A 72,089-nucleotide genomic window follows, 5' to 3' on the forward strand; every position below is an offset into this window, starting at 1 on the left:
TTCTCTCATACGAACCTTCCAAAAAGCATAATTACTACCATCAAAATATGGAGGTACATTTAGGGATTGAGACTGGTCCATATTAAAAAGGGTTAAGGATCACACTATGATGGTAATGAAACCAACAAAAGTGTACCCGCTCTGATACCAATTGAAAGTTCAAATAGTGTAAAAACACCCTTGAACGTTTAGACCCCCAATTTACAAATTACCAATTCAAGCTTTATATCAAACAATTAATGTGCGGAACATGAACAAAAACTTAATACAGAATTGGTAAACAATCTATGCCAATTAAAATCACATCCACAGCAGAAAATAAAAGGCAAAGTTAAAGTGAAGAGGGATGCAAATACAAGGACAACACACGATGTGTTATCGAAGAGAAAACCGAAGCCCTTGACGTAAAACCTCTCCGTCGCCTTCCAAGCGGTAAACAATCCACTAGAAAATGTAGTTGGGATACATGAATAGCAATAGACCCTCCAAGCCTAATCTACCCAGTGTACCTAAGCCCTCCAAGCTTCTTGCTCCAACGAGGTTACGCCGAACCTTTTTCTTTTCTAGCTTCCCGGATTCCGCTACTTGACCATAGCATTAACCAATGTAAATTGGTTCCTTCCTAACTGCTTCCCAGAACACCAAATAGCCCTCTCACAGTAATGGATATGGCGAGAAAAGGTTTTGGTAAAATGCCTCTCAAGGATTTAACAATGGAGAGGAAGAGAGTTGAGGAATTTGAAGAGTCTCTTATGTAAAGATTGTGGATGAATCAATCTTGTTTTACTCTAGGGTTTCTTTCTCAAAATTCTCTCTGGAAGCTCTCTTTCTTTTGTGGGTATAAGAGGTATTTATACTAGGGTGAGAATGGAATGTGAAACGTCAGGTTTTTCAAAACAGGGCTGGCTTGTGGCTTGGCCTCGCGACTTGACTGAGTCGCGAGATCCAGCCGCGAGATAACAGAACGGCCAGTTGTCCTATTTTGTCCTGTAGTGCTTCAGATAGCGTGACGCTTCAACTTCTGGCATGCTTGGTATGTGTGCTGCTTCTGGCGGCTTGCAGCTGCGAGTCACCTGCGAGATCCAGCTGCGAGACTCTGTTTTCTTGCACACTCTTGAGCATTCAACACTCTATCTCACTCACTACCCTTACAACAAACCCACCTAAATACAGGGTTACTAATTGCTTAAATACAAGCAAATTTGGCATGGAATAAAGCCAACAAGATGGTTGATTAAATTCAACCTTACAGTTTAAATTAGGACTTGTGATCTTCCCCTTTTCCTTTCAAACAACAGTTGATTTCTGAATTACACTGCGCCAATATTAGGTCATCTCACATTCAAAGTCAAGAATATTTTGAGCAAAACCTCTGTTGCATGTATGTCATGAATTTCAGATGCAAAAATTGTGGAGACTAGAATGATTACCTGATTGTTTTTTCAGTAATGTGGGTGCTAGTAGCCAAGAATGTTTAAAGTAATTACTAGTGCAGCAATATATGAAGATGACAGTTGTACATTTATAATAAAGCATTGCCTCAACAAGGTATCTAATAACTGAGTTGTTCTGCTAATATCCATATCCACATGCATATGCATATAAAAGGAATATTGAATTTCTAATCTTTTACCATGTATATTATGTGACATACAGTATATGACCTTTAATATTTTTTCTGAATAATATACTGCTAATTATCATTTGTGTATGCTATTGACATGGAATATTCATGTATTGATTCGATTAGCTTACAGCAACTGAATTTATAAGTTGGTATGTAGTTTGGACCTAGCTTGAACTCAAAGTCTCAATCCAATATCATTGTTTCAAATCGATTTCCTTCTGCAATGGATGAGTTTATTTTTATTGGCTTATTTTGTTTAAGAGATAAGCTCTGTAAAAGTAGATTTGTACCTTGAAAGGATGGTAATTTAAAAAGTTGTACATAATCTTATACAAAAAATAAGTTGGGATTTTAAGCTAAAAGAGTTGTACATAGAAGGCAACCTAATCTAGCTTGTATGTGGTGGTTTTGGAGTTTTTTTGCATCAGTGAGAATACCCAGTTTAGCATAGAATTTGAATGATTTATATGCTAGTTAATTATGCAAAAATTTAACGCTGGCTACTACCGTCTTTCAATATATAAGCATTCATAAAATAAATGGTTCTTGCACTCCAAATTTTCCATGCAGAACAAACATAGGATACTGATATTGTTACCCCATTAGCAAGCCTATCACAGGTATATAACATTTTCTTTGCTATTAGCCAACATATGAAGGTATGCTTTTGAGATTGCCGCAGAAAACCAGATCATCTTCAACCATTGACATCAATGGTGTAAGGTTGAATTTAATCAACCATGTGTTGGCTTTATTCCGTGACAAATTTGCTTGTAATATAGCACTTAGAAACCCTGTATTTAGGTGGGAATCATGTAAGGGTAGTGTGTGAGAGTGTGTGAAGAAATGCTCAAGACTGTGCAGTGAAGTAGGGATTCGCGGCTGGATCTCACGGGAGGCTCACGGCTTGCAAGCCACCAAAAGTTGCACACGCGCAGAGCATGCAGGGGAGCTGAACAGTCATACTAGCTGGAGCATTACAGGACAAAATCTAGACTGGCCATTTAGTAGCTTGTGGCTTGAACTCGCGACTAAGTCAAGTCGCGAGGTGAAGTCGCCAGCCAACCCTAGTGTGGAAAAACTGACTCTTCGCATTCCATTCTCACACTAGTATAAATACCTCTCATTCCCACAAAATATGTGTGGCTATTCAGAAAGAAAAACCCTAAGAGAGGTTTCTTCAAAACACCCACCCAATTAGAGAGAGCTACTCATTCTTAGAGAGAAATCTTTGTAGTCTCTTCTCATTCCCTCTCTCATTGTCATACCTATTGAGAGGAGATTTTTATCCAAACACTACCCACACCCATTTAGATTGTTGAGTGTTTTTGGAGCTTTGGGAAGTATTGGAAGATGCCAAGGATGGCGGATGCTATGGATTATAGTGGAATCCGGTAAGCTAGAAAAGAAAAAGGTTTGGTGCAACCTCGTTAGAGCAAGAAGCTTGGAGGGCTTAGGTACATCGGGTAGATTAGGCTTGGAGGGTCTATTGCTGTTCATGTATCCCAACTACATTTTCTAGTGGATTACTGACCGCTTGGAGGGCGGCGGAGAGGTTTTACGCCGATGGCTTCGGTTTCCTCTTCGATAACACATCGATTGTTGTCCTTATGTTTGCATCTCTCTTCCCTTTATCTTTGCCCTTTATTTTCTGCTATGGATGTGTTTTTAATTGGCTTAGATTGTTTACCAATTCTGTTTATAGGTTTTGTTCATTTTTCGCACACTAGTTGTTTGACATAAAGCATGAATTGGTTATTTTGTAATTGAGGGTCTAAACGTTTAAGGTGTTTTATACACATATTGAACTTTCATTTGGTATCAGAGCAGGTACACTTGTTGTGGTTTAAATACCTAAGTGTGATCCTTGACCCCTTGTGTTTATTTGCCATGGATTGTGCTTTGTATGCCTCTTTGTATGATTTGGTTGGTGATGAATGTAACATGACACGTGTTTGTGAAAATGCCTCTATGAGTGTTAATCCTCATAAGTGTGATGACATGTTATTTGAATCTATGGGTGTTGTTGACAAACTCTTGAAGAAAAATGCTAAGAAGTTTCAAAAGAATTTGAGCAAGTTATTTTGTGAAAAGGATGATTTGATAGCTAAGCTCAATGAATCCAACAAATTGGTTGAGAAATATAAAAAACTTGATGAAATTTCTCTTGAAAAGCTGAAAGAGTTTGAATGTTTGAATATGGACTTGGATGCTAAACTTGTTTTGTCTAACAAACTTGTTGATGATCTTAAATGTGAAAATGAATCTCTTAAGATGCATGCCAAGTGTTTGATTGCTGAACCTATTGTTAAAAAGGATGAAAATATTTGTTGCAATCATGTTGCTGTACCCGATTTTGTGCCTAGTGTGTGTTCTTCCTTAAAGGACAAATCGGTGTACATTCCTCCACATAAAAGAAATCAAATGGTAGAGAGAAAGGCTGTTAAGTCAAAGCCTCTGTTTAGGTCTCAATCTAAGGTTTTGAATGGGTCTAAGTTTGTTCCAACTTGCCACCATTGTGGTGTGATCGGTCATATAAGACCTCAATGCTCCAAGTTGAAAAGGGAACAAAACAATGTTGCTAGATCTCTTCCTAAAAAACCTAGTAGACCTAAACGCATTGTTTGTCACCATTGTGGTGCCTTTGGTCATCTAAGACCTCAATACTCTAAGTTTCATGCTTTTAAAAGAATTAAAAGAAAAGAGAAACTTGAGCTTCATGGAAGTTGTGCTAAAAAGAGTAAACCGGTTTTGAGTGAAAATAGCATGTTGTTAAACAAAGTGTTTAATGCTCTTAACTCCTTGACTATGTGCATCTTCGGTTCTCATTCTTCTAACCCTCGTCTCACTTCTCTTGAGAAACTCATTCCAAACAATCATTCTGTTTGGATGAGGAAGGGTTCCTATAGTTGAGCTTTTGCTCTTTTGGTCCTTGATCTTATTCTTTCGATCTTTGTAGGACCCTTCATGCATTAAATGTCATATCTTCATGCATTTTGTGCATCTTGCATTTATTTGTATGCATTGTTTTGTTTTTTATCTTACTTTTATGTTTTTGTTTTGTGTGAGTAAAAAATATGAAACCACATAAAAAGTGAAAAATTCAAAAAGTTTGATCGTATTTGTTTGAGCACATATCACATGTGAGTTTGGCCTTGTACCTTTGTACAAATGGCTTTGTGATTTTCGAGCTTAGCTTGTTATTTTTGCACTTATATCTTTGTGGGAAAAATCTTGACATCTTTGTGTGATTGTTGTAAATCGATCTTCAAGCTTGTCATGAATGATTAGTCAATAGTCATGTTGGTTTTGATACTTGCGTAGACTTGTGCTTATATCTCTTCCCACTTTTTTATTTTTATTGCTTAAAGAGTTCAATAAATGTAAATCTCAAAATGAAAAGAGATAATGAGCTGCAAAAGCCGTCGCACATACTAGTATTCGACTAGGAAAAAGGGAAAGCGACTTGTATTGAAAATGTTTGATGCCCAAAAGCCAAAGGCTTGTTCATCAAATTAAAATATCGAAAATTTCAGGCATCAATCTCAAAAATGAGATGTATTGCTCAAAATGAGTTGTATTGATTCAAAATGATCAATTGATATGAATTGTAAGAAGCCAAATGAAAAGCTTCAATCTTATGTAATCATTTTCTTGTGGGAGGTCATATATGTTCATTTCTATAATTGAGATAGACCACTTGACTTAGTACTAGTTGTGTATGACTTGATTGAATTGATCATTGAAACTTCATTTTAGACTAAGGACTATTCCACATTTGATACACACACACAACACATATGCCTAATGTTCAATAAATGTCTTATTCATTTGTTAGATTGTACTTGTCTAAATGTGAGGTGTGTGTGCTCAATCATATATGGTTCAATCCAAAAAGATTTTTGATCATTTTATATGTTTTTGGAAGTGATTTTTATCACTCTTTGTGTTCATGTTTAGTGTTTACTTTGTTTTTCATTGTTTAAACATGTTCGGTATTAAAAAACAGGTGTCAGAGTTTTTCGCGGCTCAGCTGGCGACTCGCCAGTCGTGAAACCCCAGTCGCGAGTTCATCCAAAAGCTTTTGGCGACTCACTCGCGGCTTGCTCGCGACTCACGAAAATTTCGTGACTGAACCTCGCGACTCGCCCAGTCGCGAAATGCCCAGAAATAGCTTTTTAAAGGGTTTTTTTGTGGGAAACTTGTTTTAAACCTCTCCCATCCTTTCTAAAACCCCTCTTTCAATATTTTTACATCAAAACCCAACCAATTTGAATGGTTTTTCATTCCATTAACATTTCTAAGGTAATTATAAATTCTTTTCATTAATTTTGATCCTTGGATTATGTTTTGGAGAGTTTTGTGCTCTTGGTTGGGATTTTTATCATAGGGGTTGGGAAAACTTAATTTTTGTCAAATTTCTTCATGGGTTTGGTTTCTTTTGCTGATTTACATTGGATGTTGGCCTCTTGTGGCAAAAAGAACATGTATTAAGGGTGGATTTCATGATGTTCATGCATTGTTTCACATTATTGTTCATAGTGTGCATGCTAGGTGTTTGATAAAATGCCTCTTAGACATTTTCTCGCTTGTTTGGACTCCGATGAGTACCAAACTTTGGGGTTTCTCATATTTCCTCATTAGGAACATGTTTGGTTCATTGGTTGTGTATTTAACACACCTTGCCATACATGTGCATTTTTATGCATTGGTTATGCATTGCACATAGCCACCTCTTACACACACCTTTGCTACCCTTGTCATGCATTGGTCTAGACCTTGCTTCTTCATCCTAGCATGTCATGTCTACCTTATACTCTGTAGCATTTTACATTGTCTTAGGTTTGAGCTTCATTTTCTCATTCTTCTCGCACCCCTCATGCATCATTAGCATTGTTCGTACCTTCATCTCTTGCCCTCATTTCTTCTTGAGCCTTTGTCTATTCCTGATAAAAAGGGGGAGAGTATACTCTAGAGAGTATACTGGAGTGTTTTGTCATTTTTATATGACTTTTGTGCACATCCTTAAGGGGAGAAATTCTATTTCTCATGCACATTTGTAGGGGGAGAAATATTCCATAGGAGAGATGCATATACCAAGGGGGAGAAGACATTGAGATAATAAGAAAACTTTGTTTTGTTTGTTTCTCTTTATGTTTGTTTTCTTGTATTTCATCATGTTTGTGTTTTGGACATGCATATATCGCTATGCTATTGTGCTCCTTAGAATGCATGTTCGGATGATCATTTGCTTTGCTATGTGATCATTGTAGTCATTTCTATATGACTATTTTGGTGTTTGATCAAGTTGCTCACATGTTTCACATCATGTTTACTTGATCGCAATTTACTTGTTACATTATACTTGTCCTTTTATTACTTGCTTTACCTTGAGGGTCTAATGTGTTTTGTGCAAGTGTTTCAGGTTACAAGTATATATATTCCAAGTGCATCACAGCTTCTCATCATTTTGAAGGGGAGAAATTTTAAGCATTTTTAGTTTATACTGTTTAAGTTTATATTCAATATTTTGTGGTTTGTACCCACGTTGCTTATGTAAGCTTTTTGGGTTATGTTATGTTTTTATGCATATCTGTAGGCTTTATGATTTGCACCATGCTTTATGCAGCCTGTTATGCTTTGTTTAAATAAGTACTTCTATCCAAATGTTATGCATTTTCTGGTTAAGTACTGTCACTCTTGTGCCCTTGTAGAATTGTTCCTAGATGCATATATTTAGTGTATTGTGCATTGGTTGAGTGTTGGGCATGCAAGTGACTTGCATTGAGCTTGTTAGCTTGTTTGTTCAAGTGTTCATTCCAAGTGTGAATGAGCATTGTGGTCACTACCTTGTAGTGATTGCTTGGTTGATTAAGCCATGGTTTGTTTCTTAACTCTATCTTTGCTTAATCACATATTGCCTGTTTCATATGCATTTCATGCTTTTCTACATACAATGATCATGGTGTATTGTTGTGTTTCAGGAGTTTCATGTTCATATGATTCAAGTGCTTCACAACTTCTAGATTTAGGTGTGAGTGAGTTTTGCCATTGTTTCCAAACTCACGTTTAAGTCTAGAGTCTGTTTTAGGGTGTTTTGTCATGGAATAGCCAAAAGGGGAGATTGTAAGGTTGAATTTAATCAACCATGTGTTGGCTTTATTCTGTGACAAATTTGCTTGTAATACAACACTTAGAAACCCTGTATTTAGGTGTGAATCATGTATGGGTAGTGTGTAAGAGAGTGTGAAGAAATGCTCAAGACTGTGCAGTGAAGCAGGAGCTCGCGGCTGGATCTCGCGGGAGGCTCACGGCTTGCAAGCCGCCAAAAGTTGCACGCGCGCAGAGCATGCAGGGGAGCTGAACAGTCATGCCAGCTGGAGCACCACAGGACAAAAATCTAAACTGGCCATTCAGTAGCTCGCGGCTTGAACCCGCGACTAAGTCAAGTCGCGAGGTCAAGTCTCCAGCCAACCCTAGTGTGGAAAAACTGACTCTTCGCATTCCATTCTCACACCAATATAAGTACCCCTCATTCCCACAAAATATGTGTGGCTATTCAGAAAGAAAAACCCTAAGAGTGGTTTCTTCAAAACACCCACCCAATTAGAGAGAGCTACTCATTCTTAGAGAGAAATCTTTGTAGTTTCTTCTCATTCCCTCTCTCATTGTCATACCTATTGAGAGGAGATTTCTTTCCAAACACTACCCACACCCATTTAGAGTGTTGAGTGTTTTTGGAGCTTTGGGAAGCATTGGAAGATGCCTAGGATGGCGAATGCTATGGATTATAGTGGAATCCGGTAAGCTAGAAAAGAAAAAGGTTCGGCGCAACCTCGTTGGAGCAAGAAGCTTGGAGGGCTTAGGTACATTGGGTAGATTAGGCTTGGAGGGTCTATTGCTGTTCATGTATCGCAACTACATTTTCTAGTGGATTATTGACCGCTTGGAGGGCGGCGGAGAGGTTTTACGTTGAGGGCTTCGGTTTCCTCTTCAATAACACATCGTGTGTTGTCCTTGTGTTTGCATCTCTCTTCCCTTTATCTTTGCCCTTTATTTTCTACTGTGGATGTGTTTTTAATTGGCTTAGATTGTTTACCAATTCTGTTTAAAGCTTTTGTTCATTTTCCGCACACTAGTTATTTGACATAAAGCATGAATTGGTTATTTTGTAATTGGGGGTCTAAATGTTTAAGGGTGTTTTATACACATATTGAACTTTCAAATGGCTACCCAATCTTAGACCCTAGGAGTAGTTTTGGTATCAGATCAACTAAAATTTAGAAATCAAGTAAAAGGAATTGGTTGATGAATATCCTTTCATTATTGCTTTCAGTTGTAGGGCTAGCCCATCATATGACCTTTGAAAATAAATGCACTGGTTCCATGTTCATTCACTATCATTCCCAACGAATTATTAGGATTTGTTTTCTATAATCTTATGCATTTGCTATGTATCTGCAAGGTCCATTGTTGCCATCGCTTCTCAATTGGAGGTAAGGTTGAAATATTTTGATGAAGCCCCTATTGAAAATGAAGATTGTTCTAATTCTTCACAATCCTTATTGGTTTAGGCCCCTTATTGTTTGTTCTAGAACAGGATCATCTAATATTTGGAACTTGCAAACTTTTGTGATGATGGGGATGACTGTGTGTTATTTGTTCCCTGATTATATCAAATTCTTTACTCTCTTTTATCTTGAAGCTGTATGATTGGGTGGGAAGTGCTTACTAGATTCTTCTTTTTGCATTACGAATTGATTAGTTAGAGTAGTCATCATTTGTGGAATGACCATTTATATTTCCTTTGTTTTATATGGTATTTTGATATCAGTTCAATTTTGTTGTTTTATAAAATTTATAATAAATATGTTTAGGAAACTGTTGGTGTCCTGTTCTATCACAATCAAGTCTTTGGATCTCCTTTGCAGGCTAAAGTTACCATTTCAAAGCTAACAAGGGAGAGGAGTTCAAGCATTCAAGATATAAGAGTCTAACAAAGAGAAACTTGTAACTTCTTGAACTCCATTCTTTTCTTATAGTTTCTTTTAGTATGCTTAAAGTCAGTGAGTTCTGCCATAAGCATTGCAATGCTTCATCTTTTTTCCCCTTCTAGTGCAACGGGATTTATCAATTATAAAAATCTTATATGTTCACTATCTGCATATCAATGAGTATTAAATTTATTAAAAGGTTTTAGGTCCTGCCTCTTTCTGTAGAGACCTGTAGCTCGTATGTCCCCAATTTCTTTTAGCATCTATGAATTCCTCCTTTGCTTTACCCAAAAAAAAAAAGAAAAAAGGATGGTATAGCTTTGAGTACTTTTAAATTTTTAATAGCACCTCTAAGAAGAATGACTCAGATGAAAAGAAAATGGATTTTTGACCCAGATGGAGAACTTTTCTTCAAGAACTGCCTTCAATTTGTCTTTCTCATGGTGCTGAGTTTGTGATTCTGAGAATCTCATTACTTTGTCTGTGGGAGAAGATCCTATTATTATATGTTGGTGCAAACACAATAATAATGGAAACAACACAAAGAGAAACTGAATAACATGCTGAATATTATTAATTTGAAGAGATGAACACAGCACTATTTGGACTGAGGTGCGACACTCGTTCTCTTTAAGGAGATTCAAGCCCTTGGTTGGCTAATCTTTGTAACTAGTGCAGACCTTCTCTAACTTATCTCCCTCAAGATACAACAGCCCAACAAATGTTGTATGACTAGAACGACCTCTGTACAAAGTGTTCAAGCCCAAAGCTCCACTAGAAAGAACACCTTTCTTTGGCCCGAAATTTTTCAAGTATTTAGGAATATTATTGAATTCACCTTCTCACACAATACTCTTTGCTTTTAACTATTTCTCTTCATTCACTCTTGATATGAAATTAGTCCATAGCATAGCTATATATATAGTCTTCCAACCCTTCACATAACCTACATGTTATTTATTAATTTGGAAAACTTCTCTTAATTTATTTAATCTAACTTACATACAAGTAACTCTTTCTTTAACAAATTATAACTCATCTCTTTATTCATCTTCAATTATTTTGAGTTTCAACATATTTAATTTAAAATGTACTAACATTATGCATACAAGGTTTTTGTATTAGGGTGTATAGTGTATCTCTATTAAATATTAATAGATGTGGTGGCTTTGCTTATCCTTAATAAATCTCCCTAGTGTAATGAACCCAAACGTACTATGAGGTGTAATTTTTGTAATCACATTTGTTAGGACATATGTGATTCACTTGTTAGGAACATATGTCACTATTTTATGTAATTGGCTTATCCTTTGACAAAACGCACTTTACTTGTATTTGGGTAGATCTAGGATGTGTTTAATACTCCAAGAAACTATGTTTCAATATCAAGTGTTAAAGACATGCAAGTATGTCCAAGATTCAAACTGAAGAAGTGTTGTTCGTTAAATCTTGACAGCTAGCTATCCATTGAGCTTAAGAAGCTATTCCAGTCCCGTGGCTCGACAGCTGCTCGACAGCATCTCGACAAATAGGTATTTGTCGAGCTTTATGAAAAACAGAATTCCAGTTCTGTGTTTGACTCTAATTCGTGATTATGTGTTTGAGCTTTCTTTTCTTCTAATCCTAGACATATAAAAGGATTATTTTAAGGGCCGTCAAAGTGTACACAAGTTGCACAAGTATTGAGCAAAGTTTGTATAAGCAATTTGTAACCAGAGACAAAATTTTGCCCTAATTCATCATTCTTGTGAAGAAGTTGCTGTGTATGTGCACCGTAGGGTTTTGTGACCAAGCATCTTCTTGATCTTCATCGTTGGGATGAATTGAAGAACTTTGCAGCCAACAACCTTCTCTAGTTGGTGATTGAAGTCACGTACTAGGATCCGCGCATTGGTTAGTCACTTACTTGGGAGCCGTGCATCAAAAGGGGAAATTGTCACTACAGAACAAGTCCAATTAGGTATTGGGGTAAGGGTTCAACTGTAGGTTGGTATAAGGTACTAGGATTCCTTTACTTGTAACCGTTTGTTTTGATAATAGTGGAATTTTGGATGTGGTGACCTGAAAATCACCCGGTGGGGTTTTTGCCGTTAGGTTTTCCCCATTCGTAAACAAATCACCGTGCTATTTATTTTCCGCTGCATAATTAGTTTATTGGTGATTTGTTTGTGCTACCACGCGTTTGCATGATTAATTAACTTAATTAATTCACTTGGCTAAATTAATTGGTTAATTTATCACAAGGGGTCAATTCGTTTTTGGCCTATCAACATTGTTAGCCTCGTAATCAAGAATAGTTAAGTTAGTTGTAAGATTGCAAGAGGTGGAGCCAAGTTGGTTACAAGTTGTTGGTTGCTTATTTGGCTAATAAGATTTGCAAGCAACTTCTATAAACACTTGTAATCCATAGTCTTAGAGATTTTGTTATTCTAGAAACTTGGTGAAGAATCAGGAAGCATACGGGAGGATTTGTGGAACAGTTTGTGATTTGCCTATTGCTGTGGCACTTTAGGAATAGGCTGTACTGAAGGGCTCGAAAACAACTTGTTATCTATCATTTATGGAGCAATTAGCTCCTAGTGCAACTGCTGCAGAATAAAGAGTGCGAGTAGATGGCAGAGTTGTGACAAGTTGGGAACTTGGCACTACCATGTAGTTTATTGTTGCATTGGTTGAGCAATTGTATGGGAATGAGAAATCTAAAGAGGTTTATGAGCCATTGGTTATACTTTCCAACCATGGGGATGAATGTGCCATAAACCGAACTAAATCTAGTGGAGTGAACATTTGATTATTTTCCCAAGATTTTGAGGAAATGGAAACTGCAATAATCATTAATATTCTTCCACAAACAAAAGCAAATGTTGTGGTGGCCTCTGTTGAGGATAAACTAAAAATTCTTGCTTCTTGTAATGTTGTGGAGGACACTTACAATCTCAAGTTAGTTAGTTAGTGGTAAGATTTCAAGAGGTGTGGAGCCAAGTTGGTTATTTGGCTAATAAGAATGGGAAATGTTAATAGACGCCTTAGTTTAGGAAAAAATTTTATAAATATTTTATGGAATAAGAATGGGAAATGTTAATAGATGCCTTAGTTTAGGAAAAAATTTTATAAATATTTTATGGGAAAATGATAAAGAAATTAATTTTTTTAACGGCTTTTTATATTTCCCATGAGAGTGATGTCAAAACTTTACTTTACTAAAACGGTTTATTAACAATTATCCTAAGTGAACTCATTAACATGACCCAATAAGAATTCCAAGAAACTTGTATAAATGCAATCCATAGCCTTTTAGCATTGAAGTAAGATGCAACTTTCTCACTTTCTTTCTCGATTTTCCTGTTCTACTCTTCTTTGTGGAGCGCGACTACTTAGAATTACATCAATTCTCATTCATTTTTCATAGAAACTAGTGGGCTCATTACATCTAGTCTCTACCCAGCATTGCTTGATCAGTTAGATTTTTATATTATTGATAGAGAGAGCAAATCTTGAACATCAAGGAAAAACATTCTGATGATGATTTGGCATTGGATTTGTAAATATTATTTTTTAATTTATTCTTCTAAAACTTGCTTCATTTGCATCCACTACGGTGTGCCTTTTCAAGTATCTAAAGAGCAGGTGATACCTTTAATTCAAAAACAACAAAAGAGAGAGTCAATAATGTACTGGTCTGTTTCATAACATTATATATAGCGTAGTATTACATATTAGACTGTACAAAGTGAACTCCTAGGCTATGCGTTTGACTGATTGCAGCAATGTAGTCAACTTTTTCTATGATGTGCAAATGCTTCACTTACCCCCCTCAATGACTGTCTTATCGCTTTACTTTGTATTAAACATGTCATTTACTTCTTAGTTGTGGCATTTGCATTTTTCTTTCTCCTTATCTTGTAGGCAGAATTAAGTAGAAGAGGAGAGATCAGAGGAGACTCTCAAGAGTTGGATTTCCTCTTCATTTGTTTGTATGGTGGCCATCTCCAGTGTTGTGCTTGGATACCTTTTACACCCTTTAACACTTCATAAAGCATCAACACTATATGATTAATTCCTAGCTAGTTAATTAGAGATATAGGTATAAGAATCTCTTCCTAATTATAAATTTTCAGAGGTATTTTAGTCAGTATGTTCTTTCTAGCCAATTTACTCGGAATGGAATATAACTTACATGATAAGTGTGCTGTGTCTGTGAGTATACTAGTTTTTTTTTAATTTTCACTCTGGCTACCAAAATTTTATTGAGCGGTTAGGCATGGTTTTTCAATTCATTATCAGCTCTTTACTCAACACCACCTTTCACTACCACCACAAGCACAACCACCTTCTACTCTTCTTTTATCATATATATATATATATATATATATATATATATATACACTGGCTACACGAAGAAAAATATAAGTCAAATATGGTTATTTGACATCTTAAAATAAAAATCTGTTGTGTAAATACTAAATAAACTAATAGGAAAAAGATTAGTTGGGAGGAAGTAAACCTTTAATTTAAACAAATGGAACTAATTGTTTAATTTAAGTTCCATCTAAAAAAAAAATATTGTTTAATTTAAATTAAATAGTTTTCCATTCCCAACCAAAGCCAAGCATGTAGCCCACCTGTAATTGAAGTGGACTCAAAGACCTCCCATGGGTGGAGGTTTCTTAAGGTCTATTTGGATTGAGGGAGAGGGAGGAGGAGTAGAGTAGATTTAGACCAAAATTAGCTCATTTTTAGCCAACTTTATTCTACTCCCCTTTGATCCTCCTCCTTTCCCCTCCATCCAAATGGGCTGAAAGTTCAAATAGTGTAATAAACACCCTTGAACGTTTAGACCCCCAATTACAAAATAACCAATTCAAGCTTTATGACAAACAACTAGTGTGCGGAAAATGAACATAAGCTATAAACAGAATTGGAAATCAATCTAAGCCAATTATAAATCACATCTACAGCAGAAAATAAAAGGCAAAGATAAAGGGAAGAGAGATGCAAACACAAGGACAACACACGATGTGTTATCGAAGAGGAAACCAAAGTCCTCGGCGTAAAACCTCTCCGCCGCCCTCCAAGCGGTCAATAATCCACTAGAAAATGTAGTTAGGATACATGAACAGCAATAGACCCTCCAAGCCTAATCTACCCGATGTACCTAAGCCCTCCAAGCTTCTTGCTACAACGAGGTTGCGCCAAACCTTTTTCTTTTCTAGCTTACCGGATTCCGCTATAATCCATAGCATCCACCATCCTTGGCATCTTCCAATGCTTCCCAAAACTCCAAAAACACTCAACACTCTGAATGGGTGTGGATAGTGTTTGGATAGAAATCTTCTCTCAATAGGTATGACAATGAGAGAGGGAATGAGAAGAGACTACAAAGATTTCTCTCTAAGAATGAGTAGCTCTCTCTAATTGGGTGGGTGTTTTGAAGAAACCTCTCTTAGGGTTTTTCTTTCTGAATAGCCACGCATATTTTGTGGGAATGAAGGGTATTTATACTGGTGTGAGAATGGAATGCGAAGAGTCAGATTTTCTAAAACAGGGTTGGCTGGCGACTTGACCTCGCGACTTGACTGAGTCGCGAGTTCAAGCCACGAGCTAACTGAGTGGCCAGTCTGGATTTTTGTCTTGTAGTGCTCTAGCTGGCATGACTGTTCAGCTCCCCTGCATGCTCTGCGTGTGTGCTGCTTCTGGCGGCTTGAAGCCGCGAGTCACCTGCGAGATCCAGCCGCAAGTCCCTGCTTCACTGCACAGTCTTGAGCATTTCTTCACACTCTCTCACACACTACCCTTACATGATTCCCACCTAAATACAGGGTTTCTAAGTGCTGTATTACAAGCAAATATGTCACGGAATAAAGCCAACACATGGTTGATTAAATTCAACCTTACATGGGCCATTAGTTTAAGAGCCCAGCCAAGCCCACCCTTAATCATGCACCTAATGGAATCATGTGATGGTTTTGAAAAGGATTAGGAAGAGAAACAGTTGTTAAACAACCACTATGGTCCGACAAAGTCACTTGAACATCAAATAAAGATGGTTTTCAAATGTAAGCCACAAATCTATTATAATTACGGTTGTAAGTGAGCTCTATTATAAATAGGGTTATAAATGAACTAAGTCAATTATTAAAAATTCAGAATTGTCCATTTAGTTTTATTTTGAATGAAAGTCAACACTACCTATTTGAGTTATATAGATAAAATGATTTTCATTTATGAACTTATTAAAATTAGATTTGTTAATATTGTATCTTTAAAATTTGAGTATTTATATTATCAATAAATCATAAATACTAATTTGATATCTTAAGAATTTATTTATAAAATTACAAAATTTACTATTAATTTATATAAATATATTTTTATATAAGTATAGATGTAATATATAATATTATGTATGTTTAAATCTAATTTCTTTGTTTACAAATACATTATAATATTTGTGAATTGGTTAAAAGCTAAAAGCTGATTGCTTTAACGTTTAGATTTTTTGAAATAAACTAGATTTTAATTTTTTTTTTCACACATTTAACATAAAAAACTATATCTGTGATCAATACTATATAAATAAACTATCGAAAATAAGTCACTACCAAACATACACTTATCTTATAATTAAGTATAAATTTACAAGCAAACATTATTGGATAATTTACAGCCATGCCAGAAACTTGTCAAAGAAAGAAACTAGTGTGAATCTGATGGCTCATATTGGGTGGTGGATCGTACTAACCATATCTTTGGTTTTTGGGTTAAAATGTTAGGTATGTACGTGCGAGTGAAGTTCTGTATTGAATAATGATAAGAAGAATGAGTAGAGATGGTATATTGGACACAAAAAACACCTACAAAGCCCACACATAGAATCTTGATGATATTGGAAAAAGGCCCAACAAAGGATATTTGTCAATAGTGCTAAACAATAATGATAGTGAGGTGTGGAGTTGACACGTGGAGGCCCATGGATGATGCACTAGTAAATGAAAAAGCTCATTTAGGCAAAGGGAAGTAAGTGTGACTTGTTCATGGCCCACAGAGAGATAAAGACTCATAGATAAGGGAGAGATTGTTGGGTATACACATGTTAGTGAAGTCCCACTTGAGTAATGATGACAAAAATAAGTAGTTAATATAACAGTAGCTTGTAACTCATGTATACGCATGGATAAATTTAAAAATAAACACAATTTTTTATCATAATAATAAACACAATTAATCAAACTATTAGAAAAAATAAATGTAATTAGATGCATGTTAAAATTCTTGCTTAAGTTTCACACTATTACTTATGATCATTTTTATTCTAATTTTTAATAAGATAGAACATATGGTGATTTTTGTTAAGTAGATATATGATTGGTTTTTATACTTTATTTTTTATAGTTCATTAATATTGAACTCTTAGAATTTTTCACTCATTAACTCACTTGATACAAAAATTAAAAATTTTAAGAAGACACATGGCACAAAATTAGCCCATAATTGAAATTTAATTAAATTTTCTCTCAACTTTTGCCTTTTATATATATATATATATAATTTAGCACATATTCATTAGACTTAGACCTTTTGAGTTAAAGTGTGTCTCTATATATTAAGAAGATTCAGAAAGTTAATTATTATGTTTTTTACTTCCAAAAATACCCCTAATTTAATTAACTTATCTTTATTTCTAAAACATAAAAATGAGGTTAAAACTATAAATTGACAAAAATTAAAAACAGCCAAAACTACCCCAGGTTCTATAAAACTTCCCACTACCCCATGTTCTATAAAAAAAAAAAAAAAAAAAAAAAAAAAAAAAAAAAAAAAAAAAAAAAAAAAAAAACCTACCCCAAGTTCCTATTAAAAATAAAAATAAAAACTATCTTAAAAAAAAGTCATTTTTTTACTTCAAAAAATGTCAAAAATACCCCTAATCTAATTAAATAATTCTTATTCTTAAAAAATAAAAATTAGATTTAAAATTCTATTTCAAAAAAATTAAAAAAAAAAAAAAAAAAAAAACTATCAAGGTAACTTTTTTCCTAAAAATTAACAGACTCTTTGTTTAAATATATCTCATGCATGTTTAATTCATTTTTTCCTAAAAACTAGCATATACTAAACCTAGCGGTTTACTTCATTTGAAATTCTAAATTTTAGTTTCTTAAAAATCCTTTCCTATATAACCTCACTAACAATAGATAAATTCAAATTGAAAAATTACATTAAACTCAAAATAAAAAATAAAAAAAGAGTTTCATCGCATATGCGGAGGTCGTGTGATGCGGCTAGTATTAATTATTCATGAAAGCTCTCAAATGTATTTATCTCCCCAGCACAAAAATCATACTATTACCTTTATATTATTATTATTATTATTATTATTTGGATTTTTATTGTGGTGGGATCCGGTTAGTCACATCATTTCTCTTTGAGTAATGCTAGAAACACATAAAATGACACAACTTGTGTCACTATTCGCCAACATGGTGAGTTGTAAGTGATAGAAATGTGATGGTGAGTCCTTGTAGTGCAAGTTGTGTCATTTTATATGTTCCTAGCATTAATTTTTCTCTTTTATTTGTGCCTTTTTATTTTGATCAGTTGTTTGTGTTTTTTTTTTTTTTTTTTTTTTTTTTTTTTTTTTTTTTTTCTTTTGGGTAATTTATTAATGAGTAATTTTAGTACCATGTAAAATGTCATCAATTATTCTGCATAGTAGAGTATAACTGGTTGTTTGTCATTTTCATATAAACTCACCATTTTTTCTTTACCATTCACATTTTGTCATGTGAATATAGTTGTAACAAAAATTTTGGTTTACAATGTAGTCCTAGAATTTTTGTTTATGGATGCGTAGTTTCCACCCTTTCTTCCATGAATTTTCAGTTTGACTTGTTTTTCATCTTCTATGATTCATTCTTCACGCTCTACGTTCTGCCTACTTCCCTACCCTTCCCGCTTCATTGCAAAACTTTGATCTGGGTCTTCGTGTTCAAGGCTACTAACTGTTCATTCGCTTTGGACTCTTAAATCAGAGGAGTAAAGAGAGGTAAGTGTTTCTACTGTCCATCTTTACTTTCTTTTACAAATTTGTTGCAGTGACCACTTTTACTTGTAAATTATTACCATCCAAATTCCTTATATGATATTTTATTCCTGCTTCGCATTTGTTCTTGTGACCCTAAACCTATTGTACCTAACAGCGTATGATTTCTATATGTTTGATAATTTCACCCTTGGATAATTGGATTCCAATTTATATATCTTGCTAGTAGCATAGCCTTGTTATTTATTGTAGCTAACTTTCAATACCTTTGCATTGGTTTTCTTTTTATTTATAAAACTACGTACCTTTGTGTTGGTAAATTCACACTTGGTTAATAATATTAGTTAAGACTTTGCTCCTATCAAGAAGTGGGTAATTTCTCCCAACATGTACCGTAGAATAAAAGGCTTATTGCAGACAATATTGTTTTGTTTTGGTAATTTTGAAAGAGTTGCAAATACAAATTAAATGGGTACGATAGAAAAAACTATCCCTAAGTTTGGGTTGACGCCGGATGATATAATTTTTATTTTAAAAAAAATATCCAGTTTTACCAGTAATTCTTAAGTACTTTTGGAGCACAGAGAATGATGCTCCCTCTTCTCACATTCATAATAGGGTCCATTTATGGTAGAGTTCGCCACAAATATGAGAGAAGATGGCACAATTTATTCAAATTTTAGAAGTACCTAAGAATTTTCCCAATTTTACAAGTGATTTTTTTGAACTATGAGGTCCAGAGTGTTGGGGTTAAAATTTTAAATGGAGAGTCATTGAACTATGAGTTCCAGAGTGTTGGGGTTAAAATTTTGAATAGAAAGTCAATGTGTACCAAAAAATTATAAAAATAAAATTAAAATAAAATATAGGCGAAAATGCTATTTTAGTCTTTGTATATTGGGGTCACAGACAATTTGATCCTAAATTTTGGTAACAATCAATTTAATTCCTATTATTTACAATTTGCAATTAATTTAATTTCTACTATTAACTCACTAATAGAAAATGCCTAGGTGGCAAATTGTGTATATAGTTGGCAAACTTAAATCTGACGTAACTAATAAAATAAGAGAAATGTCCACAACATTTTCATAACAAATTCTAAGTGGTGGGTTGTTATTGGTTGTTATGGGTAATTTAAGTTGTAGATTCAAATTAGAACCAATAACAACTTACCACTTATGATTTGTTGTGAAAATATTGTGAACGTAGCACTCCTCATAAATATAATAAATTTTTTAAACAAAATAAAAAATTCCATGTCAACATTTAAAGGGAAAAAGAAAAAAAATATATTTCTTACGCTTTGCTTGTTTCAGCATAAATGTTTTCTGGAAAATGGTTCATTTTCCAAAGAGCATTTTCTAGAAAACTGTATCATTTTCCAGTGTTTGGTAACGACCTTGAAAATGAGCTTAAGAATGTTTTCTGGTGTTTGATATGCAAATTTTTATTTTTATTTTTTATATTTCTTATGTAATTTAAAACATGTGTATTATGTAAACCAACTAATGTAATCAATATATATATATATATATAAAAGAATTTGGTTTTCATACTAAAATTTTGACAATAGATACAATCAAAATTAGTTGTCAAATTTTTATGATCTTTACCGCTCATCTTGCTCATATATATGGACAATAACGTCCATACATACATACATACATACATATATATATATATATATATATATATATATATATATATATATATATATCAACCATTTGTCTATATACATAAAATTGTCATAGGAACATCTTTAATAAGTACAAGTAACAATAACTTTGAAAACCTTCTGGAAAATAATAAACTTTCATCAATTTTCCCATATTTTCACACGAAACCAAACGAGGAAAAACATAACTTTGAAGCCTAGCGTACTATATTCAGAGTGACATTCTGCTTTGGCATATCATCAAGCACTTACAACGCCTCCACTAAACAACCAAATATGTCGCACATTACGGCAAAAATATTCCCAATACAAAAATTAAAATTTTCTAACCTAGGTATAATCCAATCTTGACCTTGACTGGGATATAATTCAAAAATATATAACTTCGACCTTTTGCATTATCATCGATGAGACCAAGAAATGGGTCCGATGTTGATTTTTTCTACTAGATCAGTAGAACGAAAAATCTTCAATCTTCTTGAATCTCCATGACAGTGGTGGCATCCTCAGATCTTAGGCTCAGATATTTCTCTAATTTTTTGTCTTTTTGTTTGTAAATCTGAGTAGATTAGAGCCAAGTTTGTGAAACAATTCTTTGTAAATCCGAGCTAATGGGTGTTTTAAGATCTGTATAATTAGTTGTAAAAAACATGAGTTATTGATTTCCAGAACATGAAAGAACTTTTGTGGGAAATTATTTTGTTTTGTTTTTTCACGCATTTTTTTAATGTTTATTATTATTTTTTTTAAAATTTTGTTAACTACATCAACACTAAGTGTGCTAGCTATGCACACCATTTACCGCGTACATATTTTTTGTTGGGCAAAACTTAGATATAGTACTTTAGGTATGGTACCTTAGGTACCCCTTTTTAAATTAAAACACCTATCCACTTACTTAATAGTGAAACTACCGTTTTCTTCTCTGTTTATTTCTTTTCCTTCTTTTATTTTTTCCTTGTTTCAGACTTTCTGACTATTGAACTCCCGCCAAAAACTCAACACTCCTACCGTTCTCTCTCTCCCTTTCTGTTCTTCTCTTTCTCTCTTTCTTTTCTTCTCTCTTGCTCAGATTAGATGAAATAGACGAATCCAGCTCTTTGAATTCTCTATCTCACTCTGTTTTTGCAGATTGGTTGGCTGGCACTAAGAAAATTCGTTGGTATGTATTGGATGAATCTCATTATAGGTTTTCAATTCTAGTTGCTGGGTTTGTGTTATTTTGAGGTTTGGTAGAGCTTTTCTTTGTTGATTATGATCTAGGTATCAATTTTTATTATAGGGTCTGTGTTATTATTGCTTTGGTTTGTTTTGATTTGGGTTTTCAATTCTAGCTGCTGGGTTTGTGTAATTTTGAGGTTTGGTAGAGTTTTCCTTTTCCTATTTCTAATAAATGTTTCAATTTTGGTTAATAGGCCTGTCTTAGTATTGCTTTGGTTAATTTTGATTTGGGTTTTCAATTATAGTATCTGAGTTTGTGTTATTTTGAGGTTCGAAAGAGTTTTCCTTTGGCTATTTCTGATGAAGGCTTCAATTTTGGTTAATGGGTCTGTCTTAGTATTGCTTTGGTTAATTTTAATATGGGGTTTCAATTCTAGTTTCTGGGTTTGTGTTATTTTGAGGTTTGGAAGAGTTTTCCAATGGCCGAGTTCACCTTGATGAAGCTGAGTTCTAGGTTTTTTTTTTTTTTTTTTTTTTTTTTTTTTTTTTTTTTATGTTTGTCTTTGGCGTCTGATTAATAGTTCAATCAGAAATTTGAAATTGGAAAGGCAAAAGATTCTTAGAACAACAATCATATACTAGTCTTAGAGAATTAAATTTAAATATCTTTTTTTTTTTTTTTTTTGAGAAACCAGATCAAGGACCTGGGCATTTTATTGAAAAGAACTGACAAAATCAATGAACATCCAAACTAACTAAGGGGGCAATGTCTGCTGGCACATCATGAAGCCAAACCTGTGCCCCAACAATAAGCTTAGCTTTTTTGGCCAAAGCATCAGCTACTGAATTACAATGTCGATTAACAAAACTAAATTCTACAAACTGAAAAACCGTAGAAAGCATGCATATATCATCCAAAATATTGTTGAAAGTAGCAAATGCACCCACACCGTGTAGAAGGGCATTAATGATAACCGCTGAATCACCTTCAAACACTACTCTAGTAATACCCAGTTCCAGAGCAAATTGGACAGCCTTCAAACATGCTAAGGCTTCAAGATCAGCCACTGAATGGGCCATGGGAATGGAAGAGGACAGAGCACCTTCAACTTCACCTGCATTGTTACGGATAATGACACCAATGCCCGCCTTACTTAATCGACGAAACACCGTAGCATCGAAATTTATCTTTAAGCAATGATGATCCGGAGGACACCACTGCTGACTGGGAGGAGGACGAACTGGAATTTGCTCTTCTATCTGAGCTTGCAAAAATTCCTGCAAGTAATTTCCTGCTTTGCTGCATATACTATCCACGGGCAATGGGGGGCGCCCAAAATGAACAGCATTCCTTCTATTCCAGAGGAACCACGCACTGGTCACAAAAATCTCAGCTCTGAATTCTTCTCCGCAGGACAAGAATCCAGCTAGTAACTAGATAAAGGAGGCAGGCTGTGGCGGTGCGGTTTGACGAATCCACTCCAAGGTCGACCAAGCTCCTTTGATGGTTTCGCAGCACCATATTGCATGGAGAGCGTCTTCAGGGTAATTTTGGCACTGAGCACAGATCGGACTAGGTACAATGCTGCGTCGGTGAAGATTGACTAGAGTAGGCAGAGCATTATTGCATATTCTCCACGCAAAATGCCTTATTTTGTTAGGTACCCGAAGCTGCCAGATGCCTTCCCAGAATTTTTTCTGGCTATCCAGATTTGATCCACTTGCACTAGTAGAGATATCACAAGAAACCAGTAGTTTATAAGCACTACAAGATGTAAACATACCAGATGGTGTGTGTGCCCAAATAATGCGATCATCAGGGCTTCGAGAGCTCAATGGAATACCCAAGATAATGTCAGCTTCATGGGGTAGAAATAGTTGCTGCACAACCTCTGTTCTCCAAGCTACTCTATCTGGATCAATCAAAGAACTCACTTTCACATCCGGGGACATAGAAGGAAGGGGAGAAATGACTGAACAGTTAGCATGTCCAGGCAGCCACCTATCCTCCTTAATACGCAATGCCTCCCCTGTCCCAATACGCCAAACCATACCTTTTCGAATCACGTCTCTAGCACCAATAATGCTCTTCCATGCGTAAGAACCAAAACTGGATTCTTTTGCATCTAAGATGGAGCAATCCGGAAAGAACCATGCCTTAAAGACACGGTGACAAAGAGAATCAGTGTTATTGATCATTCTCCAGACTTGTTTAGCCAATAAGGCATCGTTAAAATTTTCATTCTCTCTAAAACCTAGACCACCCATTTCTTTGGCTTCACATAATCGTTCCCATTTTACCTAGTGGGTTTTCCGATGCTCTCCACTATACCCCTACCAAAATTTGCGAATCATGCTTTCCAGATCCCTTACAAGGCCCTTGGGAAGTTTAAAGCAACACATGGTGTAAGTCGGGATCGCCTGAATTACTGACTTAATCAGCACTTCCCTACCCGCCTGAGACAGTAATTTTTCTTTCCACCCTTGAAGCTTTTTCCATACCATTTCTTTGATGTAGATGATGCTTTGTTTTTTTGCCCTACCCACCAATGCCGGCAAACCAAAATATTTCTCAAATTGACGAATAGAAGGAACACCCAAAACCTGTTGAATCTGGACCTGGACCTCATGAGGACCCTCTCTCATAAATAGCCAGAATATCCAGAATCTTCTGGCACTCAGCTTCTTTAGCACTGCAAAACAGCACACTATCATCTGCAAAGAATAAGTGAGAGACTTTTGGTCCATTCCTACAAATGGCCACACCCCTGATATGCCCCTCCATTTCAGCTTTATTCAACAGACTTTGTAAACCCATGGCACACATAAGGAAAAGATAGGGTGACAGTGGATCTCCTTGACGTAGACCACGACTAGGTTTGATATTACCCACAGGCTGACCATTCACCATAACCAAATAGGTTACAGTGCTAATACAAGACATAATGAGAGACACCATCCTTTCCCCCAGCCCAAGATGCCGCATAGCCCACTCCAGGAATTCCCATTCTACCCTGTCATAAGCCTTACTTATATCAAGCTTCAAAGCCATCTGGCCCACCTTCCCAATGGTTTTCCTTTTAAGGTAGTGAAGAGTTTCAAAGGCCATAAGTACATTATCCGATATAAGTCTACCTGATAAAAATGCACTCTGAGTTTCCGGAATAGCACAAGCAAGGAATTTTTTCAAACGATTCACCAAAACCTTAGAAAACAGTTTATAAACCACATTACACAAATTGATAGGGCGAAAATCTGCCACTTTCTTAGGGTGTTTTACTTTTGGGATTAAAGCAATAAAAGTGGAGTTTAACGACTCAGGGACCACACCAGAATTAAGAGCATTAAGCACCACAGACGTAACATCTCTACCCACAATGTGCCAAAAAGATTTATAAAAGATAGGAGACATACCATCAGGTCCAGGGGCGGTAAGAGGGGCCATTTGATCAAGAGCAAGCTTAACCTCACCAGCTTGGAAGTCACGACCTAACAACCTTGCATCCTCCTCAGATATGGCCGAGTGAACACCACCCAAAATTTCCTCAAATCCTGAAGGATTGGATGTAGTAAAGATGTCCCTGAAATAATCCTCAATGATGCCTCCCATTCGGCGCTCATCCTCTCTCCACACCCTATCATTGTCCTCCAAACCTGTAATAAAATTTCTCTGGTTCCTCTAATTAGCACGGCAATGGAAAAACCGTGAGTTGCTATCACCTTCCTTGAGCCAAGCATTCCGGGACCGCTACTTCCACATGCATTCTTCCCTATTTTTCAGCCTTTGGATTTCTTCCCTCAACATGTAGATTCTCCTTGGGTTTCGATAGCTACCACCTTCTTCTGCCTCCTGCAATTCTTTAAGTTTCTTTTGTAAAGAGTTACGGACATACCCAAAACAATTTTTGTTCCATACCTTCAAATTATTTTGACAAGCCACAATCTTTTTTTGAAATCCCCAGACCGATTCAGACACAGCGTGTTCACCCCAAGCATCTTTAATCACCGATTCACAGGAAAGGTCTTTTAACCACATTGCTTCAAAACGAAACGGTTTGCCCCTTCTATAAAAACGCTTATACTCAGAGTCTAGGCAAAGTGGCAATGGCTTATGATCAGAATGGAAAGCATCTAAATGGTGAATACGGGTAGTAGGGAACCGTAAAATCCAATCAATGGTAGCTACCCCTGTATCCAGCCGAATCCAGGTATTTTAATCACCCGACCTACGATTACACCAAGTGAAAGGGTAACCATTGAAGCCAAGATCTTTCAGTCTACAGTAGTCCAAGGCATCCCTGAAACTCTACATTTGTCTCTCTGGCCTATCCAACCAACCCAGTTTCTCATCAGCAAACAAAATTTCATTGAAATCCCTCATACATACCTAAGGCAAGGTTGAACGGCGACTCAACTCTCAAAGTAAAGACCAGGAGTTTTCCCGACTGGCAGTCTCAGGATCTCCATAGAAACCTGTGAAACGCCAGGTGTCACGCCCCAAACCCGACACCCGGATTTGTGACCATGACCGGCATGCTAATATCAAGTTTAAACCTGATATTAACAATAACCAACTTAACTTTTACAAAACTTTTCCAAAAGCTTCTCTTTTTGAATCTCAGAATAATTTTCTTGTTTCTTTACGTAAATGATATAACCTTTCACTTGACATTCAGAGCATCTACACTGTACTCAAAATATAACATAATCCACCAATCATTTAATTTCCACACTTTCACATAATACATCTCTTAATACTTTAAGGTATACACTTTCATTAGATCCTAAAATGAACAATGCTACAAATCTAAACATCATATTGCTAATTTAGGATCTATACATATAAAACTAAACCAGCTCCTTCCAAAACTCGACTAAGGCTCCCTCTGCTCCAAAATAAAACCTGCTAACTGAAAGAGTGGAAGGGGTGAGCTACACAGCTCAGTAAAGGTAAGATATATGAGAATTCAATAAGGATGCATGTAAATCAGATCATTTCATTCTATGAATATTCGAATAAGAGAACATCTTTCCATGCATATTATTTTATACTATTCATAATAATAGTTTATACGCTCTTCATAGAAAATAATTGTTCTCCTTTTTCTTATCAGGTTAATATTACCAAAACCTTTCAGATTAAACTTCTTTCATTTCCTACAAAGTCACCATATATACATTCTTATTACAAAATAATCATTTTAACTTAAATCAACTAATCGGCAACTTTGTATTAACTAGAAGCTTCTTGACCCAATAAGAAAACCTCTTTCCGAAAATGTTATAACTTTCATAGTCATAAAACTTAACATTTCATAAAAACAGATATCTGATAACCTTTAAACATAAACTTGTACTTTCATCAGAAACTTTATCTTTATACCACAATAGAACTTCAGAAACTTTAATCTTTAATGAATAGCTTTCTTTTCATCAGAAACTTCTTATTTTCATGAGAGCTTTTAACTTTTCATGATGCATTTAAACAAAATAATTCTCTCATGATTAATAACATAACGTAGCTGTTCATATCATATTGGTTAGTCCATATCTGATAAGCTGTACAGAGAATGCCTCATCACATATGGGTGCCCCCGTGTGTATGATATTGTCCCCTTTGGGAGGCCTGATGGCACATCCCCTCCAGGTTTTGTTCCTCCCCGCCGTCCGTACACATTGGGGAGAAGGCCTTAGTCAGATTAGAGTTACGGGCAACCCCATTTCCTCTACTTTAAATGGCCTAGAGTTACGGGCAGCCCCATTTCCTCTACTTTAAATGGCCAAACATATAACATTTTTCCATGGAAAGCTAGTAATTAACCCCTACTAGCCGAGTTCAGATTACCAGAGGACATAACCCGAAAACATTTCATACTTTACATCATACTGAAATTTCTTCTTTTGCATAACATTTCATAATCATAGCATTTCCGTTCTTTTCATTAAACATCATGTTCGTGGAACTAGTAATAGCATCAATATGCTTAATCATATACATAAGTTTTTCGAAAGCTCACGAACATATCTTTGTCAGAATAATGAATATATGCCATATCTCTAATCAAAAACATTTTAATGCATAATATACTTTAAAATAACCTCATGACTTACCAAATGCCCATATAACTTATCCCTTACCTGAAAGAAGAGGAACCGAGAGCCTAAAGTCGAAGGAGCTTAGACTTGGATACTGGCAACATCTAAACCAAATATCAAAACTTATCACTATTCATTACTCCTTATCATAAACTTACACATTCATCTCAAAACCTATCTTTTATAATCAAGGAAAATCCTATTCCCACCTCAACGAGGTTCCCACGAACATGGTATGCACACATCAACAAATAATGTACCAAACCAAAGAAAACCATCATTCTCATATCTTTAGAAAAGCCAACTTCATTTCAAAAGATGCTTTGAGATTAGGGTAATAATGCATGCATAAATATAAGATCTTTTAAGCATGTTCGTGTAACTATATACATTCATATGATAGCATACAACACGTCGGGCAAAACAGCTTCATAAATACAACCGTTGCATGATTTAGACCCCCTCCCTTGAGTACTAAACCTCAAAACAAGTTACACAAAAATTAATCTATGATCAAGACATATCAAAAGGTAAGCATATTAAATTATAGCTCAAAACATTCACCCTAACTTGAGAATTAAATCCACAAAGTTAGGCATGTCCCTTACTGTTCACTGTTCTATTCCAGCAGCATATGCCCCATTTGTAAAATACAAACGGGCTATCAAAACACATCCAATTGTCACGAAATTTTATAGAACCACTCCCCTGTATGTCCAGTATATACCATAAAATTTTCGGAGTCAAATCATAAATCCATGATTTACTAAAAATCACGCAAGACAGCATACTCAAATCTGTCCTGACAGAATTTCATGCAACTTATAAATTAAACCATTATTTTTATATTAATCCAAATGCTGTAAGACCAATTCAATAACATCCATAAGTATCTTAGGTTCCATAGGAATTATCCCTAGCATTCAAATTCACTATATACAATTTAATACATAATTTTCTTGTAGTAAACATCAAATCTGTCACAGAGACAGCTTCAGTATATAATCTTACAAAATCATCACCAAATAGCAATAGGTCTTAATTTAATTTGGGTATTTTTATACCTATAATATACATATTAAAATACCCTAATAAGCATTCAATAGACCACAATATCATCAATATTTCAAGTAACTATAACAGAATCACCAATTCAACTTCCAAAAACAGAGTAGAGAACAAAGAGGGAAATTAAGCAAATAATTATACTATCCAAATACACAAAATCAGATGAGGTTTAACTTACTTACCTACACACTTTGAAGATGAAACCTTAGGGTTAATTGTTTGATTTCTTCTTTAAAGAAACTAAAATTTTTGGTGAGAAAGGAAGGGAGAGATGTTGCCGTGTAAGGAAGGAAGAAGAAAGAAGAACAAAGAAAGGGGAAATAGAGAAAGAAGAAAAGCAGCTGCTGGACTTCAGAAGCAGCCAAGAAAATCAGAAAAGTAAGAAGACTTTTGGGGCTTGGATACGTGTATGGATAGGGAAAAACAAATATCACACCCACTCTTTCCAAACTTTCTTGCATTATATATATATATATATATGTATATAATATTTGCATTCACACTTACTTTTCTACAAAAAAATAATATCACTTTGCATATATATATATATATATATATATATATATATACCTCACAACTTAACCACCTAATATAGTTTTGTACATGCTAAATATATATTTATAATACAAAATAGTCATTTCAATTATTTATAATCTTTAAAATTCTTATTCAATGACATTATAAAATAATATGTTTATTAAACACTCTTATATTAATTTTTGTAAGTAAGTGGCTTAAAATATTAATAATACATAACCACTTAAACACATAGTTTAATTATAAAAAATTGGGTCAGGGTGTTACACCAGGCGTCATCCGTTCCATGGTTGATAAAAGCATCTATGTGGCGATTTGAATAAGACTAAACATCCACAACAAGCTTAGGTTTCCAATACAATGCAAGACCACCACCTGAATTAATACGAGGAACAAAGAAAAGATTAGAAAATTGAATCCGTCTACCAACCCTTTCCAAAATAGGTTTATCAGCTTTGGTTTCCATTAAGAAAACCAACTTGGGATCTTTTGTAGTCACAAGAGCAACTACTTCGTCCTCTATCTGTGGGCTCCTAAGCTCACGATAGTTCCAAGTAAGGCAACTCATTGAGCACGGTGGTGCTAGGACCCAGCAACCACCTTAGAATTTTGGTCTTCCACCTGACTACCACCTTCCAAGCAATGCTTCTTCCCCTCATACAGTACATCAATCTCCATGTCCATACCACGTTTCCCAAAAACATTTTTTAAACCCTCCACATCGGTCCCACACCCCTCTTTTGACCCATGCCCATAATTTCCCACCTCACGTGCTAATCTTTTCCAACCCCTTGTAGATTGTGGTGTTGGCTTAGAGGTGGCAGGTTTATCATCCAGGGAACTTGATTGAACACCACACACCACATAATTGCCCTTATCCAAAAGTTTTCTCCCAAGTTCTTGGTGATTCGTTTCTTCCCCAATGGACAGGTTCATTATATTCTGTTCCAATCTCACAGATTGTTCTTCCTCAAGCACTCTACATTTTGCTAGTCGCCATGCTCTCATTGTCTGAAGTGCTCCCACACCCAACCTCCTCAATTATAAGTGCCACCGGTTTGGATGCCACAACGTTTTTATCTCCTCTGTACTCCCCCTGTGACTTGAGATCTGATCCAGTAGCAAAGCTTGTTGGAGCAGCCATTCCGCCCCTAGTGCCAAGTCCATGAGCTTGGCGTTGCTTGTGCTTTGCCCATGGAACTTGGCTGCGAGCAGCTCCTGTAATCACAGTCACCGTCTTCCTTGATGCTCTGACTGCCTCTGCCCTAAGCCAATCACCATATTGCTGATCTTCCCTTCGCAAACGCCCCATGCTACGTAGCCAAACCTCACAATCCCTCTCCCCATAACCAACTCTCCCACACCAGTAGCAAAAGTTAGGAAGGTGCTCAAATCTCAAGCCCACCCAACCCACGAGTTTACCGTCATTCCAGAGCTTGTAGCACCTTGGCAATGGCCGCGAAATATCGATTTTAATTCTCACCCTTAAAAACTCACCCCCTATGCCGTCGTCTTCGAGGTCGGCCACCTGTACCACTGAGCCCAGCATATTACCAATTGATTCTCCCGTCTCCTAAGTGACAAGGTTCAGTGGAATATTGTGAATTTGCATCCAAAAGGTGGTGGATGAATAGTCAAGTGACAATGCCGATTCAGCATCAACGGTCATTTGAAAAACTACCAAGTTCCTGTCGAACAACCAAGGTTCGTACTCCAGCACACGTTCCAGATCAAGGGCATTATCAAACTTGAACAGTAATATATTGTCCCCAATGTCACGAATCTTAAGTTCTCCAATAGGTTTCCAAAGGGGTTTAAACGTGCAAGCAACGACATCCACGTTCAGCACACGCTTCGTGAGAAACTTACCCGCCAGCCTATGAACAAGTAACTCCTTCTGTTGTGAAACCTCAGCCCCCCGTTCTTCCTCCTCTGACAGAGAAAATTTGGCCCACATCTCATCTAAACCAGCCATGATTATTCTTCTAGCCCGACCACTACCTCACTACGTGACGCTACTCACAGTACAGTCTGTCCTACCAGTCTCCAAGGAGGCTGAAGGGTGATAGAAACCTAGACTATGCTAGCTACGAAATTCTACAGGCGGCGTGTTCAAGGAAAAACCCTAAACCCTAGCCAGCCAGAGAAACCAACGCCTCTAGTATTTTCTTATCTCTCTTTCTGTTTGGTATATAAATTTAAATATCTTGATTTGCATATTTTGGAAGTTGATGGATTGATATTAGCAATCCTTGGAGATGTTTTAATGGCTAGTGAATTTTTTTGGCTTATTCATCATATCTTCTAAGATTACTCAAGGGATGTTTACACACCCAAAATCTTTAATTTCTTTCAAGACTAGTATAAGAAGTCTTTGGACTTGGTTGTTAATACATGCTATGATATTTCATCATTGTTTGAGTACAAGGTTTGCATGTATGGGCGTACTCGAGAACATAAGGTTATCTTCAATTCTACAGACCAAACAGTTGTTTGTAGCTGTAACAAATTTGAGTTTGCTGGGTTTTTATGTTGTCATGCATTAAAGGTGCTAGATATTCAAAATATAAAACTACTTCCTTCTTGATACATTTTGAAGTGGTGGGCTAAGCAAGCGAGAGTTGGATGTGTACTAGATAGCTATGGTTGCATTGTGAAAGAAGATCCTAAGTTGAATTTAACAAATCGATACAAAGATTTGTGTCGTAATGCAGTTAGCATTGCAAGTAAGGCTGTCGAAACTGAAGAAGCATCTATGGTTTTAGCTAAGAAAATGGTTGGATTAAATCTTGATGCTTGAAAGGATTTTTTTTTTTTTTTTTTTTTTTTTTTAAAAACCCTTAAATTGCAAAGGTTTAATAATAGGAAAAGGTTTCTCTCCAAAGTAGTCCAAACTAGTTTAGACAAAAACTCTTTAAACTCCTCCTATATCTTTTTATTAGATGTGAATTTTGATAATCTAACCATTAAATTGCATGTTTTTATTATATTTTTCATGCTCACAAAATTTTAAGAATATAAAAAATCAATAGTTATGTCATCAAATAAATGTTTAAATTTCAAGTTTTTGTGGTATAAAATTATGCATGAAAAATATGTTTATTAATCGAATAGTAAATAACATATTATTTGAACAAAATTTAATATACCTTAATAATAATTTTCCATCCACCCTTTTTCCCACGAAAAAGGTAATCCATCTAACTAGGAATTACTACCAACTAATACCAAATTGAGAGTTGGAATATATGATTACAAATTCCTCCTTTAAATTAACCTGATACATGACATTCATAAGATCTTTTAAGTGTATTAAATCACATAATTCATTAAATCATTTAAACAAGATACATGTCTATTAAAAAAATCACATAACTAAAGGTAAAGGAAAAGGTGAAGTGGGTTCTAGTGTTTTCAATTGGTACTTTCTACTTATTTACTATTCGATCAAACATTTAGGGTTAACTCAAACCCTAAATGTTTTCATTTAAAAAAGATACCAATTGGTATTTACTATTTGATAAAAAAAAAAAAAAGATACCAATTGGTTGTGGGTTGCAGTTAACCCTAAATGTTTTCATTGAAAACATTAGAAAGTACTAATTGAATTACAAAAATGTTAGCGAACAAAAATTATTTGTTCATATAAATATCTAAGATTGAATAGTAGTATTTTGTAGGGCCTGTTTAGTAAAACAAACTTTGTTTTCAGTTTTTGTTTTATATTTGTTTTGGCAAAATTGTTGCCAAAAAGTGTTTTATCAGCCAAAACACAAATCCATTTATTTTGGAATTATTTTCTCTCCCCCCCCTCCCCCAACCAACAACAATCCAACACCATCACCAATGACGTCTTTGTCACAACCCCTAAACCCAATTGTTGGACGAAATCCAACCTACCCAAAACTAAGCACAATTACTTGAACAAACCCACACAAAAAAAGAAAAAGAAAAAAAAGTCATCATTGAAAAACCAAACGAATCAAGCAACTTGTTGTCATTGCAAAAATAATTCACTCCCTATTTCTTGTCGTTGTTGAGAGAGAGAGAGAGAGTTCGAAAATGGTGGTGGCATGGCTCCAATTGTGACAACAAACAGTGAATTTGTCTTGTTTTTGGTCGCACCTAACCACCACAAGGTCTACAACATAACAAGCAACAACAGAAACAGAGAGAGGATGCGATGAGAGAGATCAATTACAAAAAAAAAAAATAATAATAATAATAACAATAACAACAACAAAATCTTAATAAAATGCCATCAAATTATTTCCAAAATTGCCATCTAAAACAACAACAACAACCAAAAAAAAAAAAAAAAACTCTCAAATTGTTCTTAAAAGTTAAAAGACAATTTTGCATAGTGAAATTTGAGAACAGTTTTCCAAAAATTGGCCCAGAACAAATCAATCCTGGTGGGTTCCACAATTAAAAAATAATAATAATAATAATAAATAACAGAAAACTGTGGCTATCCTTGGACTGTGATTTTGGGCTTATTATTACCATTGGGCCAGAGTTGAGCCGAAACACCATTTAAAACTATACAAAACGGAGAAGAGCAAAACTCAAGAGAGAGAAAGAGAGTTTAGACTTTGGAGAGAGAGAGAGAGGGAATGAAGAGAATGGTATTCTCTTACTGCGATCGAAGAATGGTAGCTCGCCGCTCGTCGGATCGAAGCCATTGGCTTTCAGGTTGGCCTCCATCTCTCCGAACGGTACACCTCCCCAAACCCAAATGGGAAATTTGATTAAATTGCTTATACATAATATGGATTGGGAAAATGGGATTACTTTTTTTCTTTTGAGCATTGGTACTATAAGGATTATATAAATGCTTATTGAAAGCAAAGTGAAAGTGACTTGTTTTGAAGTTCTTTGAAAACTGTTTTATATGTTATGCAAAATGTGATCCTAGCTTGCCTTTTAAAGGTGAAAGCTTGATTCTTTGCTAACCAATTGTGTGATTACTTATGCGTGGACGATTATTTGATTGTGGTTGCAATTAAGGCATCAATGAGTAGCTTTTATTTAGTTCTGCTCCTGAAATCTTGTCATGGACTTCTAGCTCTTTATTTAGGTGGTTAACGTTGAACCTGACATCAATATATAAGGGCATGGTAGAACCGCAGAAAAAACTTTGTTGGAAGCTACAAGCTACCCGCATGCATCTAAATTTCCCATGTGGAATCATAAGGGGTGCTCTTTTAAATTTCAGAATTCCTCGTGCAGTTACTGCAGATATATCCAAGCTTCCTGCATGTGAGTACTGAATATTGAGTGCTGTAGATTGTGAATACTTTTATGCACGTTGTATTTTTTTTTTTTTTTTTGTAAGCATTCCATGATATGCTTTCTTTTGTCATTCAAGACGTTGCATGATAATCATTATTTATTTGTTCATCATCCGTTCATGAAGTGAAAAATGCTTTACTTCTCGAATAAATGAACTGAAATATGCTTTATGACTTCTCGCTTGTGATTCAAGCTTTGCTTGCTCACTTATTCTCATAGTAAAGGTGGATAAATTGATTATGGCCGTATCCACACTGATCTCAATTTCCTTGTTTCTCCTTTCATGTGTATATGTTTTTCCACAATGTTCTTCTGTTTATTTATATGTCATATTAGGCATACTTAATTGATAAAATCATCCCGAGTCCTCCCATATACGTTTAAACAACTACTAATGCTAATATTTTTCCTTTGTCTCAAATCTAAACAAAATAAATAGATAAGAGAAGTAGTCCCTTTGATATTCATATCTTTTAATTATAAGTAGTCCCTTTGGTCTCACTCAGGTTATAAGCTCCCCTCAGTTCATCGATGTTAGGTTTTTAATGCCTTGACTTTCGTTGCATATATTCAACTTGATGTTTAATCTGGCTAGTTCATAGACTGTTTTGACATCTTTTGTATAGCTGATTCCTTATACAGGCCACTTTTGGTGTATTTCACTAATATGTTTACATTTTTTTGGAGGGTAAATTTTCTTTCTCCACAATATCCTTCTCTGTAATCCCTTCCATATTCCATCTATATTATTTTCAATAATTGATCTTTGATTTTTTTCCCCCTTACCCTATTACTATCCATTCCCCACCCTCTTTTTCCTCGTTCTTCATTCAAAAACTTTTAGCAGTAATTGCCTTGTATTTTTTCCTCAATTTTAATTTTCCAATAATATTTTAGTCAAAATCCATTAGTCCCCCAAATTACTTGATACACGATTCATATTATAGGTGAGCTTGACCTGTTACACTTACACATTCATATTATAGGTGATTTACCATGCATTCCTGGTGGGTATTGAACCCAAAACCTCACCCTCTACCTTGCTCTTATAAGGGGCGGAATAGGTACCATTTGAGCTAGAGCTCATTGGCTGCCTATTGGTATGTGCAAATCCTGCATGCCTCTTTTTCATATTTATGGGCTTTTGTGCACTTTGCTTTTCTTGGAAAACCCTATATTGTTCTAATGTGCAATCTTCTGTTTGTTGCAGCCTGTTGTCAACATACTGCATCTCTTTTGAGTTATGAGGGCAGGAGAAACTGTTTTCCACCAAGATCGTATATGGAATACTTGAAACTACCATTAGGATGCATGCAACATAGTAAGAACTGGACTGAGTTGATCGGTTTTTATCATTCTTCCCCAGAACCTCCTATTATGTGTGCCTTTGCACAACTAGTTCAGGGAAGAAAAAAAACCAGGATCATCTATGATAACGATCCAGTCTAAATTACTTTTGACAAAGAATTACTTCACACATATCTTGGTTTTTTCATTTTCCTTTGTTGACCAAACTCTCACTTTTTTGATTTTATGCCATTTGATGTTTCAATTGTGTTTGGCACTACTGTAAAATTATCTTCTTGTGTTCTGGTTACTTTGGTTGCTCCTTTTAGATGAATGCATCACGAGCTGTTTTTAACCTAAAATTTAGGCCTTTCCATTATAAATCATGACCTTTTGAATACTACTTTTTGCATGCTTTCTTGTAATCATGCTTGTTAAAAATTGTTGAACATGTTCATTTGTGGTTCGCATAAAGGCCTAATGAGCACTACAACAGAAAATTTGGGCTAGGACTACAGTTTGAAGTATCAGCTATTGTTTAAATTAGGACTTGTGGTCTTTCCCTTTTCCTTTTGAACAGTTACTTGATTTGTGAACTACACTGCTGCAATATAAGGTCATCTCACATTCAAACTCGGGAATATTTAGGGAGGAATCTCTGTTGCATGTAAATCTTGAATTTCTGATACAAATATTGCAGAGGCTTGGTTGATTACCAGATTGGTTTACAGTAATGAGGGTGCCAGTGGCCAAGAATGTATGAAGAATGTTAATGTAATTAATAGTGCAACAAAATAATCTTCATGCATTTTAGCATTTATAATGAAACATAGCCTCAACAAGGTATCTGATAATTGAGCTGTTACTACTGTGGATGTAATTCAAAAATAATTTCATACAGTATATGCATATAAAAGTAACATTTAATTTCTAATCTTTCACCAGGTATATTATGAAGATTGACAAATAATTGTTTGGGAATAATTTGAAAAGTTTGTTTCCAGCTTCTGTGGCTAGATTTCTCATGCAATTGAATAATTGTTTGGGAATGCAAGAATTTGAAAATTTTGTTTCCAGCTTCTGTGGCTAGATTTCTCATGCAATTGAATAATTGTTTGGGAATGCAAGAATTTGAAAATTTTGTTTCCAGCTTCTGTGGCTAGATTTCTCATGCAATTGGAGGATCTTCAGATAGTCGAATGTGGAATGGAGGAAGTTGGTGCACTTGAAGATGGTGCAGAAGCAGCAGCAAGACTTGTGTTCCCATGAGTAAACTCTCCCGGTGCCTAAGAAATTGCCCAAACTCAAGTGGTTTTCTTAAGGGGTGCATACTTCAAAATGGCCATTGTTGAAAGTATTGGAGTTGATTAAATGTGATGAAATTGAGATATTTGTTTCAAAATATTTGAAAGTTGAAGAAACAGTTGAACAAAGCCAAGGCTTATTTCATTCAAATCACAAGACTGATTATTACAATGACTTACATTCAAGTACTTATATCAACTGTCTGGAACTTGCAGCCTCAGCCTTTTAAGAGTCCTAAATCCTATTAAGTACAGCCTCTACAATTATCCAAAAGTCTACTGAGTTAGTTACAAGAGATTAGGATAGGCTCAGGCTGCGGGATTCCTGTTTGGTCACAAACATGGCATAACTACCTACAGCGGACAACTCCCAACTTCAGAACTCTCTTCAGCTGCCTCGAATTGCCATGCAACCACTTTAGGAACCTAATTAAGATCCTTAATCATCACATAGTTGGCTGCACCCAGGATTGGAATTCATCATAAATGAAAAAAATAAATACACCTCAAGATGCTCCTGCATCAACGAGTCTAGAAATATGGGAATACAACGTGATAAATTTTGACAACTTGAAATTATTGATCCCCAATAACTGCTCAATGATTAAAATGGTTTTCGAAAATGCTTTTCTAATAAAATGACTCTTATTCCACCTTGCATTTGATTCACAAAGTATATTTCTGTATCATTTTTGGTAGACAGCTTATATTAATTGTTCAATAGTATTTAGGACATTTCTTTTAACTTTATTTATTTGTTTAAATTTCATTTAGATATATTCCAGTAATAAGTTGGGACCATATTTCTAATCGTATGAACTTAACAGATACAATCCATTTTGTAGCCCCTACTATGAATTTCAGTGATTGGCCCAAATTTTTAAGGAATTAGATACTAACTCCTATTTTCTTTTGTTTAATATTTTGATTTTTATAGGGTCCATTACCTTGGAGGATTTGAGATTGGGTGGAAATTTCAACATGAAGGAGATACAGTATGGCCAATTTTTGGAAGTATGCTTTTACAAATTAAAAAACCTTCACGTGGAAGGCTATCTACCTGTTTCTAATTGGATTACTTTTCTTGCAACGTTACATAATTTGGAGGAAGTCGTTGTGAAGGACAGTTCCTGGGAAGAAATATTCCCATATGAAAAGCTTTTTGGTCAGCAAAAACATGCTAGGATGTGAGGTAATAGAACTACAGATGTTTGAACTACCATTGTTGAAACATTTTTGGAAAGAAGATACAAAACCAAGCCCAATTTTTCATAATCTAGAAAATCTGTCACTATGTGGAAAATTGAAAATTTTAGTTTACCCCTCAGTGTCTTTCCAAAATTTGATGAATCTAGAAATATTGAAATGTCATGGATTGATTAATTTAGTTACATTCTCATTAGTAAAAAAATATTAAGTAGTGTAACATTGTTTAAAGTTACACCGCTCAATAACTTATTATTAAATTCAAATTATGAAAATCCAATCGCTAAATTATGTATTCTATATATTCTTAACATGCACACCAATTTTCATGCCAATCAGATGTAATTTATCATTTGATCTATAAACTTATCTTTTATGCATTATTTCAAACTACAAAAACATGAATTTAAACAATTGATTGATGACATGACTATTAATATTTAATCACTTTGAAATTTTGTAAGAATTGAGAATATACAAAAATGATATAATCTAACAGTAGATTTGTCAAAATTTGCATTCAATTAAAAAATATTGGATAGTGTAACATTACTTAAAGTTACATCAAGTGTAACTTGAATCTAACCTCTTATATATATATATATAAAGAAGCTGTAAATTTTATCAAGAAACAACAGTCAAATTGACTTAAATTACAGCAGAGATGTTTAATTGGACATCTTCCATACACACTAAAAACTTATGATATGAATTGCATGTCTAGTAAGGTTGTATGCTATAGAGTTAGGTTTATTTTAAGTTGTCATATGCAATGTATAATAGGTCCACGAAAATAAATTATTCAATTTTTTTTAAAGTTGAAAAAATATTCTTGTTGCAAATATGTCCAAATATTGAGGATGCAGTGTGTTTGGCCGTATTGTATTGGTTGTTTCTTGCAGCTTTGCCTTGAACTCTATTTTAATTTTCGTTTATAATTTATAATTAAGGGACAAGTTGATTAGTTTTGTGTATGACAGCTAATCAGCCCAATCTTAAGCATTGGGTTGCTAGTAGAAGGTTACAATTATTAAGACAAGTTTATAGTTTTATTTTGTCTGAGTTCTGACAGCTAATCTTTATCATTCAATTCCTAAACAGAAGATTAGGACTGATTTATAATTAATGGACAAGTTGATTGATTTTCGTGCCTGTAAGCTAATCTTAAGTTTTGTATTAGAATGGGTTAGGTTAGCACTTAGCAGTTTTTTCAAGTCATTTTCTCTCCCAAGTTTTTAGTCAAAATTTAATCTCCCGAGCGTAACACTGTTTTTTTGTTTTTGTTTGTTTGGTTTAATATATCCCCACCCATATAAAAGCCCTAAGAAAACATTATTCTAATTAAATTGGCTGATGTTAACATTAAGGGTTTTAAATGTAATTTTCTCTTTTATTTTTATATAATTAATTCTATAATATGAATTTTATATAAGGCTTTAAATTAACTAGGTCATTCATAAACAATAGAGTTTGTCTTGATAAAAAGCCCATTAATGTTTGTTTGTTTATAAACAAACCAAACTTGAGCCTTAGGGCCTGTTTGGATTGAGGAGGGAAGGAGGGAGAGTAGAGAAGAGTAGAGTAATGTTGGATGAAAATAGGCTAATTTTGGTTCAAATCTACTCTACTCTACTCTACTTCCCCTCTCTCCCCTTCAATCCAAACAGACTATTAGTTTTAAGCTTGCTTAATAAATGAGCTAAGTTCAAGCCCCCCCCAAAAAAAAGGATGAGAAACATGTTTGTGAATATTATGGCTCGATACAAAATAAGCTGAGTCCATACTCAAATATGGGTTTGGTAAAAACCTTGATATAAGCTTGACAATTCAATCCATATCTTCATTCTCAAAATAAATAAATAAATAAAAAATCAATCCATATCTTACTAAGACTTTTAAGTAATTTGGAGTTAAGATCAGTCATCCAAACCAAATATGCTTGATATATTCTTGATAATGTAATTGTGTTAGATATCAAGCTCAAAAACTTGATATTAAGCTTGATTTTTGGCTTGAACTTGGGTAAACTAATGAATCAGTCATGCCAAGTAAAGTTCAAGATTTTAGACTTTTTGCCAAACTCAAGCTTGAACATCATTTATATGTTTAGTTCGAACTCAAGCCAATCTTGAATACTCACTACTTGATAAAGCTTGGCTAATTTACAACCCTAATATATATATAAATATATATATATATATAGAGAGAGAGAGAGAGAGAGAGAGAGTTGAATTTTATTACATCATTAATAATTCATTCATATATTAAAACAAAGATAGCCCACATTTGTTAATATTGTAACGACGTGGTAAAATTTAGTGCACTTACTTCGAAATAGATCATAGATGGATAGAATTTTATAAATTTTAAGTTAAGTCATCCTAAAAACTTTAGTGGAAATCCTCATTTCACCTATACCCTCCAAAACAAATTTACTTCATGTTTCTCTGTAGCTAAGAAAGTGCTCCAACTTCTTTTAGGCAGTAGAATAATCGTACCTTCTACGAAGGCTTGTTTGTTTTCCACGTTCTAACAATGTTAGTACGTTGGCTAGTTGGGTTTTTTTCAAGAAAATAGGCAAACACATTGTCTTTCTTTAACTTTCTTAATATCGCCTGGATAATTTTATTTTTGTCAATGGAAGAACTATCACAAAGTTGGATGAAACTATCGCTCTCAGATAGAGAAGGGCCAGGTTGCTGTTTGGAAAATGAGTTCAGCTCGCAAGAACATATCATAGCAACAAAGTTTCTCACAAAATAGGTGCTTAATATTGAGGCCATTGTAAAAAATTTTACTCCATTGTGGCGTTCAAGGACTGGATTTAAGATCAGAAATCTCGATGATCATGTTATTCTCTTCATTTTTGAAAATGAAATTGAAGTGGAGAAGGTCCTTAATGCCGAACCATGGTGCTTTGATAAGCACTTAGTGATCATGCAAAAATATAATAAGAACATGGCACTAGAAGAACTGAAATTTGAGAGGACTCGACTCTGGGTACAAGTTCATGGGCTCCCCTACAAATACATGAATGTTAAGGCGGCCGGGAAAATCTGTGAAGTTGTTGGACAAATTGTACACTCTACCGATCCAGCTGAAACTGAGGAGGGAAATTTTATGAGGATTCGCGTGGAGATGGATGTATCTTTACCTCTTTGCCATGGTCGAGTTGTGTCAATGGAGAATGGAAAAAAAATGTTGGGTCACGTTCAAATACGAGTGTCCTAACATATGTTATTGGTGCAGCAAAATGGACCACTCAGATCGTGATTGTGATATTTGGCTGGAAAGTGCAGGAAGTTTAGTAGAGACCCAAAAAACATTTGGCCTTTCCCTAAGCGCTCCATCATTTTTCCTATCAAAGCGAAGTGTGGTGCCTGTCCCAAGTTTTTACACTCAGAAATGCAAACCCCCAAAGCCGCATGCAAATGAAGCCAGACTTGAATATGGTGGTGAGACCAACGATGAATCACGAACTATGGAGGAGCACATGGTGGCGCACAACCTGTAATCATCAGATAGCATATTAAAAGCTCATTTATGGGAGAAAACTGACACATTTAATGACTCCAATCACTCAAGAAGCAGTTACAAGGGTAATCAAGTCCACGGCCCTAATATCTCTCCACACAATCCAAACCTATTTACTGCAGCAAATATAGGGATAAGCACGCATGAAAATTCTAGTGCTAGCTGTCTATATTCTCCAACGGAAACAATTGGAATTAATCCAATTAATGCCTTGAATCAATCCTCTAAAGGCAATCGATTCCAAGAGGCGGCCCAACCAAACCCTAATGCTAAAACTACTATCCCTAATTCTCTGTCATGTAAGGAGCATAACTTTACTAGGGCAATAAATAAATAAAAAGCACGTGGACTAGGCAGGACAAGGGCAAGAACACGCAGCAAGTTGCTCAGGCAGACCTCACAAGAGCGTGTAAACGACATTTTTCAGCAATTGATGATCATACTGAATTACCTTGCAGCAAGAAACAGGTTTTGAAGGATGGTGCTGAATTTTCTTTTCAAGTGGTGGAGATTGATGAACAGCCCCGCCAGTAGTCATGAATCTCTTATTATAGAACTCTCGTGAGCTTGGGAACCTATGTACAGAGAATGAGCTTGGAAACATTATCTGGGCAAAAGATCCCTCTGTTGTGTTTTTATTCGAAACATGGGCAGATGAAGCTAGGCCAAATCAAGTCCTTCACAACATAAATTTTGATAACAAGTGGGAGGAGAGGAGGAGGATTGGTGCTTTTCTGGAAAAGTGATGCTAATGTAACTATTAAGGATTCACATAGGTACTTTATTGATGCAACCTTCGATAAAAATAGGGAAACAGAATGGAGATTCATTGGTTTTTATGGAGAGCCTGAAACTCATCAGAGAATGGAGGCTTGGAATAAATTAAGGGGTTTAAACAACAGGCCAAACGTGCCATGGCTTTGTGCAGGGGATTTCAATGAAATCAGTAGACAAGATGAAAAATTGGAGGGAGCATTGAGGAGTCACACCCAAATGCAACATTTTAGAGATGTAATTGATGAATGTGGTTTCATTGATTTGGGACTTGAGGGTCCCAAATTTACTTGGAGCAAACACTCTACTGATGGTCACTCTTTATGGGAACGGTTGTATAGAGGGTTGTGGAATAGTGACTTCCTCATAAAGTTTCCAGGCTCAAGGGTGTCCCATCTCAGATGTATGTCATCAAATCATGTTCCACTTCTAATCAATCTCTCGGGGTTGGAGGCTTCACCCAGGAAGAAAGTGTTTCGTTTTGAGGAGATGTGGTTATCTGATTCACGATGTGGTGAAATTGTGGAGGCGACATGGTGGAATGGTGAGGAAGGTGACATTCTAAAAAAAAAAAATTTTGAAAAATGCAATAAGGATTTGGGATGGTGGGAAAAAAATTGTTTTGGGAATGTTAGGCAAGAATTGGAGGAGAAAAAAAAAATTGCTAGCCAAGGTTGGGGCTGAGGCAATGAGGAGGGCAGATAATTCTTGGCTTAGAGAATTAAAGGCCGAAATTCATGTACTCATGGATAAGGAAACTCGATTGTAGAGCCAAAGATCAAGAGTGCTATGGTTGAAAAATGGTGATAGCAATTCCAAGTTTTTTCACAACAAAGCAACTCAACAATTTAGGAAAAATTCCATTCTTGGAATTAAAGACAAAAGAGGTAATTGGCAAGAGCAACCAAAGTTGATTGGAGACATCATTGTGGATTATTTTGGAGATTTGTTCACCACAAGGAATTCGGCCATTAGAGAAGATTCACTATCCTTCATTCCAAAGCTCGTCACAGATGAGATTAATGAATAGCTAATGGGGGAGTTCATGGAGTGGGAAATTTAGGAAGCACTTGATCAAACGGCGCCCTTAAAAGCACCAGGTCCTGATGGGATGCGCCCCTTATTCTACCAACACTTTTGGGGGATAATGAACAGAGAGGTTACATCCACACAATACTTGCTTGGCTGCACTCAGGTAAATTACCTCACCCAATAAATCATACCTTCATCACTTTAATTCCAAAAGTAAAGAATCTTGTATTAGTTTTTGAATATCGCCCTATTAGCCTATGTAATGTATTGTACAAAATTTTCTCCAAGATCCCTGTAAACAGATTAAAAAAATTCATGCTAGAACTTATAACTGAGCATCAATCTACTTTTGCAAAGAATAGACTTTTTTTAGATAATGTGTTAGTAGCTTTTAAGACCGTGCACTGTATGAAAAATCATAATTCAGGATGAACAGGTTTTGTGACTCTAAAACTAGACATGAGCAAAGCGTATGACAGGGTGGAATGGAATTATCTTCAGAAACTGATGGAAAAAATGGGCTTTTGCACAAGGTGGATCGGTTTGATCATGGCGTGTGTTCGTACTGTTTCACACTCAATTCTAGTGAATGCCGACCCGAAGGGGCTAATTAATCCAACACGAGGCATAAGGCAAGGGGACCCACTCTCTCCCTTCCTCTTCCTATTAGGCACGGAAGGATTACATGGCCTAATCACAAAAGCTGCAAGAGCAAAGGAAATCAACGGTTTCTCAATTTGTAAGAGAGGCCCCAAACTATCCCACTTATTTTTTTGTAGATGATAGCTTGCTCTTTTGCAAAGCAAATCCCCAAGAATGTGGAAATGTGCTCAAAATATTGATGGAATATGAAGAGGTATTGGGCCAAAAAATCAATAAAGAAAAGACATCTCTTTTTTTTAGCAAATCCACAAAAGCCAATATTAAGGAGGAGATAAAAAATGTGTTGGGTGTGAATGAAATAAGGTCTTATGAGAGATATTTGGGGTTGCCCTAATTGGTGGGAAGGGGTAAAAAAGCAAGCTCTAGCTATATTAAGGAGAGGGTTTGGAGAAAATTACCAGGGTGGGAGGGGAAACTCCTTTCTCAAGCCAGTAGAGAAGTTCTTATAAAAGCAATTGTTCAAGCCATCCCTACATATGCCATGGGATGTTTTAAACTACCCTTGGGTCTTTGTCATGAAATTGAAGCAATGGTTAAAAAATTCTTTTGGGGGCAGCGGGGTGATAAATGAAAAGTACATTGTGTCAAATGGTTGGAGTTGATAAAACCAAAACTAGGAGGAGGATTGGGCTTTAGAGACCTTGCTCTATTCAACGAATCCCTTCTTGCCAAGCATGCATGGTAGCTTCTACACAATAAAGATACTCTCTTTTATAGAATTTTCAAGGCAAGATTTTTCCCTCATTATTCATTCATGGAAGCAAAAGAATCGGCATCCAAATCCTATGCTTGGAAAAGCATTTTGAAAGGGAGGGAGGTAATCCAAATGGGATCAAGATTTTGGGTGGGCAATGGAAAAAGCATCGAAATATGGTAGCATCTTTGGCTGCCCATAAAGCATCCACCATTAGTCACTTCTCCAATCATAGAGTCTATGGAGAATGCCACTGTGGACTGCCTCGTTGACGAGAAGACAGGCAAATGGGATGCTGAAATGCTTGAAGGTATTCTCATACTAGCTGAAGCGGAACTTGCAAAAAAGATACCACTGCCCCGAAGCCAAACAGAAGATGTCTTGTATTGGCCTTTCACTGCAAATGGATAATATAATTGCAAGTCTGGATATAAGTTTCTCAAGGATTTGGAGATGGATTCTGAGGTGAGTACTTAACCAGAGTTGGACAAGAAGTTTTGGAAGAGCATCTGGTCCCTAGAAGTCCCAACAAGTTCAAGAATTTGGTGTGGCGTTCATGTAGGAAATCCCTACCAACAAAACAAAACTTGACCCAAAAAACTATAAAAGAAAACCCAATCTGTGACTGATGCTCTCTACAAGCAGATTCATTGCATGCAGTTTGGAGTTGTTTGGGTTTGGATGAGGTATAGGAAGGTGACAGATGGAGCTTTAGGACAAGGGAAGTGTTTGCTAATTTTAAGGAGTTATGTAGATGGATTGTTGAGAATGAGAAGCCAATAGAACTATTTGCTATCTTGGTATGGAGTATTTGGCATTAGCGAAACAAAATAAGGATGAACCAAGCTTGCTGCCTTGCCAAGGACTTGCAACAAAGTGCACAAGAGTGCTGGAATGAGATCAAAACATGTAATCTCATGCCGGACTGAGTCAAATCAAAGTCTTAAACAAGATGGAAAGCACCTCCACCAAACAAATACAAGATTAACTATGATGGAGCAATCTCAAACGTAGACAACACATCTGGGATTGGAGTAGTTATTCATGGCTGCCATGGGGAAGTAATTGCATCACTAGTTCAGCAGCTGGATTAAGCATACCAACCCGTGGAAATGGAGGCAATGGCAGTGTGTAGAGCAGTGGAGCTAGGCAGTGAGTTAGGAATTGATTGCACTATTGTCGAGGGTGATTCAGAATTGGTTGTGAAGGCCTTGAGGTGTGTTGATGCTCATTTTGGAAGAAGCCCAATGGCAGGAAGAAGTCCAACAATATGGGAAGAAAAAAGTTAGTAAATTGAGAGAGAAACTACTAAGCCCGAATGGCAAGAATAATGAATCATGGGCCCATAAAATAAGTAAATGGGCCTTGAGGAAAGAAAATAAGCCTTAAGGAGCCCAGAGAAAGAAGTAGTAAACCCATGGGCATTATGTGATGTAGAAAAGTGAGAATGGGCCACAATAGGCCCGAAGTAATAAAGTAAGAAAGTAAGGGGTTGATGGAAAGCCTATGAGCCCCAAGGATGAAGGATATGGCAATTGGGCCAAGGAAGCCCGAGAGAGTTGGTAAAAGTCCATGGGAGTGCAGAATTAGAAAATAGGCCGAGGATGCCCAAGGAAAGCAAATAGGCCAAGGATGCCCAAGGAAAGCAAATAGACCAAGGATGCCAAAGGAGAAAGAAATGGGCCAAAAGAGCCCAAAAGTAGTGTAATGGGTCAAGAAAGCCCAAAGTAGCATGAGTAAAATGACCATACTGAGTCATTGTAACCAATTGACAGAAAAGCATGCAGCAAGCCCAAAGGAGGCCTAGCAAGCACGAGTTAAATAACACAACAGTAGGAATAGCAAAGTGGCGTGACAGTAATAGTAGTAAGACTACGGAAGGAGCAAAGAGTAGGCTGAAGAGAGAAAAGCCCACAATCAAGTAAGGACCAACCCTTGAAAGAAGCAAGCCGTAAAGAATGAGAAATCAGAAAATAGTTCATGCCATAAGAGGTTAAGGATGAGTGGCAGAATGCATAAACGAGCCTCTAGACCATGGCAAACGCATGAGTAGTGGACAAACTTTGGACGTACACAGAAGTGGAGCACGCACAAGGCCCAAACACCACCAGCCTGTACCCAACCAATACAAAAATGGTGGGTTATGGATCAGAGGTAAGAGAGAGTATAGTCTGGCGGTGGAGAGAAGGGAAAGCCTATTTTGGGGTTCTTGCTTAGGTTCTTTTGGTGGAAATGTTCTGCTAGGATGACATACCACCCAAAAAAAGTAAGGATGAGTTTGAACCACTAGGTGCATGCCATGAGGGATGGCAAGAGAGAATACCCACACTATGATAGATAAGAATGCCATAGTGAACAAACAAACAAAATAATCTTCTTTGTCTAAAGATGGGGAGTGGCGCAGCCAGCACAGGTAAGTAGTGATGGCTAGATAGCTGACAAACCAGTGGTGGTCGAGAAGAACACCCAGATCCAGACAAAAGTAGTTAAAGGCTAAAATGGTTAAAAACCAGTCACAGCAGGCAGTATTTCAAGGGCCCTCGCCGTGCACAATGGGATCATCACGACAATAGCAACCACTAGGAGAGAATCACAACATCACTATTACCATAACACCACACAAGTAAGCAAGGAGAAAGAAAGAAAAGAGTGGGGGAAAGAACTAAAGTAACAAAACGGAGAAGAAAGAAAGAGAGAATTAGGAAGAAAAAACGGAGAGTGTAGAATGGCAGGCATGCACCAATAGGCTAATCCCTTCTCTCCCTCTAAAAGCCTACCCTCTATTGAGGATAAAGAATTTGTTTGGGCATAAGCCATTCAAGTCCGTTCCTTCAAAGTGGATAATTTCTACAGTAGGATTCTCCCACGAGGTTATCTACCTTAAGGAAATGGTTCCCTCGTTGATATTAGCCCTGTAGCACAATTGGACACGGCAGACTAACCTTTTCCTTTTGATTTCGCTATTCATCAAAATTATTTCCTTTCTTGCCTTTGTAATATCACTTATAATGCGTTTTCTTATATCGTTCTTTTCCTACTTTACTTAAGGATTCCTCAGGAAATGTGTTGCCTTTATTGTCATACCGTATGTGTCTGCCATAACTCTTTTATAACAACTTCGCTTGCCATGGGTATGTGATCAAAGTTTCAGCAAATGGAGCATAGTTTGTGTATAAGCCGAACCAAGGTGAACTACAATTGGACCAGTTCCAACTCTCTTATCTAGAACACTTGGGCCTCAGTACAATAGGAGGTAGTCCAACCCAAAATCACAAAAGGCCCACCATAAGGTGTAAGGATAATGGGTTAACTCCTTCTGCCCATTTGATAAATGATGTCTCTTTATTTTCCATTTTGTTTTTAGAATTGTCATACTCTCACATAGGGAGAGGTGGTAATAAAACTGCTCAAAGCTTAGCTAGGCTAGCTTTGACATCACCGAGTTGTACAGTATGGATGGAGGATGTCCCATATCGCACTTTACCTTTTGTTCAGGCTGATTTGGCCGCTCTTTAATTTCATTCAATAAAAGTCTTCTTTCTCACAAAAAAAAAAAAAAAAAAAAAACTTTAGAGGATTCTAATTAAGTCCTAGCAAGTCTTTTTAAATAATTAATAAAAATAAAAGATCTATGCTTTTGAAGATTTTGACAATGGACTTAGTTCATTCTGAAGACTGGGAAGTAGCATGACCTCAATTGAAAGAAACTATGGATTAAACAAAATGCATACCCTGTTGAGCCTCGAATGCAAACATTTATCTTATAAGATTGTTTCATGTAATGTATTAATGTTCCCTCTCATAAGATGTGGGTGAAATAGATGTGTGGAGTACATCAAATATGAGAGAAACATTCAATGAGACAATCTCACGGGATACTTCTTCTCAATTGGAGAGCATAGTTGCAGCTTGAGTCCAAGTTTTAACTCCTGTCCATGGCAGGGCGCCACACTCTTATTAAATTTTTTTTTTTTTTACAATACCTATGTATATAGTACAAACCAGTGAAGCCACCCTTCTCTGTAGTCCGTAGTCCAGTGTGTGAAGAGATTGATAAAAAGTCACAGGTCTTACCTCATAGGAACTTTGATTGCCAAAGAAATGCTCACTTTACTTTCCTAGAAAGTAGTCAGTAGTCACTAAGGAAAATTTTATTTTGGTCTAACAATTGGCTTCCTTGTGGACTCGTAAGAAAAATTCTTGCAGGTCTTCTCGCAAAGGCGGTGAACAATCTCTCCGCTCAGGAAAGTGGGATATTTATTGTAGTAGGAATTTCCTTTTAAATCCCTAACTATTACAAACAAGTAATCCAACTATGCAATTCACTCATTTGTCACAAATCTACCTTCCCATAATAAACAATTTTGGCTGTCCAACTCAGGCACTTTTTCAGTCCAGGCTGCCTTTCAATTTCCTAAATAAAATAACCACAATGATAAGTGTTACCAGATTACAAATGGAATTATGGAAATAGACGAGATGACTAATATAAAAGAAAATCAAATATGAAAAATAAAAATATTGAAATATAAAAGATTAAACAAAATAACAAAAAATTTAAGTACAACAGTTCTATTTTAATATAGTATTATTTATGGTGAAGAAAAGTCATGGGAAAGAAGGGAAAAAGACAAAGGAAAAAAAGTTATAAGCTCCTGCCCTTGACTCTTGGCATTTTCCTAGTAAGAACTCAAAAGATTCGCTCCACATTGTGGATCCAGAATTTTTAAAAAGCTAAACAACAATAATTGTAAAGCCAACGAATTGCTTAACATTGATGATCACATACTATGACCCCTATGATTATAGAGGTATAAGAATCTCTCTCCCCTCATTGTAAATGTGCAGAGGAGGTATTTTAGTCAGTATGTTCTTTCTGGCCAATTTCCTCGGAATGGAATATAAGTGTGCTGTGATTATACCGAATTCTTTTTTTCTTTTTATCTCTTTTCTTAAGAGAGAAGTGGGAAGGGAGGGGATGTGTGTAAATGAGCTCCGTATACATATGCTGATGAAGTACATGATTTCCATATGCTCTTGATTTAACCAAAATATGGAAAATTGGAAACTTGTTTGGGATCATTATTCACTGCTGTCTGCGTCCATTAGATGAAATAGCCCCAAGTAACGAAGAAAATAAATAAAATCACGCAAGATAGAAGAACAGACCAAATTCCTCAGACTAACCCACGCTTGCATGGGAATTCAGGGAGAACCCTGATATATGTTCATTGTCTGAGTTAAAAAAAGGACTCCTTTTGTTGAGATCATTTGATAGCACACCAAGCTCCTTGAAGAACTAATTTTCAGAGTGGGCTGGACCAAAAAAGGTGCCTTGCACCTTGTCAAACAAAACTGAAAGAAATTTTCTGATAATTAGCTGAAGGATGACTGATGAGTGTGTGGTTTTAGTGTTGTATAACGTTAGCAAGTGGATACTCAATATACCATGTTTCAGCCATAAACATAAGTGGATACCATGCCAATTTCGCTTCTTCTTCCTTTTTTTTTTTTTTTTTGCTGTAAAATTTTTTTCGAAAATATTTTCAGTATTTTCCTGTTTTTAATTTGTAAAATTTGGTCAAGCTTGAAAAAGTTTTCTTTAACTGTACAATTTTGTGAAACATTTAAAAAAAAATAAAGCTTGATAAAACATTTTACAAAAAGACATTGGGTCTCTAAAACCCTCATTTGGTGGTTTGTGTTTGAAAAATTTTATATCATGAAAGTATTTTGATTGAAAACATTTCATAGCAAAACAACGGAGCGTGGTGTGCTTGATACTAATTGAGAGCACAGCCAAACCCACCCTTAATCATGCACCTCTTGGAAACGCACGGTGGTTTTGAAAAGGATTAGGAGGAGAAATAGTTGTTAAGTCTACGATGATCTAGGCAATGTCACTTAAACATCAAACTTATATGGTTTTGAGATATCAAGTCATGTAAGTCACAGGTTTGTTATAAATAGGGTTGCAAATGAATTGAGTATTAAAAAATCATAAATTTTCATTTAATTTTAGGTAAAAATACTACTTTGGTTCTTATATTTTTGGATTATAGTTAATTTAGTTCTTACATTTTGGTAATAGTCAATTTGGTCCATGTTATTTTTAAATTGCAACCGATTTGGATTGTTCATTTAATTTTAGGCAAAAATATCATTTTAATTCTTACATTTTTTTGTTACAATTAATTTAGTTCCTACATTTTGGTAGCAGTCAATTTAGTCTATATTATTTTTAAATAGCAATCAACATGGTCCATACCGTTAACTTATTTATAGAAAATACATATGTGGCAAAGAATTTGCATTGTTGGTGCACATGTAGTTATAAGAATAATATAAAATCAAAATAATTAAACATAAAAAAAGCCACCTAAGCTCATAAAGGAGTTAGATTACATACTCAAATTTGATTAATTTTAGTTGGGCCCTTTTGTAGTGGTATTTTGGATTAAGTAATGTGTTTGAGCTTGTGAGAGAGTGTAATTAAAGTGTGTGTGTTTTTAGCAATTAGTTTGTTTCTAAAAAAAAAAATACCTTAATCTTTGGTCATCATATATATTAAACACAACAACAAAAGCTTTTTATCCATTCACAAATTTATACTAATAATTAGTAAATAAATTATTATTTTTATATTATATAATTTTAGCTATTTTGATAAAATTATTTTTGTTTATTGAACTTTTTCCAATCACTAGTTGTCTTTTTTTTGGAGAAACTAATCACTAGTTATTTGAAAGATGATAAGTAATGATAAGTCAGGTCTGATGGTTTTTCTCCACTAACCATTAATTATATTTATTAACATTGAATCATTAAAATTACTATTTATATTATCAATAAATTATAGATATAATTTAATATTTTAGAATTTTATTTGCAAACTAATATAATTCAATATTATTTTTATACTAGTATATTTTTATATATGTATACATATAATTATATATATATATATATATATATATATAAGTCTAATTTTTTGTTTACAAATATATTGTTATACTTTTTTTTTTTTGACAGTAGAACTATAGAAGTATATTAATCTTGAGAAAGAATACAAAGATTTAGCACCTGAAGGTTGTAGAAGTAGAAAAAAACCAACTCAGTGGCTATCAACCTTAGGAAAAACCGAACGAAAAAAGAAAACTTAAAAAGAAAACAGAAACTGAAAAAGTATAAAAAAGTACAAAAAAGGATGAGTCCCCTGACAGAGCTCATCGTTTGTAAAAGGCCGCAGTAAGTCTCTTTTTATACTTGAGCTTGATTAACTCGTATTACAGTTGTGTATAAATTTACACATCCAGCATCACATTCAGAGTCAGAGTGTATTAAACTTATGAAACAGATAGATTTTTTCTTTAAAAAAATTAAACATTTTATAATAAAAAATATAAAACATATATATATATATATATATATATATAAACGTTTTTCTGTATTATGCTTATACAAAATACCTCAATTAAACTAAACTTTAATACTGTTATCAACACTATGTATGATAATAAAAATCAACATTATTGTTTTCCAGTTCTATTTTTTTTTTACAGTTTATAATGAAATAACGACTTTCATAATTTTCTTTAATCTATTAGGACTTTAAAAAAAAAAAATTTGGATGATTAGGATTTTAGGACATATGTGTGTACACCCTGCGTGTATTATATTTTAATTAAAGAGGTCAAATTATTTTGAATTATAATAATATGAGTACATAAATAATATTTTTGTTATTTGGATTTAAAATATGGTAAAAATTAAGAAAATTTATATCAAATAATTTTTTTTTTCAAGTTGAGAGAGTGAAAAAAGACTAAAAATAACATTAGTATAAATAGTTGAAAATGACATGTCAATTAACCAAATAACAAAGACTATGATTTCAGATAGAATAGAATGGAAGAAAAGAATACACATAGCTTACCCCTACTAATTTATTGACTCCAAAAAATTTGAGACTAATGTTTTGTTGTTGTTAGTATATGTTTATTGCAAATGAAGATTGAAACAACTTGAGGAGATTCAAACAAGGTTGGATCTCCAACCAATGAGAGCGTGACACCAATACATTAATTTCTTTTTTGAATTTATATTTGGTCGAGTCGATTTTGATGGGTTAGGAATCATGGGACATGAGACTCGACCCAAAACCCACATTTTTAACACTGAAGGATCCACTACTTGACCGCTTGTGCATTTAGAGCCATTTGCGGGTTGTTGGGTCATTCAAGGTCGAGTTTAGTTGGTCTGTAGATAGCCCTAATTCAAGTTGTATGATTATACTAAATTATTGGAACGCAACATGAGGATGTAGTCTTTAGTGCGTAACCTCGATTTAGAAAGTTTTCAATTAAATAAATTATATTAGATTAAATATCATATTAATTGGATAATTTGCTTTGGGGTTGATTTTTTTTTTTTTAGAGAGATAATTACAACATGCTGCTAACCTCGCAGCTCGAATCTTTTCCTCCCTAAACCTCCAAGCACTTTGTGCATGGGGAGATGCCAATTCAACTATAAGGCCTTTGGCTTATACATACAGTATCTATGTATAGACACTAAAAAATGTAGTCTAATTTTTTTTTTTCTCTTACCTTCCCAATTTTTAATATCATTCTTGACTCTCATATGGGACTTAAGACACTACTCGAAACCCACATTTTTAACATTGAAGGACTTGCTACTCGACTGCCTATGCATTGGGAGCCATTTGCAGGTCATTAGGTTGGCTATGTGGGTCGAGTTTGACCGATTAGTAGACAGCCCTAGCTCAAGTTGTGTGAAAAATTGAGTAGAAGACCATTGCAAATTGTTGATTATGGTGGATTATTTGGAACATGACATGTGGATGTATGCTTTAGTGCGTAACCAAGGTATACAAAGTTTACAATTAAACTAAACTAGTTTGTAACCTTATGCATATGCATGAATATACTTAAAATATATACATTAAAATGTATAGTATAATTATTACATATATAATTTAAATATTATTGATAGTCATTCTTATATATATTTTTTTAACTCTTTAAAAAGTCTTGTAAGAATATTATTAGATAGAAAATGTAAATTCTCAATTTAAAAAAAAAAAAATTATGTTAATTAATTCTAGACTTTTTGGTTTTTGTATACAATAACTCACTTAGATGAATATTTATGATGTGGTCCCTCATTTGACTCAAAAATTAAGAAATAAAACTCTTTCTAAAAATAAATAATTTATGACATATGGCGTAAAAGTGGACTTCAATTGTAGAATCTAATTGGATTTTCTCTAAGTTTTACCTATTAATATATATATATATATATATAAATATATATATATTAATTATGTTAGATTAATTATCATATTCGTTGGATAGTTTGCTTTATGGTTGATTTTTTGTCTTTATTATACATCCAGTCTTTATGTTTAGACACTAAAGAATTTAGTCTTTTTTTTTTTTTTTTCTCTCTCTCTTTCCTTCCTAATTTTAATATCATTCTTAACTCTCATTTGGGACCTAAAACTCAACCCAAAACCCACATTTTAAATTGAAGGACTCACTACTCGACCTTATGTGCATTTGGAGCCATCTACGGGTGACTAAGTCAGCTGCATGGGTTGAGTTTGATGGGTTAGTAGACAGCCCTAACTCAAGTTAATTATGTGATGAAACTGAATAGAAGACCATTTCAACTAATTGATTGGTGTGGGATTATTTTTTTGTCATCATAGTGTCAGACTCTGTACTTTGTTTGACATCATAGTCCCTATTTTGTTCACATCTACCTTTCTTTTTTCGTTTTTTGTTTTTTTTTTGAATTAAACTTTTATCTTATAAGTCAACCCAAACAAAGGGGGAGGAACTGTGGTCTCCCATCTTGAAAAACATGTAAAGCTAAACGAAAAGAAATATTTAGCACCTGAAAACTGATAAAAAGTTCTCAGTCTTATTGAGGGCTTCAGCCCATAGAGAATCACCATGATCAATTGAATGATCAACCTAAACCTGTCTCAGTTAATAAACATGATCCTTACATATAGTTGCAACAGTAACAGCGGAGCGCCTAAAACAGCTACATCGAAATTAACTTTGACTATTCCAGGCAATCTTTCACAAGAATAGTTATTTTGAATCATGGTTTTCTACAGTTTAAATGGTAGCTTACAGCCTTTGATTGATTTTTTTTTAATTAATTTATTATTATTATTTTTTTTTTGGGGTTGGCAATTTCCTACATCAAAGGTACCAACAAATCTATTTTGAAGTGACCATCTAGCCAAAGTGTGGGCAGCCATATTTGCTTCGTGAGCAACCCATTTAAAGGAAGGATTGGGCGAAAAATCTGATGCTACCTTGATCTCATGAATTATATTTCTAATCTTCCAAGGGATTTCATGACGGTTTTTTAAAATTGCTTGACTTAAAGCCTTTGATTTATCCCTATTGATTGGATTAGAAACAATAAGACCATAGACCATATTAATATCAAGATTTGGTAAGGAGAAGAATTTGACTTATGGAATGGTTCGGATCCAAGGGATACATGTAACTTTTTTCACCCTTATGCATGCTTCTTTTTCAGCAATTAATTCTGTATCAGACAAGATTGATTTCCACTGACAGGAGTAGGATTTGGGAGATTTCTATTTTAGAAAAGATCACCTTTCAAATAATTACACAGTTCAGCAATTTGTTTACATCCATGGAGTTGCAGTAATTTGACTATTTTTAGGAAAATTATATAAGATGCAGTAATACAAATTTTTTTTTTCTCTAAAACAACACGTCAAAGCCTAATATGATGCAATAGTATTTATATCACATACAACGGATCCCCAATGGGTTAAAAATGGGCCAAAAGTTTCTCCACCAACACATTGAGTAATTGAATGTAACTTGTTGAGCATGACATCAAATGAGTTGTGGCTTTGTGGTCGGATCTCAAAGGAGGCTAGATTAAAATGTCTTGCTAAGTCATCGAGCCCTTTTTATCAAAAGTAGTCAAGACCTTGTTCTTCAAGTTGTTTCAGCAGGATTGCTCTAGTTCTTGGCCAATTGATACAGTTTATTGTGTGAATTTGACCTAAAAACTGCCTGTTTTTCCTTTTTTTAAAAAAATTGAAGTATTTTGTTAGGGTTTTTGGTATTTTGTTGATATGTCATCCGTTTTAACTTCAATTTTGGCCCGTAAACTATTGGTTCTAAGGGAAATATATTCCTTACGAGATGGTCCAAAATTCAACTCAATCGGGCGGTTGGATAAAAAAGTCAACTTTTTGACCATATCCAGTTAGGGTTTTGACCTCAATTGCTATCAAAAGAGTTTTTACATATTGTGACCCTTTGATCCACTATTTGATCATGTTGTATTTATTTATTTTATTATTATTTTTTTTACCCTTTTTGGCTTTGAAATTTGTAATTTGAACCTTTTTTTCAATTTTTTTTTTCAATTTTTTGGATTTTGGCATTTGTTTTGACTCGTGAATCAGGGTTGGCTAAAATACAGTATCGATAATCAGGTAATGGGAACATCAAGTTTTATTGAATTAGGGTAAGGCATGTGATTTATTTTAACATCAAGTTAATTTCTTTTATTTAATGGGAACATCAAGATTTATTGAATTATTAAGTGTTGATTTAAAGTCCATGACATAGTTCTTCAGTGCACTGTAGTTCAGTTCTAATCTTTTGCGTAGGTGAATTAAGGGTTGTTTAGCCTCAAACCTAGGAGAGCCCGTATAAGAACATCTCCAGCAACCTCTTCAAATTTTTGTACTATTTGAAGAGTGAACAATTCACTTTACCTTTTGCCTATTTACTTTTTCAAATACATTTTCCATCAGACTCTCTATCCTTTCTCTATCCCATTTAAATATTATTTTTTCATTATTTCTTTAATATTTCTTTTTTCAATCTTCTTTTGTTCATCGTGTAAGGTTGAATTTAATCAACCATCTTGTTGGCTTTATTCCATACCATATTTGCTTGTATTTCAGCAATTAGTAACCCTGTATTTAGGTGGGATTCTTGTAAGGGTAATGAGTGAGATAGTGTGAAGAAATGCTCAAGAGTGTGCAAGAAAAACAGAGACTCGCGGCTGTAACCCGCCAGAAGCTGCACACGTGCTAGGCATGCCAGAAGTTGAAGCATCATGCTAGTTGGAGCACTATAGGACAAAATAGGACAACTGGCCGTTCAGTTATCTCGCGGTTGGAACTCGCGACTCAGTCAAGCCGTGAGGCCAAAACGTGAGCCAGCCCTGTTTTGAAAAACCTGACCTTTCACATTCCATTATCACCCTAGTATAAATACCCCTTATACCCACGAAAGAATGAGAGCTTCCAGAGAGAATTTTAAGAGAGAAACCTCAGAGAAAAACAAGATTGATTCATCCACAATCTTTACATAAGAGACTCTTCAAATTCCTCTACTCTCTTCCTCTCCATTATTAAATCCTTGAAAGGCTTTTTACCAAAACTTTTTTACCAAAACCTTTTCTCACCATATCCATTACTGTAAGAGGGCTGTTTGGTGTTTTGGGGAGCAGTTAGGAAGGAACCAATTTCACATTGGTTGATGCTATGGTCAAGTAGCAGAATCTGGGAAGCTAGAAAAGAAATAAGTTCGGCGTAACCTCGTTGGAGCAAGAAGCTTGGAGGGTTTAGTACACTGGGTAGATTAGGGTTGGAGGGTCTATTGCTGTTCATGTATCCCAACTACATTTTCTAGTGGATTACTTACCGCTTGGAGGGCGGCAGAGAGGTTTTACGCCAAGGGCTTCGGTTTCCTCTTCGATAACACATCGTTGTATTGTCCTTGTATTTGCATCTCTCTTCCCTTAATCTTTACCTTTTATTTTCTGCTGTGGATGTGATTTTAATTGGCTTAGATTGTTTACCAATTCTGTTTATAGCTTGTGTTCATTTTCCGCACACTTATTGTTTGTCATAAAGCTTGAATTGATATTTTTGTTATTGGGGGTCTAAACGTTCAAGGGTGTTTTATACACTATTTGAACTTTTAATTAGTATCAGAGCGGGTACACTTTTATTGGTTTCATTACCATAGTGTGATCTTTGACCCCATATTGAGATGGATCGGTCTTAATCCCTAAATGCATCTCCATATTTTGATGGTAGTAATTATGCATTTTGGAAGGTTCACATGAGAGCATTTTTATGTTCCATTGATGAATCTGTTTGGGATGCTGTTGATATAGGTTAGACCAGGCCTGAGGAAGCCAAATCCACATGGGATAAGGCAGCACTCGCCGCATCTAATGCTAATAGTAAAGCACTTAACGCAATTTTCTGTGGTGTGTCTCCAGATGAGTTTCACAGGATTTCTCACATTACTGTTGCCAAAGAAGCATGGGAGATATTGGAGACCACCTACGAAGGCACGAAGAAAGTGAAAGACACCAAGCTGCAGATGCTGACCACTCAGTTTGAGGAGCTAAAAATGAGTGAGGATGAGTCCTTTGACTCTTTCTATAGCAAACTGAATGAGGTGGTTGTCAGCAAGTTCAATTTGGGGGAGAAAACGGAGGATTGTAAAATAGTAAGGAAGATCCTTCGGTCATTGCCGGAAAGCTTTCGTGCCAAAGTAATAGCGAATGAAGAGAGCAAGGACCTTGATGACATCAAAGTCCAAGAGCTGATTGGTTCCCTTCAGACTTATGTAATGTAACTGCCCACTCAACGGAAGAGCAAATCTCTTGCTCTTAAGACCATTAATGAAAGGTCGGAAGTCCATTACTCATCGGATGAGGTTGTGGTTGACAAAGATATCGCATACCTTGTGAAAAATTTCCGGAAATTCTTGAAATTCAAGAATAATGGTAAATTTGGTGATAAAGGGAAATTCCAAAGTTCAGGAAGGAAGAAAAGGGAATTCAAAAAGAAAATGGAAAAGAATCCCAATCTACACAAGGTGTCACTTGGTTTGAATGCAATGGGCATGGACACTTTAAGAAAGAATGTCCGAATTATTTGAAATCGAAAGGTAAGGTGTATGCCACAACACTAAGTGACTCAGATTCATCCAACTCTGATTCTGAGGAAAGCTGTGACAAAGAAGGGAATTATTCTGCATTTATGACTATTGCCCATATTGAGTCTTCAGATGAGTTGAATTTGCTTGTACAAGAGCTTGGAGAACATAGTGATGAAGAATTATTGGGAGTTGTTGAAGAATCAGATGCAGAAGAAGATGAATTCACAGCCAATCCTCAAGAGAGTTATAACTCACTCTTGGAGAAGTCGGGTGAGTACACAAGGGTGGCTAAGGCAGCTGTGAGAAAATGAAGAAGGCAGAGGAGGACTATAAAAGTCTCCTAATTCACTACAAGGAGGCCAAATGTGAGATAAAAACACTGAATGGTGAACTATCAGAAGCCTACACAAAAGTGAGATTTCTTGAGCAAGAGGTTGTGCAAGCAAATGCCAAGATAGAGAGGGTCTCCACCAAGAAGCTAGATGATGTTATTTCATCTCAAAAACATTTTTCAGACAAATCCAGGTTGGGATATACCGGAGGGAATAGCTCATCGGGCAATATCACCAAAGAAGTGAAGTTTATAAAGGCTAAAGAGTCAGTTGAAGTTGGTCCTACTGTTGAGAAGCCCAAGATAAAGGAGAAGGGAAATGTGGAGGACCAACGGATGTTGAACAACCCCGTAATCAATCTGTGGGCAGGTATGAATCCCGAGCCAAGTCTCATCCACGACCACAAAGAGGTCCTAGATCGAACTATGTGTGTCATCACTGTGGACTTCAAGGGCATACTCGACCAAATTGTCAAAATCTGAGAGCAATGAATAATGCAACTGCTCCAAGGTCACGAGGACCTAGAAATGACAGGAGAAATTGGGCTGGTGAACCATCAAGAGATCGAAATGGTGATCTCGAAATGATGGACGTGATGAAGATGATTGGTGCTTTCACCAACTACTTGGAAAGCTTCACACGAAGGTTTGAAAGCCCTAACTCTCGTACCCAATCCTATAAGGAAATCACCCCAAACGCAAGTGACGTGTGGGTGAAAAAGGGTACTCATGCATAAGCATTACAACATGTCCATGCATCAATACTTCCTATGCTTTGTGACTTTGTTTGGTTGTTTGCTTTTTGATTGTGTTGGTAGAAATTTGTTTGTTTGTTTTTGCATACTTTCGTTCATATTTTTTTGTGTTGCTTCTGTTCAATTTTTTTCCTTCTTATGTGTCAAAAATCCAAAAACCACATAAAAAGTAGAAAATCAAAAAGTTTGATTGACATTGTTGAGCTTTGTCTCAAAACTTGTTTTGCCTTGTACCTTTGTGCTAATGGTTTTGTGTATTTACGAGCATAGCTTGTTCCTTTGCACTATTATTATTGTGGAAGAAATCTTGAAATCTTTGTGACTGTTGTAAATAAATCTTCAAACTTGTCATGAACGATTAGTGAATGGTTATTTTGATCTTAAGACATGCATAGACTTGTGGCTATATATCTTCTCACTCTTTATTTTTTGTTTTTGCTCAAAAGAGCTCACCAAATGTAAATCTCCAAATGTAAAGAGATATTGAGCTGCAAAAGCCTGTCGCACATATTAGTATTTGACTAGGAAAAAGGGAAAGCGACCATAAATAAAGTGTATGATTTTTCAAAAAGCCAAAGGCTATCTCATCAAGGTGAAATATCAAATATCATTCTCACAATGAGAGGTGATTGTTTCAAAAAGATCTAAAAGATCAAATGTTATGATTGAAATTGGAGCCAAATGTAAAGCTCCAAGTAATGTAATCAAGTCTTGTGGTAGGTCATATATGCATACTTCTATAATTGAAATGGGTGACATGATCTAGTGCTAATTGTGTATGCCTTGATTGAATTGATAATTGAACCTTCACATTAGACTAAGGACTATCTCATTGTTGATATCCACACACAACACACAAATTTATGTTTAATGAATGACATATTCATTTGTGTGATTGTACTTGATAAAATGTGTTTTCACATGCTCAATTTTTGTTGATTCAAACACAAAAAGATTTTTGAGTGTTTTAGTTGTTTTTGGAAAGTATTTTGTTCTTACAAAAACTGAAAATTTCAAAAACAGTATTGCCTTGTTTTGGCGACTCAGTCGCAGGTCAGACAAGTCGCATGCCTCAATAGCTAGCTCGCGGGTTAGTTTTGGCGACTTGTTCGTGAGTGGAAGGTCCAGTCGTGAGGGGTATACAAAGATTTTCGCAGCTCAGCTCGCGACTCCCTCGCGAGTGAGACTTCCAGACACGAAAAACCCTTGGCAAATTTTTCAAAACTTTTGGCTTGAAGTGTTTTGGCGGGTGATATTGGCGACTTTCTGGCGACTTACCTCAGTCGCGAAAATCGTGTGGTTTGCAAAAAGAAGCTCTTTTTCAACACTGTTCTCAAAAAGGGTCTTAATTTGTTTTCTTGCATCTTGTGACTGTTCATTTTCTGGTCTCACTTTCAATATTTCAACACCATTGTGGTCAACTCCAAAATCTTCCTCTATTTTGTCACCATTTTCTCAATCTTCAAGGAAAGACTAGAAATGTCTCCATTTAAGAAAGCAGCTGTGAAAGGAGGTAGTCCCCAAGGAAAGGAGCCTGTCATTGATGTCGATGACTACTCACCTAATACAAAAAGGACCCGTTCCCTATCAGGGGTGTTCGATCCCAACAAGTTCAGATCCTATGCTGCCTTTCAGACTCATGAGAATTATTTCCGAAATGCTACACCATTACTGGAAAGACCTATTGATCAATCCTCACTTCATGACACTGACATTCCAAAATGGTTTTCCCACAAGGATTGAAATTACCTTCTCTCCGATCTAGATGAAGCTTATGAGAATTTGGTAAAAGAATTTTATGCCAATGCAATTGTGGAAGGCAAAGAACTCAAGTGTTGGGTTAGGAGAAAATTTTTTTCAGTCTTTCCTGCATATTTGGCAGAGATCCTTCACATCAACCAGCCAATGCTTAAAAACTCACCGGTTTATGATGATCTATGTCCAGATAAGGAACTACTTAGGGATGGTCTTGGACAAGATTTGGAATTCTCATCCAATGGAAACTCTATCAACGTTTCCTCTCTTCCTCCGAAACTAAGAGTGCTTACAATAGTGATGTTTCACAACTTGTACCCCTTATCCAGCACTGGGTATATGAACCTCGGTCGTGCCTTATTTCTTCATGACCTAATCTCTGATGTAGAGATTGACATCTGTGCTCATATCTTTCACGTTCTCTGCAAAACGGTTCTATGAACTGAGTCACGAATATGTGTTCCTTTTTGTTGTCTCATTTCTAGGATTTTGAAGCTCAAAGGAATTCACCCAACAGCAGATGAATCTCCCTGCACAAAACCAAGTCCAATTAACATGCTTACATTCAACGCAAGCATTGGTCATAGTCAGAAGAGAGTCAAACCAGAAACTTCCACATCTCACAGTGGTTTTAGCACATTCTCCCTTGACAAAAAACTCGACAACATTGTGACATCTATCCACGAGTTGAATACTAAGATGTTCGGACTCACATTTATTTTACACCATCACAGCACTCGGTGGGATATGAAGTTTACCTCCCTACAAATTCAATTGGATCAGATTCAGAGGAAGCTAGAAGAGGATATGTAGCTATTCCATGACAAAAAGGGGGAGATGATGTCATAAGGGGAATATAATGAAAGGGGGAGTGATAGCTTGATCAAAGGGGGAGAAAACTATCTAAGGGGGAGATTTCAGCAAGCAGTTTAAATGTTTTACTTTAAGTTGTTATTCAACTTTTTATCTTTGTACCCATGTTGCTTTTGTAAGCTTTTAGGGTTTGCTATCATTTTCTATAGGCTTTATAGTTTGTACCATGCTTTATGCAGCCTTTATGTTAAATCAATACTTCTAACTAAATGTCATGCATTTTCTTTTGAGTACTGTCACTCTTGTGCCCTTGTAGGATTGTTCCTAGATGCATATACTTAGTGTATTATGCATTGGTTGAATGTTGGGCATGCAAGTAATCTGCATTGATCTTATTAACTTGTATGTCCAAGTGTTCATTCCAAGTGTGAATGAGCATTGTGGTCACTACCCTGTAGTGATTGCTTGTTTGATCAAGCCATGGTTTGTTTCTTAACTCCATCTTTGCTTGATCACATCATGCCTGCTTCATACGCATTTCATGCTTTTCTGCATACAATAATCATGGTGTATTGTTGTGTTTCAGGAGATTCATGTTCATATGATTTAAGAGCTTCACAGTTTCTAGAATTAGGTGTGAGTGAGTTATGTTTAACTGTTCCCAACTCACATGTTAAGTCTAGAGTCTGTTTTAGGGTTTTGTCACGGAATAACCAAAGGGGGAGATTGTAAGGTTGAATTTAATCAACCATCTTGTTGGCTTTATTCCGTGCCATATTTGCTTGTATTTCAGCAATTAGTAACCTTGTATTTAGGTGGGATTCTTGTAAGGGTAGTGAGTGAGATAGTGTGAAGAGATGCTCAAGAGTGTGCAAGAAAAACAAAGACTCGTGACTGGATCTTGCGGGTGACTCGCGACTGCAAGCCGCCAGAAGCTGCACACGTGCCAAGCATGCCAGAAGTTGAAGCGTCATGCTAGCTGGAGCACTACAGGACAAAATAGGACAACTGGTCGTTCAGTTATCTTGCGGCTGGAACTCGCGACTCAGTCAAGCCGTGAGGCCAAGTCACGAGCCAGCCCTGTTTTGAAAAACCTGACCTTTCACATTCCATTCTTGCCCTAGTATAAATACCTCTTATACCCACGAAAGAATGGGAGCTTCCAGAGAGAATTTTGAGAGAGAAACCCTAGAGAAAAACAAGATTAATTCATCCATAATCTTTACATAAGAGACTCTTCAAATTCCTCTATTCTATTCCTCTCCATTGTTAAATCCTTGAGTAGCGGAATCCGGGAAGCTAGAAAAGAAATAAGTTCGACGCAACCTTGTTGGAGTAAAAAGCTTGGAGGGCTTAGGTACACTGGGTAGATTAGGCTTGGAGGGTCTATTGCTGTTCATGTATCCCAACTACATTTTCTAGTGAATTACTTACCGCTTGGAGGACGGCGGAGAGGTTTTACACCGAGGGCTTCGGTTTCCTCTTTGATAACACATCGTTGTGTTGTCTTGTGTTTACATCTCTCTTCCCTTAATCTTTGCCTTTTATTTTCTGCGGTGAATGTGATTTTAATTGGCTTAGATTGTTTACCAATTCTGTTTATAGCTTGTATTCATTTCCCGCATACTTATTGTTTGTCATAAAGCTTGAATTGGTATTTTTATTATTGGGGGTCTAAACGTTCAAGGGTGTTTTATACACTATTTGAACTTTCACATCGTATTTTTCAAATTCTCAGCAACTATATTTTTTAATCTCCCGACAGTAATATTTTTGAATTTTTCAATGATATTTTTTTAACAAATCTAGTGGAGCACTTGTAACAACGATATAATGATTTGTAGAATCATCTAATTTTAATGAGAAGTGTTACATTCACAACATTTTTACAACAAACTATATGTGATAAGTTGTTACTGATTTTAATTTGACCATACCACTTAAATTATTTTTTTCTCATCAATATTAGCTAGTAACAACCCACTACTTAAGATTTATTGTGAAAGTATTGTGAAAATATTATATTAGCATTTCTCAATTTTAATTTCTTTTTCTTTATTTTATTTTCATCCACATGTTTCTTTATTTTTTTTTTTCCTCTTTTTTTCTCCTCCACACACTTATTCTTTCCCTCCCTTCTCTCTATCTTCACTTTTCTTTTTGCTTTTCTTCTCTACCACTTCATCCACTCCAAAACATACTAGAAACTCTCTCTCTCTCTCTCTCTCTCTCACACACAAAAATTGTCGGTGGATGATAGAGACTAGAGAGAGTCAAACATTTAAATCGACGTTCACACATGCCTGTCCTCTGCTTGTCCTCCTTCCCACCACAGATCAAATGGGTCAAATTTATTTATTTATTTTTGGTTTTGATTTGATTAGTTTTAACATTGTGATTTGAGTTTGTATTTTGATTGAGATTGAGTTTAGAGATGTTTGAGAGTGAAAAGATCTAGAATGATTTTGTTGTTAGTCGTTGTGAATATTGAGTAAAAATTAAATATTTTAATCGGTGGTTGAATTTGTAATTTGATTTAATTCTTTTGCTCATGAACAGGTCATCAAACCAAGAGAGTGACAGTTCATTAGCAAAATAATTTTTTGCTAATGAACAGTAACTTAGAGAGATTGATGGAGCATCATTTTGTTGCTTTACTCTCCAAATATTGGGTTTAGAGAGTTTGTTGGTGATGCTCTAAGAGCAATTACATCAGCCGGTGGAAAGTTTTGCAAAATAGAAAAAGGTAGTCTTTTTTACACATTTTGGTCAAAAAAACACCCACATCAGTGGGTGTAAAATTGTGCATTTATGCACAATTGCTACCGTAACCATGCATATATGCACAGTTACTGTAGCACTTGCATAAATATTTTAGTAATTTTTTTTTCTTTCTCTCTCTTTGTCTCTATTTCTCTCACCTCACTCTCCCTCTCGCCTCACTCTCCATGATCAACATCACACCACTGCCGCACAAAGAACTCGCCTGATCAACATCACACCACTGCCGCCGATCAACATCAAACCACATGCTGCTTGATCAAATTGCCGCCAATCACTCTCCCCTCACTCTCCGTTTTTCTCATTTGATCAAGATCAAACCATTGCCGCCGATCAACTCGCTGATCAAGATCAAACCATTGCCACACGAAGCCTGATCATATCGTCGTCGGTCAACTCACTGATTTCTCATTGTTTGATCAGTGGGTTTCGGGTTGGGTGGGTGATGATTTGGCTTTCGGATTGAGTGGGTTTCGGTCTAAATGGTTTTCTAATCTTGGGTTGGTTTGATCTTGAGTGGTTCGTCGATCGGGTAGTGATGATGATGGTGGTTGGGTCCGAGAGGGAGAGAGAGGCAATGAAGAAAGTAAGCAAAGAAAATAATAAAAAATGGTAAAAAAATGAATATTTTATTTGAATAAAGGAGTATAAATTGTATAATAGACAAATTGATGTGAGTGTTTTGTAAAAATGGAAGTATAAAATAGAAAAAATAGGTTTTAGATGTACAAAATGGAAAAAATTTTCCACCGACTGATGTAATTGCTCTAAATAAGTCTGTTTCTCCTATTCACAAATACAAAGAACAACAATTGGCCCTTGGGAGGCAGCAACAAATCTTCTGCCTCATCTTGGGAGGCACAAACCCCAAAAAACACTCCCCCATCCCCATAAAAGGAACATAGCCCTCCACCCAACAGTAGCAAAATCTCTTTCTTTTGCCCATGGTTTTAAAAACCGAACCAAGGGCAAAATTGGATTTGCCTCTGGTTCTTAGTTTTTGATCGATTTGGGCTAGTTTTTAGTGTTTTTTCTGGACAGGAGTAGTGGCCGGTTCTCGATTCAACCGGTCGGATCGGCCAATCTGATCCCTTTTAAAACCATGTTTTTGCCCTCTACCCAAAACCTCCATTACAATCACTTCCTACACTAAAAGCAAGAACAACAATTTGCCCCCTTGGGAGGCAGCACAGCCCCCATCTTGAGAGGCACCCACCCTAAGAAAATTCTCTCAATTCCCAAGGCTAGAAAACAGCCCTTCCCCTTAAACCCCATCAGGCAGCATCCCAAAATACCAAAACAAAAGCCCTCATTTTTTACACCTACCCGAAAATCCAGCTGCTACTTCCAGCCAACCCAAAGCCACAACCAACAACAGCAAAAACCACTACAGTAAACCTAACAAGCAACCACCTTTTGTCCATAAACCCAAAAAAAACAGAGCTGGTCTCTTTGCTTCCAACAAATTTCCTCACTTTGTTTCCACTCTCTCGTCTCTTGTCCACTTCTAGCTCAACATCCAAATTAAAGCTTATTCCTTTTCAGCTATCAACAAGGCACAGAGACAAGACCAGCAGCTATCAACAAAGCACAGAGACAAGACCAAGAGGAAAAGCAGAATAGCACTAAAAGGGTAATATCCATTCTTTTCTCGAGTATTTACTAGTTCTGCCTATGCTTTACATACCAGTGCAGATTAATGTCTCTCTGTTAGTATACACATGTTAGCTACACACTGTCAAGCAAAACATTGAATAAAAAGCTCGCACTTTTCTGCCATTTTCATTCACTCAATCATATACACATACACAAAGCACACATAACACACTCACAGATTCATGCTCACATACATAGTCACAAGAACACATATCAAGAGAGGGTTGCGAAAAGGTAGGACCACCGCCCGAAATGGTGGCCGCGTGTGGTGGTGACAGAGCTTAGAGCTCTCGGCCATGGTGACCATTACCGTTTGAGAGAAGATGAGAGTGAGTGAGGAAGAGATGGGCACGGGTTAGAGGGGATGATTTTTTTTAATCAGAAGGGTTTAAGAGAGTGATAACTGAGACTGAAAAGAAATAAAAGGAATAAAAGATAAGAGGTTGAGGTGGCATAAGTTTATTGGTACCTTAGTGATTTCTTAGGTTGTGATTGGTAGAGAAGCGGATTGCTTTAGTATTAAAAGGTCCACGTTCCCTTAAGCTTACTTCATCAAAAACCTTTAAACCTAATTCTTACAATCCCAATCCGAAACTTTGCCTCCAGTTCACTTCAAAGTTTAGCCCAATTCCACTAATGCCTAAAGCTTACTCCTTCAACAACCTTTAAACCCAATCCAAATCAAATTCAACCCATTCTCCCACAAAGACCTACGGCTAAATAAGAGATACACCAACACAAATCCCAGATTCGGCCCACCATCAAATGGACTTTCCCAAAATTAAACTTTGACACTCCACTTTTCTCGAAATCACACTTCAACCCCAAACTTTCCCAAATTGCATTTAACCCTTCGACTTCACAAAAATGCCTTTTCAACCCTAAAATTTCCAAAAACATCTTTTTGACCCTTAAAATTTCCAAAGTTGCACAAAGGCCCTTGAGGTCACAAAAACGATTTTTCTTGTTTTGCCAAAAATAAAAAGACCTTCCTTTAAAAATAATAAATTTGTCAAATGACTTTGTTTTCACACTTTATAGGAATTTAACACTTATTATTTCTCTGTCTTTTTCCATTGGATAAATGCATTAGAAAAATTAATTGCAAAGATTGCATTTGGTACGCTATACTATGCGTTGGTGTAAGGTTAGCTATATTTAATTCGCTATGCAATTTAACTTCCTAGAAAATGTCATGCAATTACATGCTTATCAATGCTTTTTAATCTTGTTTTCTAAAATAAATTGTTCACATGTCCATGCATTTTGCACATGTCTACATGCTCACATGTCATCCTAGGATAGATTCCAATATACATGTCGTGCATTTACTTGTCACCATAGTGTAGATTACACATGTTATGCATTCACATGTCAACCAAGGATAGATTACATGTTATTCTGACATATCATCCTATGATAGAATTTACATTATCTCATTTCACATGTACATACATATCATTCTTTTTAAAATCAAATGCCAAGTATTTTAGTTGTTGTTTAAATGGTGAGATCTTAAGATTAAATTTGAAATGAGGTACTATCCTTTTGGATAAGCGTTGTGGGATACCTAACACTTTTCCTACACATAACCGAACTTCCGAATCTTTGATTTCTGGTTCAAGCCATTTATTTTGTTTTCTAAGTTAGCTTAGGAGCCTTAGGGTTTTCTTAGTTAAAATTAAGAAATAAAATTTATTAGACATAGGTGACTAATCACACCTTAGAATCCCAATGGTTGGTGGTGACTCCTTAAAATTAATATAGGTGTAAATGCTCACATTCACACACTCCGCCTTAGTGTGGTACACGTGTCACACTCATTTTGCATTTTGCACCAAACACGCGTCGCCGAGCGAAAAAACCCTCAAACAGTTTTGGGTACAATGTTGAGCGCAGGTCAAAATCTAGGTTTGACGCAAATAATGTAAGAGTATGTGGGATTTGAAACTCAAATTTTTGACTCCTAAATTCCATATTCAAATCTTGCCCATAAATTTTGAATTTCCCCATTTTGTAGTAGCAAATGCAAAGATTGATAAATCTCCTCTCATATCTCTGCTTCTTAAAGAAATTCAAATTTAAACACCTTACCCTAACACAATGTCATAAATGTTATAGATGAAATTAATATTGTTATTATTGTTATGAAATCTAAGAAAGCACAATTCATTTCATGAAAATATGTTCAACGTTTTTAATGCTTTTTAAGATTTATATAATTATATATTGCTATTTAAGTTGTTTGTAAATAGTTTCTAAAAAAAGAATGTTGTTCTCAAAAAATAAACACCGAAATAACATTGAAATCATATGTTTTTATGTGGATCTGTTCATTTTCTAAAGTTTGTCGTACGACACTCTTGACTATATCAATAGTTTAAATATGCATAATATTAATGAATAAATGTGTAAACTTCAAATTAAAATAAATAAAAAACAATAGTACTAAATCCAAAAAAAGAGAAAAAGAGCCTCAAAATGCAGTTTTTTACTTTAGCAAAAGTGAATGCCGAATGCTGTAGAGGTTGCGAAGAATTTCTATTTTTCAATCAACGCAGTCATGTGAGTGTGATGAGTCATTCCTTGGGTGGAGAGTTATATGGAGTATTTGATTTTTGTGTTTGTGGCCGGCAAATCTTTTTTTTCTTTTTTTTTTTTGTTTGTCAAAAGTCGTATTATTACCTTTTGGCTTTATTTGTTTTTCCACTGTAATGGGACCCAGTGGGTCATACTCACATCATTTCTCTTATCGTGCCAATTTTTTATTATTATTATTATTTTTTGATAACATCGTGCCACTTTATTTTGATTGATTGCTTGTGCTGAAAATAACTCTGAATTTATGAACGCAACGGGACAATTTTCACGTTATTTACAACTCCCACTGTCACTTATCTCAAAAGAAAAAAAAAAAAAAAAAAAACTGCCACTGTCACAAGTAGTGATTAGCGGATAAAGAAAGTGAAATTGGGTTAATCACACTATTGTCTTCTTCTCCTTCTTCTTCTTCTTCTTCTTCTTCTTCTTCTATACAACTATTTTAAGAGTCATTTTCTGAATTTTTCTTTTTCTTTTTTATGCCCAAAATTATTAGGAGTGACGAAATTCGACATGAATCTCAAACACGACACAAAATTAGTAGGATATAAGTTGAGATTTAACAAGTTTGTGTCATAATCAGATTGACATGATTGACCTATTTAATAAATGTGTCATGTTCGTGTCCAATTTATGGAACATGTTCAATTTGTTTAACTAAATGTCATTTTATCAATACATCCTTCAAAACCCTAGGTCTATAAACCTATTAGTTGTTATAGTTTAGTTTATTTGACATATTATGATTGATTATTCGTGATATTGTGATATTTTTGTTTTGAATAATTATTTGTAATGCAACTACTCGTTATTTTTGAATTTTACATTAAAAAATCTATTTGTTTGATTTTTCATAGTTTAGGTTGATTGTGTCAATGCTAAAATATGATAAATTGATTGAAACGATTGACTTGTTTAATAAATAGGTCATATTAGGGTTGAAAAATCCTAATCTATTTAATAAACTTGTTGGGTTAATGTTAACTCATATATTCATATAGTCGAATACTCATGAGTTAACGTGACACAAACTTGAAACACGAAAACTAATTGCCACCTCTACCCAAAATACCCTAAAATTCACATGTTTAGAAAATTTAAATAATAGGATTAGAAATGTAAAATACTAATTTTAAAACTCCTAAATTTTTTATAAATTAAAAAAAAAAAAAACCAACAAATGGTTTTTATTTTTAGAAAAGTTACATTTTGTTATCCTTTGTTTTTTGAAATATCTACTTCCACATTTCCACTAACTTTACACTCCCAATAATAAGCAATTCCTTTGTTTTTCTTTTTTCTTCATATTCTAAAACACAAATGCAATCCTGCACATTTATTCCCAGGTTCCTATTCATTTGTTGTTGTTGTTTATTTATTTATTTTTTGTATGGGACTTATTATTAGCGTTAAACTAAAATTTTAAAATATTGATTATCAAATGAAATATTTGAATTGAAATAGTGATATTTTTGTAAGTAGAAAATGAATGTAATGGCAATTGTAAAGGAAGCACCTTCCCAGAGGCTTCCCACTACACTCCCACGTCATATCATCATTACATGTTTAATCTCTTTTACTTCTTTATATCTCTCTCATTGTTCCTAGTCTCAAAGTCTTCTCATCCATCACCGTCTTCTCTGGGTCTGTAATTGCATCATTTGATCTCTTTTCCTTATCTCTTTTTTCCCATCCATCATTTTCTTCTCTAGATCTGTAATTCCATCATTTGATCTCTTTTCCTTTTCTTTTTTCCCATCCATCATCTTCTTCTTTTGGTATGGAATTCCATCATTTGATCTCTTTTCCTTTTCACTTTTTTATTTGTTTACTGTCATTCTCGGCTCAATTTATTTATACATCTTTGACTTTTTTTTTTCTCGTCTTTTTATAATTCAGTTTGTCTCCTCTGGCTTTCCCCCTCAATCATATCCAAAAGCTTCTCTTTTCATTTTTTTTTAGTTTAGTTTTTATTTTGTTTTGTTTTTTTAATAAAACTAGGTGTTAACCGGCATGCACGGTAATAGCCACAGGATGAGTTTTAGGGGGGGGAAAAAAAAAAGAAAACCATTATTTTTGGGTTGGAAAAGTAAGCAAAAAATGCATGAAATTTTATTAAAAAATTACATTAAAATAAATAAAAAAAAGTTTTATCAGTTAGGTAAAAGAAACCAATATTGTTTTATTTATTAGTTTGTTTGTGAGAATGAATAAAAGATAAAATGTTGCATCTCTAGTTTAGTTTGTATTATATATATTGGTATATACAAAATAAGTTATAATATATATATATATATATATATATACCAAAAGTTACCTATTGAAAGATTATAGCTCTTCATATTTAATACATCAAAAGGTGCCTATTGGAAAGTTATAATTCTTGAAATTGGATATATCAAAA

The 72,089-nt window shown here is 35.3% G+C and overlaps 1 protein-coding gene and 1 long non-coding RNA gene across 2 annotated transcripts; both read right to left on the reverse strand.

Annotated features, from left to right (window-relative positions):
* Positions 1-22,238: 22,238 nt before the first annotated feature.
* LOC115979763 lies at positions 22,239-23,771 on the reverse strand. The gene is made up of 2 exons (XM_031101824.1): positions 23,288-23,771; positions 22,239-22,906 (listed from the first exon to the last, which is right to left on the reverse strand). The coding sequence occupies exons 1-2, from the start codon at positions 23,769-23,771 to the stop codon at positions 22,239-22,241; spliced, it is 1,152 nt and encodes a 383-aa protein (XP_030957684.1).
* Positions 23,772-26,236: 2,465 nt separating this feature from the next.
* Positions 26,237-29,099, reverse strand: LOC115981791. The gene is made up of 3 exons (XR_004089457.1): positions 28,850-29,099; positions 27,615-27,703; positions 26,237-26,413 (listed from the first exon to the last, which is right to left on the reverse strand). It is a non-coding gene; the product is annotated as an uncharacterized LOC115981791 (long non-coding RNA).
* Positions 29,100-72,089: the final 42,990 nt, after the last annotated feature.

Source organism: Quercus lobata, chromosome 3, assembly GCF_001633185.2.
Source record: "Quercus lobata isolate SW786 chromosome 3, ValleyOak3.0 Primary Assembly, whole genome shotgun sequence".
Taxonomy (NCBI): domain Eukaryota; kingdom Viridiplantae; phylum Streptophyta; class Magnoliopsida; order Fagales; family Fagaceae; genus Quercus; species Quercus lobata.

Excerpts from the sequence above, each read along its gene's own strand:
- LOC115979763 (XM_031101824.1), bottom strand. The coding sequence starts at position 23,771 with ATGGGTGGTCTAGGTTTTAGAGAGAATGAAAATTTTAACGATGCCTTA. Across the intron at positions 22,907-23,287 it reads TTGGGCACACACACCATCTG|AATTCAGAGCTGAGATTTTT; the intron begins GTATGTTTACAT and ends CCTGCGGAGAAG.